This window comes from Macaca mulatta, chromosome 1 (genome assembly GCF_049350105.2).
Source record: "Macaca mulatta isolate MMU2019108-1 chromosome 1, T2T-MMU8v2.0, whole genome shotgun sequence".
Lineage (NCBI taxonomy): Eukaryota > Metazoa > Chordata > Mammalia > Primates > Cercopithecidae > Macaca > Macaca mulatta.
This window is the reverse complement of record NC_133406.1, coordinates 12,058,514-12,130,602: the sequence shown is the minus strand read 5'-3', so window position 1 is coordinate 12,130,602 and position 72,089 is coordinate 12,058,514. Positions and strand designations below refer to the sequence as shown.

At 43.4% G+C, this 72,089-nt stretch overlaps 2 long non-coding RNA genes across 2 annotated transcripts; both read left to right on the top strand.

Annotated features, from left to right (window-relative positions):
• The first annotated feature begins 39,614 nt into the window (after positions 1-39,614).
• Positions 39,615-45,185, top strand: LOC114678776 (uncharacterized). The gene is made up of 3 exons (XR_013415999.1): positions 39,615-40,089; positions 43,184-43,888; positions 44,337-45,185. It is a non-coding gene; the product is annotated as an uncharacterized LOC114678776 (long non-coding RNA).
• A 2,783-nt stretch (positions 45,186-47,968) lies between these two features.
• LOC144340220 (uncharacterized) lies at positions 47,969-52,688 on the top strand. The gene is made up of 2 exons (XR_013415998.1): positions 47,969-48,079; positions 51,012-52,688. It is a non-coding gene; the product is annotated as an uncharacterized LOC144340220 (long non-coding RNA).
• Positions 52,689-72,089: the final 19,401 nt, after the last annotated feature.

Below are 72,089 nucleotides of genomic sequence, written 5' to 3'. Positions count from 1 at the left end.
TAGTGGCACAGTCATAGCTCACTGCAGCCTCCACCTCCTGGGCTCACACAGTCCTCCCACTTCAGCCTCTGTAGTAGCTGGGGCTACAGGCGTAGTCACCATTGCATCCAGCTAATTTTATTTTTTCTTTCTTTTTATTTTTGAGACGGAGTCTTGCTCTGTTGCCCAGGCTGGAGTGCAGTGGTATGATATTGGCTCGCTGCAACCTCCATCTCCCGGTTCAAGCGATTCTCCTGCCTCCGCCTCCCAAGTAGCTAGGACTACAGGCGTGCACAACCATGCCTGGATAATTCTTTGTATTTTTAGTAGAGACAGGGTTTTACGGTAAATGTTGGCCGGGCTGGTCTTGAACTCCTGACCTCGGCCCCCTTCTGCCACCTCGGCCTCCCAAAGTGCTGGGATTACAGGCATGAGCCACCACACCTGGCCACATCTGGCTAACTTTTTATTTTTTTTAGAGACAGGATTTCATCACATTGCCCAGGCTGGTCACAAACTCCTGGCCTTAAGTGATCTCCCTTCCTTGACCTACCAAAGTACTGGGATTACAGGTGTGGGCCACCATGCCCAGCCTTGATTTGTACTTTTAAAAGATCACTCTGGATAGTGTGTGAAAATCAGAGTCTGAGGGCAAGAATAGCAACAGGAAGCTGAGTACGGTGGCTCATGCCTATAGTCCCAGCTATTCAGGGCCTAAGGTGGAGGGATTGCTTGAGCCCAGGAGTTTGAGGCTGCAGGAAGCTATGAGAGTGCCACTGCACACCAGTCTGGGCGACAGAGCAAGACCCTGTCTCAAAAATAAGTAAAAGGGTAGTAACAGGAGCTTATTGCATCAGTGAGAGGTAATGGATAATGGAGGCATGGGCCTGGTGGTGGCCACGGGGTGGAAGGAGTGGGTGAGGTCTGAATACATTTTGGGCATGGAATTGGCAGGACATACAAATGGTGGGTGCTGGGGTGGGTAAGATGAGGGGAGGGAGGAATCAAAGATACCTAGATTTTGACTTCAGTAACTCACTGGATGGAGAGAAGTACCATTTATTGAGGGGGGAAGACAAGGGAGGAATAGGTTTGCAAGATGGGAATGCAAAGAGTTCTTTTTTGCATATTCTATCCAAATGGAGAGGTAAAGAAAGCTGTTGGGTATATCCATCTGGCCCTTAGAGGAATGATCTGAACTGAGGAGAAGAATTTGGGAACCATCAAAATGGAAATGGTATTTAAGGGAATAGGAGTAAACGAGACCACCAGGGAGGAGCGTGTAGCTAGAAGTGTGGCAAGAAAGGAGATGCTGGCTCGGGACTGAGCCCTGCAGCATTTCAGAATTTCAAGGTCTTGGCTGGGTGCAGTGGTTCATGCCTGTAATACCAGCCCTTTGGGAAGCTGAGGTGGGAGGATGGTTTGAGTTCAGGAGTTTGAGACCAGCCTGGGCAACAAAGGGAGACCCCATCTCTACTTTGAAAAAACAAACAAACAAACAAACAAACAAAACACACACACACACACACAAAACCGTATTTAGTGACATGTGCCTGTTGTACTAGCTATGAGAGGCTGAGGTAGGAGGATTGCTTCAGCCCAGGTGTTTGAAGCTGCAGTGAGCCAAGCCATGATAATGCTACTGCATTCCAGCCTGGGGGACAGAGTGAGATCCTGTCTCAAAAAAAAAAAAGAAAACAAAACCAAACCAAAATACAGGTCTCACAGGGGAAGAGAAGCCCAAGGGGTGATTAAGCAAGTGTATTAATTTCCTATTGCACTATAGCCAATCACCACAAACATGGTGCTTAAAATAACACACAGTTATTCTCTTACAGTTCTGGAGGTCAGCAGTTCAAAATCAGCCTCACTGGTTGAAATCTAGGTGTGGGCAGAGCTGCAGGAGAGAACCGCTGCCTTGCTTGTCTAGCTTCTGGAGCTGTCTTCCCTGGCTCGTCGTCCTTTCCTCCATCTCCACAGCCAGCAACATAGCATCTTGCCTCAGTTGTTACATCACGTTTTTCTTTGGAAGTCAAATCCCCCTCAGCCTCCCTCTTATAAGGACTCGTGGTTACATTAAGGACTCACCCACATAAACCAGGATAATCTCCCCAACACCAATATCCTCAACATAATCACATCTGCAAAATCTCTTTTGCCATATGAGGTAACATATTCATAGGGTCATGGGATTAAGATATGGACACTGCTAAAGTTTAGGTATTTGCCTTCTCTAAATCTCATGTTGAAATTCAATCCCTAGTGTTGGATGTGGGGCCTGGTAGGAGGTGTCTGAGTCATGGGGTGGATCCCTCATGAACTGCGTGGTGCCCTCCTCTTGGTAATGGATGACTTCTTGCACTAGTGGATACTGCGAGATCAGATTGTGAAAAAGAACCTGGTACGTCCTCCTCTCTTCCTTCCTCTCTTACCATGTGATGCCTGCTCCCTTTTGTCTTCCACCATGATTGGAAGCTTCCTGAAGCCCTCACCAGAAACACATGCTGGAGCCATGCTTCTTGTACAGCCTGCAGAACTAAGAGCAAAATAAACCTCTTTTCTCTATAAAGTACCCAGCTTCAGGTATTCCTTCATAGCAACACAAAATGAACGAAGACAGGTATCCTTGGCAGGATCACCTACTGCAGCAAGGCCTGCCAACAAAGTAGGGGGAAAAAACCCAGAATAGAACTTCACAGAAGCTGAAAGAACAGTGTTTCAAGGAGAAAAGGGGCAGGGTGCAGTGGCTCATGCCTGCAATCCCAGCACTTTGGGAGGCTGAGGTGGGAGGATCACTTGAGGCCAGAAGTTTAAGAACAGTTTGGGCAACATAGTGAGACCTGGTAGCTACAAAAAAAAATTTTTTTTTTTTATTAGTTGGGCATAGTGGTGCACTCCTGTAGTCCCAGCTACTCAGGAGACTGAGATGGAGGATCTCTTAAGCCCAGGAGTTTGAGGTTACAGGGAGCTATGATTGCACCACTGCTCTCTAGCCTGGGTGACAGAGCAGACCCTCTCTCTCTCTCTCTCTCTCTCTCTCTCTCTCTCTCTCTGTTTCTCTCTTTCTTTTTTTTTATGCTTCAGACAAATATTTTTTTCATGTTTGTTTGTTAATAAAGTTAACTAGGACATAGAGCATAAAAGCAGTTGTCTTCATCTGTTTTGTGTTGCTATAACAGAATACCCGAGACTGGGTAATTTGTAAAGAGAAGAGGTTTATTTGGCTCATGTTTCTGCAGACTGGGAAATTCGAGGGCATGGCCTGGCTTCTGGTGAAACTTTCAGTTTGCATCATAACATGGTGGAGAAAGTCAAAGGGGAAGCAGACACATGCAAAGAAACACAACCTGAGGGGCATTCTGGCTTTATAACAACCTGCTCTTGCAGGAGCTAATCAATTTCTGCTGGAACCAATCCAGTCTCGCCAGAGCAAGAACTTGCTAGCATGAGAATGGCACCAAGTCATTCATGAGGGATCTGCTCTCATGACCCAGACACTCCTCACTAGGCTCCACCCACAACACCACCACATCAGGAGAGCAAATTTCAACATGAGTTTTGGTGGGGACAAATAAATCATATCCAAACCATAGCAGCAATATTACAGAGATATAAGTGATGACCCAAATATAATACATAAAAAATGCCTTTGTGATCTCAACACACAGAGGTAGGTGGGACTAAGCCTGTGGGCTCTAGGATCCAGGCTCTGAATCTGTCATTTGGCAGAAGTAGCCTAGAGTTTAATTCATCAAATAACTGGAAGCTGCGATGTCTCTGGAGTGGCCTGTCACCCATCAAGCTGTGTCTTGGAGGTAGCACAGGGACCTGAGACAATATAGAGTGAGCTGCTAGCTCAAGCCCCCTGTTACATTGGGTCTGCAATACTGCCAAAAACAAGAGTTAGAGCCATACATATAAGCCTTGTCTTGAACCAGAGAGCCCACTGCTTTGGGTGAATGCAATTGAGAATAAGCAGACGTGAGAATGGATGGAGAAACTCCTCTCTCTCTCTCTCTCTCTCTCTCTCTCTCCACCCCCTCACTGAAGATGTGTCTGTATATTAAAATTCTAAAGAACAACAAACAAATATAATGAAAAATAGCCAACAAACTGAACAAGTAGGAACATTAATTCCTGAAGCACTTCCAATAATAGAGCAAAGTCTGAATTGAACTTAAATGAAGTATATTTGATTCCTCAGAGATAAAGGTGGTAATAACACCTGTAAAGCAAGCATAAGAAATCATGGGCCAAAAAACAAGAGTCAAAAAGGCTCTTGGGAAGTTGGGCGTGGTGGCGCCCAACACCTGTGATCCCAGCTACTCAGGAGGCTGAGGTGGGAGGGTCACTTGAGCATGGGAGTTGGAGTCCACCCTGGGCAACATAGTAAGACCCTATTTATAAAGAAAATAAAAAGGCATGAGAGCTCTAATTCCTCTGCCTGAGAGCACAGTGACCCCTGGCCACTTGACCCTGATTTCTTGCTTCCATTGGTCTCTGCCTGTCCATCAGCAGAAGTGAAGAGGGAAGCCCAGAGTCCTGTACACACCTGGTCAGACACCTACTCCCCTCTCCTCCCGCCCTCTCCACAGTTCTCATCTTCCCATTCCCTGCTCAGAGGCTCACTGTGCCTTTATCCCTAGTGATCTTGATCCCCATGAAAAAGCCAAAGTCACACAGACTTCCTTTCTCCTCATCAGCAAGACAAATCCTCACTCTCTATTCTCCTCCTCTGGGGTATTCTTTTCCATAGCACTTACCATTAACTGATGTACTCTATGTTTTATTTAAATATTGTACTGAATTACTCATTTTATGTCAGGAGAACATACGCTTGTGTATTTTATTATTGCTGAGACCCCAGAACACAGAATAGTGCTTGGCATTTTGTAGACATATAATAAATATTGTTGAATGGATGAATCACATAGATTTAAGAAAATAATAATGAAGAACTCCTGCCCTAACTCCCGAATCCCAAATCCCAAATCCCAGATCCCAAATCCCGAATCCTGAATCCCGAATCCCGGATCCCGGATCCCAGATCCCAGATCCCGAATCCCGAATCCTGAATCCCAAATCCCAAATCCTGGATCCCAAATCCCAAATCCCAATGATAAACTACAGACAGAACAAACAGGGTTATTGAAATAATAAAAGCATAGATTGGGTAAATCTATGGTGAAACTGCCTACAATGGAAGACAGAATTTATGAATTAGATTATACTACCAAGAAAATGACCCAGAACACAGCTCATAGACAACAACTTTGAGAAGACAGGTTGATAAGGCTCTGCTATGTGCTTAATAGGGGTTACAGAAGTAGAGAACAGCAGAGAATCAATATTTAGAAGAATTTCGCTGAACTGTGAAAGATGTGAATCTTTAAACCCTCAAGTGGAAAATGCACACCAGGCATCTAGCAAGATAAGTACAAATGAACCCCATCTCTATACACGGAGAAACATTATAGTAGAACTGCAGAGTGTCAGGATAGAGAGAAAATCTAAGAAGCTACAAGGGAGAAAAGACAGGTTATTGTAAAAATAATGTCAGGCTGACCGTCGACTTCCATGAGCAGCAAAGGGTACCAGAAATCAGCGCTGGGATAAAATAATTCACCAAAGTGTTAGTTCAACTAACTGTGATTGGGAAATCTATACACAATTAAACCCTCTTTCAAGAATGGGGAATGTAATGAAGACATTTTCAGACATACACAGGCTAAGAGTTTATCACTCATAGCACTTTTCTGGAAGAATTGCTAATGAATCTATTTTCACAAGAAGAAAAGTAAGCCTGGAGTCAGGAGTGGAGCATAACAACGACTGGTAAACAACCATATCAGTGAAATGCATTGGTAAAACTAATGAACTACTGATCATTCCTATTAAGAATAATTATTATTTTGTCTTAAGAGTGGAGTGAGGAAGTGGTGATCACTTGCCAACATAACTTTTTGAACAATCATCATGGCTGTTCCTGATGCTTCAGTGTTTCATAATCTTCCGTCCTTTCATTCACCGGTCAGCAGGTATTCAGGGAGCATTAGTTCTGCAGGTTCCATCCTAGACTCTGGGTACAGCACAGAAGACAACGGACACATCCTCCCTCCCTCCCTGTCTCTCTTCCTCCTTCTTTTCCTCCTTTCCTCCCTCCCTGCTTTCTTTCCCTCCCTGCCTCCCTCCCTCCCTCCCTCCCTCCCTTCCTTCCTTCCTTTCTTCCTTCCTTCCTTCCTTCCTTCCTTCCTTCCTTCCTTCCTTCCTTCCTTCCTTCCTTCCTTCCTGATATGGTTTGCCTGTGTCCCCACCCAAATCTCGTCTTGAAATGCAGCTCCCATAATTCCCACGTATTGTGGGAAGGACCCAGTGGGAGATAATTGAATCATGGGGGTGGTTTCTCCCATACTGTTCTCATGGTAGTGAATAAATGTCATGAGATCTGATGGTTCTATAAGGAGAAAGCCCTTTCATTTGATTCTCATTCTCTCTCTTGTCTGCCACCATGAAAGATGTGTCTTTTGCCTTCTGCCATGATTGTGAGGCCTCCCCAGCCACATGGACCTGTGAGTCCATCAAATCTCTCTTTCTGGCAGGGCACGGTGGCTCGTGCCTGTAATCCCAGCACTTTGGGAGGCTGAGGTGGGTGGATCACCTGAGGTCAGGAGTTCAAGACCAGCCTGGCCAACATGGTGAAACCCCATCTCTACTAAAAATACTAAAAATTAGCAAGGTGTGGTGGCGAGTGCCTGTAATCCCAGCTACTTGGGAGACTGAGGCAGGAGAATAGCTTGAACCTGGGAGATGGAGGTTGCAGTGAGCCAAGATCACACCACTGCACTCCAGACTGGGTGATGGAGCAAAACTCCATCTCAAAACAAACAAAAAAACCCTCTCTTGCTTTATAAATTACCCAGTCTAGGTATGTCTTTATCAGCAGTGTGAAAATGGACTAATATCCTTCCTTCCTTCCTTCCTTCCTTCCTTCCTTCCTTCCTTCCTTCCTTCCTTCCTTTCCTTCCTTCCTTCCTTCCTTCCTTCCTTCCTTCCTTCCTTCCTTCCTTCCTTCCTTCCTTCCTCCCACTCCCCCTTCCTTTCTTCCTTCCCAGGATTCTCATGCTCAGTGGGATTCTCTTTGCCCTCTGCCCCTTTGCCAGGTGGGTGAGAGGGTGGGAGGGCCCCGCAGGTCAGGTGTCAGTCTAGCTGGCTCCCCTCCCTTACAAAACAGGGCTCATCTGGGAAATCTCAGTGAGGAGAGTTCACAGTGAAAACACAAGAAATTCCATTTTCTACTATCATTCTTGCATCTCACAGCTTAAATCAACTGAGTTCTTTGGTTCCTGGCTTTTTTCTATCACAAACATTTAGGGTTCTCATCTCCCTCATTCTAGTAGAAAAAGAGGAGGCAAAATCTGGGAGAAGGAAATTCTGTATTCTACAAATACAAAAACATGAGAAAGGATGGGGCTGGGCGTGGTGGCCCCACACCTCTAATCCCAGCACTTTGGGAGGCCAAAGTGGGCAAATCGCTTGAGCCCAGGAGTTCAAGACCAGCCCTGACATCATAGTGAGTCCCCGTCTCTACAGAAAATTTAAAAATTAGCTAGGCATGGTGGCACACCTTGTAGTCCCAGCTACGTGGGAGGGTGAGATGGGAGAAGAGCTTGAGCTTGGTAGGTCGAGGCTGCAGTGAGCCATGGTTGTACCATTCAAGATCTGGGGGCAGAATTCTTTTTTTTTTTTTTTTTTTTTCAGTCAGAGTCTCGCTCTGTCGCCCAGGCTGGAGTGCGGTGGCGCCATCTCCGCTCACTGCAAGCTCCGCCTCCCGGGTTCCCGCCATTCTCCTGCCTCAGCCTCCCGAGCAGCTGGGACTACAGGTGCCGCCACCGCGCCCGGCTAGTTTTTTTCTATTTTTAGTAGAGACGGGGTTTCACCGTGTTAGCCAGGATGGTCTCGATCTCCTGACCTCGTGATCCGCCCGTCTCGGCCTCCCAAAGTGCCGGGATTACAGGCCTGAGCCACCGCGCCCGGCCGGCAGAATTCTTTTTAGGGGAGGAAAAATGATTCAGCAAAGCATGTAAGAAACCATTTGGCCTTTCGGAATGTTCGCCCTCAGAATACGGCTTGATAAGCCAGAAGGGAGATGCAGAGACACGTCTCTGAGAGCTCATGGGGGTGTTTAGGAAGGAGAGAGAAGGACGTCTGGAGAGAAAGAAGGGGCTCAGGAAAACGGCGGAATGCTGGAGGCCACATCAGAAAGCTCATCAATGCGGGGAGGAGCCGAGAGCGGGTGAGTCTCATATTCTCCCGCAGGTGATCTGCCAAACTGCGGTACAGGGTGAACGTCTGTCCTGACTCTTGAATTCCTAACAACCTGTACTGTGCACAGTTATCTTATGTAAATGTGTTTGTTACACATCAAGAAAAAGGACTGTCTTTGTTCTCTGCCTTCTTTACAGAGCCCTCCGTATGTGACCTTCCTGGTTAGGAAAGAGGGAAGTGGAGGTACTTTGATCTGGATCAGGCACCCCCTCCTCTCACCCTATACTAATTTTTCCCACATCAGTTTTAAGAGCTTTGCACTTATAGGAGGAAAAGCGTGCCTGTTCAAATTGTCATTTTTTCAATATCACTTGCTCAGGAAGAGTTAACGCTCTGTCAGTGGGTAGATAATTACTGTTTTCCGATCTCCTAGTAGAATTGGCTAAAGAACTCCAGAGAGTGAGAAGGGCTTGGACTTTAGTCATGATTTTTTTTTCCATCAGGAAAAAGCCAGTTAGATACGAGGAGGGAAAGGGCAGCCGCTTGGTTCAAAGGAATTAAAACGAGAAATGGAGTGAGTTTCAGCTGAGTGGAATGAGGCTGCTGCAGAGGCTGGCCTCAGGGCGAGGCTGACTTGCGTTACATGGAGAATACCCGCGCAAGAGGGTCTGCAGCAGACTAGGGATGGGGGATGCTGAACTTAGTGGGGTCCCCAACACAAGGGACATCAAAGACAGACTACAAAAGATGAGGGGGCTTGGTGTTCATGGGACAATAAATAACAAGAGAGGAGGAAACTACAAAGACGAATCTAAATCTGTGTGGAATGCATCGATGCTGAAAAGATCCCTGCGGAGGGATCTTAGGAGGAAAGAGGCTGCGTGAAGACGTCCTCTTTCTCTTATGAGGACGCTTGCAATGGAATTTAGGACTCACCAAGAGAATCTGCATTTATCCCTCATCTCAAGGTCCTCAGCCACATCTGCAAAGACCTTTTTTTCCAATAAGGTAACATGCACAAGTTCCAGGGGGCTGGCGTGGTTGTTTCTCGGGAAACCATATTTTGGCCTCCCACAAGGACCTTCTGGTTTTAGTCTGCTTGTGCACTGCTGAGGTACAGCCTTTTCCCATGCAGGCGGGATGGTGATCAATGAGTACATTAGGAAGGTTTCACTCAAGGGTTGCATCATGGTTCAAGCGCTGAAACTCCTAGTGCTCTCTCTAGACCGTATTGGATTAGAGGGGGAAGTGCTAGTGAGATTACATGCTTTGAGAATGTGAGAAAGTGGAACCAAGGTGGGATAGAGCTGCCTTTTTTTTTTTTTTGAGATGGAGTCTCCCTCTTGCCTAGGCTGGAGTGCAAATCTCAGCTCACTGCAACCTCCACCTCCCAGGTTCAAGCGATTCTCCTGCCTCAGCCTCCCAAGTAGCTGGGATTACAGGCATGCACCAAGACAATTGACTAATTTTTGTATTTTTAGTAGAGATGGGGTTTCACCAGTGGGCCAGGCTGGTCTGGAACTCTTGACCTCAAATGATCCACCTGCTTCAGCCTCCCAAAGTGCTGGGATTACGGATGTGAGCCACTGTGCCTATGTTGAAAGCCTTACTGTGTGGGGGGTCCTCTGAGGATGGGCTACACTGCCTTAAGGTCCTGGGAAGGGCAAAGGAAGCATGCTGCAATGCTTCTAAAGTCCTTACCTCTGGGGTTGGTGACATCCATGGAGGCAGGGACAATGACAGGAGCGGAGGAGAAGCCTGGCCAGGACCACCGGTATGTAGTAGAGGGCAGGATAGTTTCACAATCATCCTGTAAGAAATGTACTTAGCTTTAAGATGTAAGAAAATGTACTTAGCTTTATTATTAAAAATTAGATTTAGATTTAGCTCTAAATCTCACTTAGCATAATTTTGAGTAATTTAATCTCAATCATGTTCTGGGGGATGGGGGTGCTGGAGTCGAGATGAAGGGAGGAAGGGCTACCATCTCATAAAATCATTTAAGAGTTCATGGCGTTTAAGACATACACATCTCAGAAAATTTAAAGGCGTAATGTGTTAGTGCCCTGTGGCTGCTGTAACAAATTAATACCAGCTTGGTGGCTTAAGACAGCAAACATGTATTCTCTCGCAGTTCTTGTGGCCAGAAGTCCTACACGAAGCTGTCAGCAGGACTCCACTCTCTCTGAAGCCTCTAGGGGAGAATCCTTCCTTGCATCTTCTAGCTTCCGATGGTTGTTGGCATTCCTTGACATTCCTCGGCTTGCAGTCTTCCAGTCTCTTTCTTCATATTCACCTTCTCTGTGTCTTCTTTTTTTCTGTCTGTCTTCTCTTCTTTTCTCTTATGAGGATACTTGCAGTGGAATTTAGGGCTCACCAAGAGAATCTGCATTTATCCCTCATCTCAAGGTCCTCAGCCACATCTGCAAAGACCTTTTTTTCCAATAAGGTAACATGCACAAGTTCCAGGGGGCTGACGTGCTTGTCTCTCGGGAAACCGTATTTTGACCTCCCTCAAGGACCTTCTGGTTTTAGTCTGCTTGTGCACTGCTGGGGTGCAGCCTTTTCCCAAAGCATATGGTCCTTTTCAAAGCTAGGCTACAGAGGTCTTTTAAGGAGGATTCCAATCTCGGCAGTTAGTTTCCTATTACCCTGGATCTCTGTTATTTAAGAAAACTCCATTCCCTCTCCCCTCTTCATTCCCAAAGAAGATCTTTCTGTGGGGCCTGGATGTTCATGCAAGCCGATGCTCCATTCTCCATCCACTTTAATCCTCCCAAAGGACTAGATTCCCAAACAGAGAGACTCTTGTCTGACTATGGAGGCACAACCTAGAGGGCTTGTGTGGGTTACTGGGGTCAGTCAAGAAGGATGTAAGCTAAAAGGATAATAGAAAAAGACTGGGCTGCAGAAAGACTAACAGATACCGCAATAACATGTTGACTTATTGATCCTTGAAGGTGCTGGAACACAAGCCAGCATTGCCAGTAATTACTCAGTGCTATGGTTTAAATGATTGTCACCTTCAAAACTCATGTTTGAAATTTAATCCCCAATGTGGCAAAATTGAGAGGTGGGGCCGTTAGCACGTGATTGGGTTCCGAGGAACCTGCCCTCATGAGTGGATTAATCCATTCATGGATTGATGGGTTAATGGATTAGTCGGTTATCATGGGAGGGGAACTGTGGTTTTATAAGAACAGGAAGAGAGGCCTGAGCTAGACCTGAGCTAGCACACTCAGCCCCCTAACTATATGACACCCTGCACCACCTTGGGACCCTATGGAGAGTCCCCAACAGCAAGAAGGCCCTTACCATTTGTGACCCCATTGACCTTGGACTTCCCAGCCTCCAAGAAATTTATTCCTTACAGTTATGGAGGCTGAGAAGTCCAAAGTTGAGTGGCTACATCTGTTGAGAGCCTTCTTGCTGGTGGGGACTCTCTGCAGCATCCCCAGGTGGGGTAGGGTGTCATATGGTGGGGGCACTGAGTGTGCTAGCTCAGGTCTCTCTTCCTCTTCTTACTAAAGCCACTAGTCTCACTCCCATGATAACCATCAATCTATTAACCCATTAATTCATGCAGAGATCAATCCATCGAATGAGGGCAGAGCCCTCGTGACTCAATCACCTTTTAAAGACTTTCCCTCTCAATACTGCTGCACTGGGGAGGAAACCATAGCAATGTTATGTGAGTTTTATATTTTATTTTGTTTGGTTTTGGTTTTGGTCTTGCTCTGTTGCCCAGGCTGGAGTGCAGTAGTGTGATCATAGCCCACTGCAGCCTCAAACTCCTGGGCTCAGGTGATCTTCCTGCCTCTGTCACCATGCCTGGCTAATTTTTTTTTTTTTTTTTTGAGACGGAGTCTCGCTCTGTCGCCCAGGCTGGAGTGCAGTGGCCGGATCTCAGCTCACTGCCAGCTTCACCTCCCGGGTTTACGCCATTCTCCTGCCTCAACCTCCCGAGTAGCTGGGACTACAGGTGCCCGCCACCTCGCCCGGCTAGTTTTTTTGTATTTTTTAGTAGAGACGGGGTTTCATCGTGTTAGCCAGGATGGTCTCGATCTCCTGACCTCGTGATCCACCCATCTCGGCCTCCCAAAGTGCTGGGATTACAGGCTTGAGCCACCGCACCCGGCCAAGCCTGGCTAATTTTAAAAAAAATATTTTATAGAGGCTAGGCGCAGTAGCTCACGCCTGTAATCCCAGCACTTTGGGAGACCGAGGTGAGTGGATCACCTGAGGTCAGGAGATCAAGAGCAGCCTGGCCAGCATGGTAAAACCCTGTCTCTACTAAAAATATAAAAATTAGCCAGGTGTGGTGGCACACACCTGTAATCCCAGCTACTTGGGAGGCTAAGGCAAGAGAATTGCTTGAACCCAGGAGGCAGGGTTGCAGCGAGCCAAGATTATGCCACTGCACTCCAACCTGGGCCACGGAGTGAGACTCTGTCTCAAAAAAAAAAAAACAAGAAAAAGAAAGGAAAGAACTTGCATTGACTATCAGTAGTGGTTTACCCTTGCTTCGAGGGGGAAAGCGGGTTATTTTTATTTTTCTTCTTTCTCTATTTTCCACATTTTCTAAAATAGACATATATATTTCTAAACATTTCTAAAATAATTTTTTTTTTTTTTTTTTGATACGGAGTCTCACTATTGCCCAGGCTGAAGTGCAGTGGCGTGATCTCGTCTCACTGCAACCTCCGCCTCCCGGGCTCAAGTGATTCTCCTGCCTTAGCCTCCTGAGTGGCTGGTAATACAGGCACCCATCAATATGCCTGGTTAATTTTTGTATTTTTAGTGGAGACAGGGTTTCACCATGTTGGCCAGGCTTGTCTCGAACTCATGACCTCAGGTGAATCACCTGCCTTGGCCTCCTAAAGTGCTGGGATTACAGGGATGAGCCACCATGCCCGGCCTAAAATAAATTTATAATATCAAAGAAGACAATTAAGCTGCTGTCTTCCCTGGGGTGGTTCCCATTCCCTCTCAGGTGCTGTAAAGGTGGAGTGATCTGGGTAAACCCACTTCCTGGGTTTAGGTGTTGGCCACTCAAGTTGCACAGAATCAAGCGTGTCTCCATGAGTTCCGACTGAATCGTCTCTCACACCTCACTTCAATCCATTTGCAAATCCTGTTGTCTCTACATTCAAAAATATTCTTAATCCAATCTCTTCTTACCTTTCTACTGCTAGTAATTTAGACATGACTTAAAATGTTTTCTTTTTACAGAGATAGGGCCTTGCTATGGTGCCCAGGCTGGTCTTGAACTCCTGGCCTCAAGCAATCTTCCTACCTCAGATATCTTTTTTTTTTTTTTTAAATGAGGCCCTACGTATGAATGTATGTTTGCCAAAGCCAGAAAGAACTTACCCTGCACTACAGTCTCCTAACTGGTCTGTCTGCTTCTCCCCTCGCCTTCTGATTTCATTACCCTTGGAAATCAGATTATTTCACTGTCATGCCCAAAGCTCTCCAATGGTCTTCACCCAGACCAGCCAGGCCCTGCATCCTCTGGCCAGCTCCGGTGTCCACTTGAACTTGATCTCCTCCTCATTCTCTCCTGCCCCCAGCACTCTGGCCTCCTTGTTCTTCCTCAGAAGCCCCAAGGACGCTCCTGTCTTTGCACTGCCTTTTTCTGCCTGGAAACATTTTCCTCCAGATACCCACGTGGCTCCGCCTCTTTTATCCTTTAGGGTTATATGTGCTCCTGTGTCACCTTATAGGGGAAGTTGTCCCTTACCGCCCCACACCAAACAGGACCTCCAGTCTCTGGCCTTTTACTTTGTTCTTATTTTCTTCAGAACGCTTCTCTCTTCTGTGCCTAGAACAGTGCTTGGCACATAGCACCAATACAATCTCGCTGACTGACTGAATGAATAGTGTAAGTAACATATATCCGTTACTAACGCGGAAATTGATCTAGGTTATGTTTTGGTTTTCTTCAGAGAAACACCAGGATGTAACTGTCTCCTACCAGAGAAAACAGGAAAATGAGGTAGCTACTGAGTCATTCCGTCCCAGGCACAATTCTTACCTGAACGACCTAGAAAATCCAGATCAAACTATATTTGACCCAAATATAACAAGAACCACTTCCATTTCCTCATTTTGTCAGTGGCAGCCACGCCCTAGTTTGCTGAGATAAATTAGATTTTAGCTGAATGCAGTCATGGATCGCTAGCCTACCTAATGATAAGTAAATGAAATTTCTATTTTATCTCTTTTTAAAATGAGACCTTAGATTTACACTCATAGTTCTTTATGCACTTCACACACCTCTATGTGCACTGCATTTTTAAACTCTGTGTGCACTTTTATTTTAAGGCTTAAGTAATGTTGTTTATAGAGAATAAATGTTTTGTCTAAATATCAGAAGAGCTACTAGTTCTTTGTTTATTTCTTGAGTTTGTGCCCTGAGGTCTGCCTCTTTCCAATTTTGAGCACATTTTCCTCAACTGGATTTGAAAAGGAGGATTTTCCTTTCCTCCTGTCACTTTCTCAGTGAGTCACCTCCTGAGAAGCGGCTACTTCTTTCCACCTCATTCTTTGTTCCCTTAGTCCAAGACAAAAATACAAAATAACACATAAAAAACTAACTGGGCTGGGTGTGGTGGCTCATGTCTTTAATCCTAGCACTTTGGGAGGCCGAGGTGGGCAGATCATGAGGTCAGGAGTTTGAGACCAGCCTGGCCAACATGGTGAAACCCCGTCTCTACTAAAAATATAAAAATTAGCTGGGCATGGTGGCGTGTGCCTGGAATCCCAGCTACTCAGGAGGCTGAGGCAGGAAAATCACTTGAACCCGGGAGGCAGAGGTTGTAGTGAGCCAAGATCATGCCGCTGTACCACTCCAGCCTGAGCCATAGAGCGAGACTCCATCTCAAAAAACAAAAAACAAAAAACAAAAAAACCTAACTGGAGAGATATTCTGTGTTCATAGATTGGAAGACTCATTATTGTGAAGACGTCAGTTCTTCCCAGCTTCATCTATAGATTCCTTGCAATCCTAATGAAACTTCCACAAGTTGTTTTGTGGATAACACCAAACTGATCATAAAATTTATATGGAAGGCAGAACACCAATAATAACAAATACAATCCTAAAAAAGAAGACAAAGGTAGACGGCTGATACTATCTGATTTCAAGGCTCATTACAAAACTACAGTAACTGGGGCAGTGTGCTATGGTGAAAGAATAGACAAGTAGATCAATGGAACAGAAAAGAGAACTCAGAAACAGACCCACACAAATAGTCTACTGATCTTTAACAAAGGAGCAGAAGGGACAGTCTTTTCAACAAATGGTGCTGGAACAACTGCACATCCATAGGCAAAACAAAAGCAAAAACAAAACTAAACGCAGACCTTAACAACTTTTGCACAAATCAACTCAGAATATCATATGTAGACCTATATGCAAAATGTAAAACAAAAAAGTTTGAGAAGAAGAAAACATAAGAGAAAATCTAGTGACTCTGGATTTGGCAGTGACTTTTGAGATACACCAAAAATGTGATCCGTGAAAGAAAAAGATTGGTAAGTTGGACCTAGTTAAAATTAAAAACTTCTTCTCTGAAAAAGATGCTATTAAGAGGATGGAAAGACAAGCTACAGACAGAGAGATTATATTTGCCAAACACATATCTGACAAATGACTGTTATCCAAAATGTACTAAATAACACTTAAAACTGAATTTTAAGAAAACAACTTAACTAAAAAAATCAGCAAAATATCTGAACAGACACCTCATAAAAGAAGAGATAAAGATGGGTGGGTGCGGTGGCTCATGCCTGTAATCCCAGCACTTTGGGAGGCCAAGGTGGGGGAATCACGTGAGGTCAGGAGTTTGAGACCAGCCTGGCCAACATGGTGAAACCCTCTCTCTACTAAAACTACAAAAATTAGCCAGATGTGGTGGTATGTACCTGTAGTCCCAACTACTTGGGAGGCTGAGGCAGGAGAATCGCTTGAACCGAGGAGGCAAAGGTTGCAGTGAGCTGAGATCACACCACTGCACTCCAGCCTGGGCGACAGAACGAGACTCTGTCAAAAAAAAAAAAAAAAAAAAAAAAGATAGATGGCAAATAAGCGTGTGAAAAGATGCTCAACGTTATTTTTCATGAGAGAATTACAAATTCAAACAATAGGATATTACTACACACCTATTAAAACAGCCAAAATTTAAAAAAAACAAACCTGACAATACTAGATGCTGATCAGAATGTTGAAGCAACAGAAACTCATTAACTGTTGATGGGAATGCAAAATGATCCAGCCACTTTTGAAAGCAGTTGGGCAGTTTCTTTTTCTTTTTTTTTCTTTTTCAGATGTGGTCTTGCTCTGTTGCCCAGGCTGGAGTGCAGTGGTGTAATCATGGCTCCCTGCAGCCTTGGCCTCCTGGGCTCAAGCAATCCTTCCACTTGAGCCTCCTGAATAATGAAGACCACAGGTGCATGCCACCATGCCCGGCTAATTTTTTTTTTTTTTTTTTTTTTTTTTTTTTTTAGAGAAGGGGGTCTTGCTATGTTGCCCAAGTTGGTCTCAAACTCCTGGGCTCAAGTGATCCTCCTGCCTCAGCCTTCCAAACTGTTGGGTTTACAGGTGTGAGCCACCACATCCAGCCTATTTATTTTTTACTTTAAAAACCCAACATCCCATGTTAGATGTGGGTCTGTCAGAGGGACATGGGAGTCAATAAGGAAAACTCCCAATAATCAAAGTGGAAACAATTTGAATAACAACATAAGTAAAGTAGTATTGGAGTATAGATAAGTTACAAAATAGATATGTTAAAGTCCACACTGACACAAAGAGATGATTGAATACATTAGCAAATGGAGGAGAAAAAAAAAGAGACAAATCTCCCATGCAGAAGAATTCCAAATAATTGAATAGACAGCCTTAGGGAAGGGGAACATAACTCCCCACTCTTTAAGTATGGGCGGCACTAGGAACTTCCTTCCAAAGAGGACAGAATAGAAAAGAGTGAGTAACTTTACAGTGGAGAAGACAAAAAAACACAGCCACAGTCAGGTGATCAAGTTTAAGACCAACAGTAATCAATCACATTGATAGACTATATCCTGTGTCATGGGGTGAATTGTATCCCCCCAAAAGATGTGTTCTGAGGGATTAGGGATCAAGACAAATCCTAATCCCTAATCCCTCAGAATATGACCTTTTTTAGAAATAGGGTCTTTGCAGATGTAATGAGTTAAATTGAGATGCGGTTGTACTGCAGTAAGGCAGGCACTTAATCCAATATGCTTGGTGCCATTATAAGAAGAGGAAAGAGTCGGCCTGGCACGGTGGCTCACACCTGTAATCCCAGCACTTTGGGAGGCCAAGGCAGGCAGATCACTTGAAGTCAGCAGTTTGAGACCAGCCTCACCAACATGAAGTGAAACCCCATTTCTACTGAAAATACAAATATTAGCCAGGCGTGATGGCATACACCAGTAATCCCAGCTACTCAAGAGGCTGAGGCAGGAGAATTGCTTGAACCTGGGAGATGGAGGTTGCAGTGAGTTGAGATTGCGCCCCTGCACTCCAGCCTGGGCAACAGAGCAAGACTCTCAGAAAAAAAAAAAAAAAAAAAAAAAAAAAAAGAGGAAAGTCATGCGCAGAGAGGGAAGAAGGCCACGTGAGGGGTGGTTGCAGAGTGCGGAGTTACGGGATTAGAAGCCAAGGAACGCCTGGGGCTACCAGAAGCTGTAAAGGGCAAGGAAGGATCCTCTGCTAGAGGGTTCAGAGAACATGGTCCTATTGACACCTTGATTTTGGACTTCTGGACTCCAGAACTGTGAGAGAATAAATTTCTTGTTTCAAGCCATTCCAGTTTGTGGTGCCTTGTTCCTGCTGGCCTAGGAAACAGATACACCTGGATACCATGTGATGACAATGGGGCTTTGTCTCTGTGTTCTTCCCTTCAAAAACCCATCACTCCAGTCTCATCATGATAAAAACAGCAGGTACATTACAATACAAGGCAACCTACAAAATACCTGACCAGTATTGCTCAAAACTGTCAAGGTTGGCCGGCCACAGTGACTCTCACCTGTAATCCCAGCACTTTGGGAGGCCAAGGTAGGAGGAACACTTGAGCCCAGGAGTTTAAGACCAGCTTGGGCAACATAGTGAGACACCCTCTCTACAAATAATTAGAAAATTAGTGGAGTGTGGTGGTGCACGCCTGTGGTCCCAGCTGCTTAGGAGGTGGAGGTGGGAGGTTCGATTGAGCCTGGGAGGTTGAGGCTGCAGTGAGCTATGATTGCACATTGCACTCCAGCCTGGGCGACAGAGCAGGACCCCATCTCAAAAACAAACAAACAAACAAACAAACAAAAGGCCGAACACGGTGGCTCATGCCTGTATTCCCAGCACTTTGGGAGGCTGAGGAGGGTGGATCACGAGGTCAGGAGTTCGAGACCGGCCTGGCCAATATGGTGAAACTTCATCTCTACTAAAAATATATAGAAATTAGCCAGGCATAGTGGTGCATGCCTGTAGTCCAGCTACTCAGAAAGCTGAGGCAGGAGAATCGTTTGAACCTGGGAGGCGGAGGTTGCAGCGAGTGAGATCACACCACTGCACTCCAATCTGGGCGACAGAATGAGACTCTGTTTCAAAAAAAGAAAAAATAATAAAAAATAAAACACACACAGACACAAAATAAAATCTTTCAAGGTCATCAAAAACAAGGAAAGTCTGAGAAACTGTCACAACTAAGATGAGCCTAAGGAGACATGACAGCTAAATGTAATGTGGACTCCTGGATGGGATATTGGAACAGAAAAAGGTATACAGTTAAGGAGATCTGACTAAACTGTGGACTTTAGCTAATACTAATGCATCAATATTGATTCATTAATTCTAACAAATGTACCATACTAGTGTAAGATGTTAATAATGGGGAAACTGGGGGTGGGGTATACAAGAATGCTCTGTACCATCTTCTCAGTTTTGCTGTAAACCCGAAAGTGTTCAGATTAAAATTAAAAGTGTTTAAAAAAATGAACAAAAAACTAAAAAGAAAATAAACGCACACAACGTAGCCTGCCGCTTTAACTCAGTCAGGCGTCTTCTTTGCTTTCATGAGAGCAGTCTGCTTTTTTACCCTCCCACTGTCGGCACCCTCTCCTGTCCCTGCTTCCGTGAAGATTGGCTTCTCTTTAGTAGCCCCTACTTCTCTTCCCATCAGCAATCTCGGTACAAAACCACCTGCTGTGGTCCGTTTCCCAAAGTCCCAGGTTTTGTCAGGAATGTCAAGGGTGGGCTTTGGGGCTCTTCGTCCCCTCTCATCTTCGTCTGGAGTTTTCCTCAATGTGTATTTAGAATACATTGTTTCTGAGGATAATTGTGTGTCCTTGCGAGAGATGAGAGGATATTTGCAACACAAATAACCAACAAAGATCACTCAAGAATAATAAAGAGTTTCTACATATCACTAGAAAAAAAGACAACCCAATATAGAAAAATAAGCAAAAAGCAGAGAAATGCATTTCGCAGAAGAGGAGCCACATATGGCCAATAAATATACAGAAAGATGTTAAACCACATGAGACTGCACAGCATCTGCCCAATTTAAGACCATTTTATACCCATGTGATTATTAAATGAAGTCTGCCAATACCAAGTATTAGAGATCAAATGATCAGTGGGATCTCCTACATATTACCAATGAGAAACTAAAGTAGCATGATCACTTTGGAAAATAATTTGGTAGTATTCTGTTTAATTGAATATTTGCCTATTTGATATTCCACTTCTAGGTAAATATCCAAGAGAATCTTTAGCACATGCACCAAGATAATATACAAGAATGTTCACAGAATTCTTGTTCTACACAGGAAAGAATGAAAAAAAAAAGTCCTTTGACAAGAGAATAGACAAATAAATTATGATATATCTACACAATGGGATATCATACCACAGTGAACATAAAGTAACCCCAGCCACATTCAACAACTTGGATGAATTTTAGCCATGCAATGTTAAGTAACAAGCAAAATTAAGCAATATATTGGTTAGGCATACGTATGTACAGGATAAACCAAAACCAAAACCAAAAAAGGATCAGAATGATAAACACGAAATTCAAAGTATTAACTCCCTTTAAGAGGCAAGCAGGGATAGGCCAGGTGTGATGGCTCATACCTGTAATCCCAGCACTTTGGGAGACCGAGGTGGGCAGATCATGAGGTCAGGAGTTCAAGACCAGCCTGGCCAACATGGTGAAACCCTGTCTCTACTAAAAATACAAAAATTAGCTGGCATGGTGGCATGTGCCTGTAATCCCAGCTACTTGGGAGGCTGAGGCAGGAGAATAGATTGAACCCAGGAGGCGGAGGTTGCGGTAAGCTGAGATTGCACCATTGCACTCCAGCCTGGGCGACAGAATGAGACTCCGTCTTAAAAAAAAAAAAAGAGGCAAGCAGGGACATGGGATAGTGGTAAGCACATAGGGAGATGTATATCCATGGTAAATTTTAAATTCTTGAGTGAGGTTGGCTTAACAGTGTTTGTCATGCAGTAAAAATAAATAATGCAAATAAAAGAGGGGCTATGTAAGGACTGATCATGATTATGTATCATGAACCAAAGACTATGCTTGGTACAATGCCTTGCATTTAAAGCCCAAAATTAGACAAAACAAAAAGCTCAGTTGATAACTGTCTTAGTCTATTCCTGCTGCTATGACAAAATACCACAGACTGGGTAATTTATACAAATTTCACAATAGAAATTTGTTTTTTCACAATTCTGGAGGCTGTGAAGTCCAAGATCAGGTGCCAGTGGGTTCAGTGTCTGGTGAGGGCTTCTTCTCCACTTCCAAGATGGTGCCTCTTGCTGCATCTTCAGATGGCAAAAGGGGTGACAGTGACTATGATGCTTCCTTCAACCTCTTTGACAAGGGCACTAATCGCATTAGTCACAAGGATGACTTAATCACCTCCTGAAGGCCCCACCTCTTAATACTACGATCACATTGGTGATTATGTTTCAACACAGGAATTTTGGGGGACACATTCAGGCCACAGCAATAACTTTTATGAGAAGAAAGACAAAACATTTGGCTGATCTCGGGAATAAGAGTTGCATTTGCCCAGAGAGCTGGGTGACACATTCCAGGTGGAGGCTTCTCCTTGGAGTTTTTCCCTTGGAAGTCCTGGACTCCCTTTTACCCACCTCCGCAGTCCTGCACCTGCTCCCTTCTCTGTCTCAGCTTCCTGATCCTGGTGAGGGTAGCTCTCCTGCCCATTGCGTGTCCTCAGTGCCCACTGTTCATGTAATCACACACTCCTCATATTTTAACTTTATTTCCTTATAGTCACTTGCCTTTAAATTCATTTACCATTTTTGTTTTGCGTCAGAAGTTTACTAACTGCTGCACTTAATTAATTAATTAATTTTTGAGACAGAGTTGCCCAGGCTGGAGTGCAGTGACACAATCATGGCTCCCTGCAGCCTCAATCTCCCGGGATCAAGTGGTAATCCCACTTCAGCCTCCCAAGTAGCGGGGGCTACAGGTATGTGCCACCACACCCAGCTAATTTTTAAATTTCTTGTTGAGATACAGTCTCACTATGTGGCCAAGCTGGTCTCAAACTCCTGGGCTGAAGTGATCCTCCCGCCTCAGCTTCCCAAAGTGCTGGGATTATAGGCATGAGCCACCACACCCAGCCACTTGCTGCAATCTAAGAAGTGAACCACAATAAAGCAAAGTCAACGGAGACAAGAGGGCAAGGAATTGGGCTTGCTGGGAAAAACTTGTTCAGTTTCATCCATTGGTAAGACTTGATCGTTTCCATCACCCATTGTTTCTCCCCTTTGTGCCTTTAGGTAGGAGAATATCTGATGTAAGCCACAAAGTTTTACTCACAAATCGCACACCAGAAGTCTGGAGATCGGCAGTCCCAGAGGTGGTTCATGTACTGTTTCCACGGCGTCAGGGCCCAGGATCAGCTGCTCTTGGCTTTCCTTTTACTGGTGCCAGCTCTGTGCAGCTGCAGCACGTAGCATCAAGTCCTCACAAGGCAACATCCAAGCTAGGAGGTGGGGAGAGCTCTCTCCTTCTATCACAGAGGAGTATCTTTCCCCAAGTGTTCCGGATCTCAGTTGAATCACATGCCTGCCTCAAAGGAGCAAAGAAGGAATGAGATTTCCATGATTCATTTAGCTCAACCACGATTCGTTCCTGGGCACTGGACATCAAGCCAGATGCGCCCAGAACACAACTGGCTTTCAGCTAGCAAGAGAGGTGTGGAATGGAATGGCTGTGAGGAAAGCAAACCATGGCCTCTGTCACCCAAATGCTCTCTGGACACTTCAGAATGGGCATTCAAATGATAATACCAGCGCTCTGTATCTCACAGCACTTCACAGTTTGCAAAGCGCTCATGCACAGTGTTTCATTCGATTCTCGCCACCACCATGTGAGATGCAAGAACAGCTGTTCTTCTCCTTCTTTGGTAGAGAGGGAGACTGAGGACTGCAGGCAGTGAGTGATTCACCCATAATTTTGCAGCTTCTCAGAGCTAGAAATAGAACAAGGGCTTCCGACACGGACGTCCAATATCTTTTCTACCATTCCTTCCAACGAGCACGTGTGGGATAACACTGGCAGCTCATAGATGTAGTTGCCCTGTAAGTTCTGTGTGAATTTCCTCCATTGGATGATGCCCTGCATGCTCCCAATAGATGTAGAGTGATAGGTGCTGTGTGGCTTAGCAGAGGCAGCTGCGGAGGAGTGAGTGGTGAAGCATTTTTACACAGACACGTCTTGTGCAAACTAAGCAATGCCTGGACAGAGGATGATGTCCTGTGATGAAGCAGCAGATGGAGGCTGCAGATGTGTGAAGGCTGTGTTCAGCCCACGTGGAATCCAAGAGCTCCACAAGGCATCGCGGCCGTCCAACTTCCTGTCAGAATTGGCACCGAGACGAGCTCCAGCTCCTAGCTTACTCTTAATTTAAACCAAATAAGAGAGAGGAGATGACTTGAAGGAAGCATCTGGGTGCACGGACACCAGAGGAAAGCAGGAGATTGAAGGCAGCGGGAGTTCCCAGGATTTACAAACGGATCCTCTTGTCATTGCTTGCCATCTGGTCCTGTGCCTGGTCCCCACCCCTCACAGTCAGCTGGAAAGCTGTCTGATAATGCGCTCGGGTGGGCTTCGCTAGCAGCAGTCTACGTTGGAAAGTAGTTCCTTTCTGGAAAGTAGTTTGGAAATATATATCATGATGCATGAAAATGTAAGACCCCTTAAACCGTGGACCCCATTCTTGAGACTTCATATAAAATAAAGGAAATAACTAAAATGAAGGTGGCCAGACATGGTGGCTCTCATCTGTAATCCCAGCGCTTTGGGAGGCCGAGGCTGGTGGATCACTTGAGGTCAGGAGTTTGAGACCAGCCTGGCAAACATGGAGAAACCAACGTCTTTACTAAAAATACAAAAGTTAGCCTGGCGTGGTGGTGTGCGCCTGTAATCCCAGCTACTTGGGAGGCTGAAGCATGAGAATCACTTGAACCCAGGAGGTGGAGGCTGCAGTGAGCCGAGACTGCACCACTGTGCTCCAGCCTGGGCAGCAGAGAGAGACTCCATCTTAAAAAATAAATTAAAATAATAAAATAAAGAGAAATGAAGGGAAAAATCTGTGTGTATGGTGATGGCTGTTATTTTGTTGTACATATGCAAGTGAAGAGGCAGAAGCAACCTAAACCTCCAACAGCAGCAACCCTGTGGTCTACTTAATGGAATCTAAGCCATTGTTAAGAAGTAGAATTATGAGGAAGATGATGCATTCAACAAATATTTATTGAATACCTCTAATATGCCAAGCACTGTATTGAAGACCGAAACAGTGAACAAAGCAGCCCAAATTCCTGCTTTCTCCCAGTATGCTCTAGTGTGAATGGCAAAGGAGAGCTGATGCAACAAGAAAAGAGGTGAGGATCCGAATTAAGTGAAAAACACAGAGGAGAAAAATTACACCTAGGACATGACTCTTTCCATGCAATGTGTTCAATTCCACGAACAAGGATTGAAAGGAAACCAGGACAAATAAAGACAGCTGATGGAATGATGTGGCTCTGAACCATTTTCTTTCCTTTACTGTTTTTCCAATGTCTTTAGTGCAATATTTAAAAAGGATCAAAATAAGAAAAATCATCTGGTATTTTTAGCATGTACTCTCCTGTTTCAAAAAGAGGTATATTTATCCAACTTTGTGGAAGCCAAAGAAAATATATAATAAAAACATGTTTGTTGAAAGAAGGGAAGCCTGGGTGTGGTGGCTCATGTCTGTAATCTCAGCACTTTTGGAGGCTGAGGTGAGAGGAGTTTGCTTGAGTCCAGGAGTTCGAGACCAGCCTGGGCAACACAGTGAGATCCCATCTGTACAAAACATTAAACAATTAGCCAGGTATGGTGGTGCATGCCTGTGGTCCTAGCTACTTGGGAGGCTGAGGTGAGGACAGCTTGAGTCCAGTAGGTGGAGGCTGTAGTGAGCTGTGGTCAACTCACTGCACTCCAACCTGGATGACAGAAGGAGGCCTGACCACCACCCCCAGAAAAAAGGAAGAAGGGAGGAATGAAGGGAAAGAGAAGGGAAGGGAGGGAAATGGATAGATGTAGCTTTTGTGTTTATTTCGGGCTTTAATCTGAGCCCTTTTTTCCGCATACTTATCTCTGTAGGTTCCAAGCCCATGAGAATGAAATGAAAGGTTTAAATGTTGTCCTGATTTGTTTTTGTAAATGATTCCCTGGTTATTGTCACCACCATAGTTCACTTGAGATCCAGTAAAGGCAAATTCTCTAAACAACTACAAAAACACCATGTATCTGGGGACCACCTGCAGCCAAATTCTATTATAACCTCTAAATTCTAACTCTAACAATATAAACTGCTTTTTCCTAAGTGCCTACTGTCTAAGTCCCCACCACCCATCCACCTAGACGCAGATGGCTCTATGTGGACTTTACTGTTGCTATAGGATGACTGTGGTGTGTATTTCTTTTAAAATATTTTCTTTTCTTGTTTTCTAGATCCAGTGGGCAGAGTCTGGGACACTTGTGGTAAAGAGGTGAGATTATGAAGCTCTTTTTTGCTGCTCCCTATATTTTCTGCCATCTGCTCCCATATTCCAGCTACTTAGAGTCCCCCTGCTGCTTCAGCCATGTCATTTGTCTTCAGGTCCTGCCCTGGGCTCCTCTCTGGCATTGCCCTGCACTGAACAGCTGTTGTTTTAGGACAGGCTGCATTTATGTGAGTACAAGATGGTCTTTGCAGGTGGCTGGTACATGGATTTTAAGCTTGTTGAGTGCTTTGAGATATGAAGCTAAAAATACATGTGAGGTGTATTTGTGTGTGTGTGTGTGTGTGTGTGTGTGTGTGTGTGTGTTAGAGAGAGAGAGAGAGAGAGAAATTATTCTTTGTACAAAGAAAAAGTGACAAGGGGTTATATGCTGCATCATCATCATCATCAAATACTGTTTATGAAGCTTCCTCCATATTGCTGATGTTAAAGGCTTGCAGATTCTCATGGGTTTCTCTTTCCTTCCTCTCCCTGTAGTCAGCCTCCAACATCATTCTACCCTTCCAGCTCTTACCTTAGCAGTTTTGTACTAGTTTCTGTACTAAGACTTGACTACCCAATGTTATGAAGAAGAACAGGGGTGCTGTGGTCAAAGGGGGATGGCCCACTATGCGAAAGCACATACCCTCACACCTTCTCAAAGAACAGGACAGAGCATCTCTTGAGCCTCTCTAAGGAAGCCTGAAATGATGTATCATCCTTTCCCATGGGGAGGATATTAAATACAAGTAGAGGGTTTCTGCTTCCAAGAATATGTTGGCGACTCCTTCCAATAAAGCCTTGTGTTGGAGCTAGACATGCAGGACCAGATCCTCTATTGCAGGAGGATTTGTGGCCTCACCTGCTGGAAGTGTGTAGGCAGACAGGAAGGCCACATCCAGTGACTGATCATGGCAGGGATATAAAGGCTGGGCCAGTTTGGACCAACATGGGACAGACCACATGGACCACGTCTGTTCCAGAATTCCTCATAGGTCATCTGAGTTTATCACTAGCCCTACCTCAATCTCAACTTCTCCCTCTGCCTAATCCTGCTTCTGTCTCCTTCCTGACACAGCTGTTGACCCAAGGGCCCTCCGTAATAAATATTTATCCTGCCTGCTATCCACCACGCTGTCTGCTTCCTGGAGAACCCAGTCTGCAATGGTTGGTGCTGGAAGTGATTTGAGAAAGAGAAGACGACTGGGTATGGTGGCTTGCACCTCTAATCACAGCACTCTGGGAGGTGAAGGTGGGAAGATCACTTGAAGCCAGGAGTTTAAGAACTGCCTGGCCAACACAGTGAGACCCTGTACCTATTTTTTTTTTTTAATTAGTTGGGCATGGTGGTGCACTCCTTAAGTCCCAGCTGCTCAGGAGGCTGAGGCAGAAGGATCTCTTGAACCCAGGAGTTTGAGGCTGCAGTGAGCCATGATTGCACGACTGCACTCCAGCCTGGCTGACAGAGTGAGACCCTGCTGAGAAAGAGAGAAGGAGGTGGGGGAAGAGGGAGGGAAGAAAGAAAGGAATGAAAGAAAGAAAGGAGAGATAAGAGAGAGAGAAAGAAGGAAGGGAAGGAGGGAAGGAAGGAAAAAAGAAAGAAGAGAAATGAAGGAAGGAAAAAGGGAAAGGAAGTAAGAAAGGAAGGAAGGAGGGAGGGAGCGAGGGAGGGAGGGAGGGAAGGAAAGCAAGTGGCTAGATGAGGTTTGAGAGCTGAATCCCTCTCTGGCTGGCAATGAGGAACCCATGACTGGTGGTCAGTGGAGCAAAGACAGGCCTGACACAAAGTGGTAACCCGTAACCCAGTTATTATGGCTTACTGTTCTACTAATGGTAGGTCAGAGGGAGGGAATGTTCTAGCTGGTGGAGGTATCTGGTATTTTAGGAATATGTGGGGAATAGTAACTACAAGGACAACAGAACTGGGGAGGTATTGATGATCTAAGCATGATTGATGATCTAGAAGAAAGTAATGAAAAACTAAGTGCATTAAGAAGCTCTTATCTTTTCTGGGAGGAGGAGAGAGAAAGCTTAGGACAAGGCACAGGACTTAATCTTCAGTGTGGCAGGACTCCAAAGAGCTCCACACAAAATCTTGTGCATGAATGTTCATTGCAGCATTCTTCACAATAGCTAAAACGTGGAAACAACTCAAATGTTCATCAATGAACTGATGGACATCAAAACATATATCTACATCACATGTGAAATATTATTTGACCATAAAAGGAATGAAATACTGACACATGCTACAACATGAATGAACCTTGATAACGCTAGAAGCCAGTCTCAAGAGTCCAGATATTATATAATTCAATTTATATGAAAGTCCAGAGGCCAGGCATGGTAGCTCACACCTGTAATCCCAGCACTTTGGGAGGCCAAGGTGGGTGGATCATGAGGTCAGGAGATCGAGACCATCCTGGCTAACACGGTGAAACCCTGTCTCTACTAAAAAAAAAAAAAAAAATACAAAAAAATTAGCCGGGCGTAGTGGCGGATGCCTGTAGTCCCAACTACTCGGGAGGCTGAGGCAGAAGAATGGTGTGAACCCGGGAGTCAGAGGTCGCAGTAAGCCGAGATGGCGCCACTGCACTGCAGCCTGGGAGACAAGGCGAGACTCTGTCTCAAAAAAAAAAAAAAAAAAAAAAAAGAGAATCCAGAATAGGGGAATCTATAGAGACAGTAGATTTACAGTTGCTTACGGCTAGGGGTGGGCTGAGTCATAGGGATAGGTGAATGATAGCTACAAGCTATGGATTTTCTTTTTAAGGTAATGAAAATATTCTAATTTTGACCACAGTGACGATTGTATGACTCCGTGAATATACTGGAAACCAATGATTTGAACGCATTAAATGAGTGACTTGTATGGTGTATGTAAAGTATAAGGCTATTTAAAAAATAAAGGTGGGAAAACCTAGGTGCAGACACATTACAATACCAAACGGTAGGGGGTGGGGGAGAGGCCTTCTGCTGGTAATTGAGGCAAAACGCTCACCTCCCTGGAGCAGCAGGACTCACTCCCTTAGCCATGTGGAGCTCTCTTCAGGTGACCTGTCTGTGTTGTTGGATAAATGCTATCATTCATTGACATCCCAGTTGACACATTGCAACAAAAATCACTGCGACAAGGGCAGACAAGGAACGTTCTACTAGATTCACCAAATCAATGACAAATGAGCAAGTCTTCTGCTTTCATAGCTGGAAGACCTTCATAAAGCAAACTAAGCACATTTCCATCAGGCCAGGCTAAGAGTCAGACTTTTCCAGGCATTGTATGTCTCTGCCGCTTCTTTCTGTCACCTCTTAAAGGGCATCGGAGGTTATTTCACAGAGGCAAGTGATGTATTCCTGGGAGACCCAATGAGAATGAAGGAGCCAGAGATTTCTGGTTATAGAATTGCCTCTGCCGCCAAAAGGCTGAAGATCTTTTGGAAATTAATTTAACCAAATGCAGATAATTTCAATTTTTCCCATCTAAAAATGCAGAGGGTGGGCTATGTGGTATCCTAGCCCCTTTCAGTGATGATATTCTAGATGCTGTTTTATGGGGCACCTGAGAGTCTTTTGGTCTGATTCTGGCTTTCAGGCTGAAATACTACAGAGTGCAACGACTATGTAGTTGAATGTCATATTCCAAGACTGAGTTGAGCATTATCTGCCAAAAAGGGTCCTTCTGGCTTTGTTCTGATGGGAAGTCAAGAGCGGCGAGTGGTCCTATTATGTGGTTCTGGCACTCAGCTTTCCTAAACTTTCATCTTGGAGAGGACTCTGGATCCCATCCCTGCCCTCCGTTAGAAACTCTTCCATCAGAATTGCCAAAGACTTCATCATTTCCAATAGCCTTTTAGTAGTTATTAGCTTCTCTATGGTAACATTTAATACCATTATACCCCCTTTTGTCTGTGAAGCTCTCCCGTTCTATGGCTTTATGTTGCTTTTTTCTTTCTATTACTCTGCTTCTTCTGGAACACACTTTGTTTGTCTCCATAGATTCTTCTGTGTTGTCCTCTCTTTGGAGTGGACATCTTTCAGTGTCTTCTCTTGGCCGCCTTCTCTCCCTTCTTCACTGGCTTCTTCAGGGAGATGACTCACTCTCACAATTTCAGCTGTTATTTTTGTATCTTTCTCTCCCGGAACACATCTCCACCTCTGACCACTTTGTGGAATTCTAAGTTTCTAACGGCTTGTTGAACATCATCACTTGAATGTCCTGCCAATGCATTGAATTCAGCATACTCAAAATAGACCTGTCTTTGTCCCCAAAGTGGTTCTGTTTCCTAACTGGTGTTTCCCAGGCACCTGGCGTCAAAACTCCCAAGGCATCCACCATGGATGCCTCCCTTCCCCTCCCTTCTGGCCTCCACAGTGTCTTGGCAACCTCTTAACTTTTGGATCTTCTATGCACCCACTCGGCTGTAGGCTTGCAGCTTGCATCCTCTCTTTCTCATGCCACTGGGAATGAGAAGGTTTCTCCAATGGTGCTCTAGCTTCCATCCCCTCAGCCTCTTTAGCAACCTTTTCCATTGTTTCTGGCATTGGGTGCTTCTCTCCTCTCTCTTCAAACTTTGCCTTGCCATCAGTATTGTAACATCCTTCATGTCTGTGGAGAACAAGTTGTCTGTACACTTACTTATTTATTTTTTAGAGAAAAGATATTATTCTGTCATCCAGGCTGGAGTGCAATGGCATGATCATGGCTTACTATAATCTTGACCTCCTGGGCTCAAGCAGTCCTCTAGACTCAGCCTCTTGAGGAGCTAGGACTATGGGTGTGTACCACCATGCCTGGCCAAGTTTTAAATATTTTTGTAGAGATGGGGTCTTGCTATATTGCCCAGGGTAGTCTTGAACTCCTGGCCTCCAGCAATCCTCATACCTCAGCCTCCCAAAGTGCTGAGATTACAGGCATGAACCACTATGCCTGGCCTGTACTATTTGTCAACCTCTTCCTCCCATTAGCTTATTTTTAATTAAAATATTATTCATGTACCCTAAACCCTACCTTTCAAAAATGTACGATTGAGTGGTTTTCAGTATATTCACAAGGTCATGTAACCATCACTGCCGTCTAGTCCCAGAATATTTTCATCACCCCAAAAAGAAATCCCATACCCATTAGCAGTCTTTTTCCATTCTCCCCTATCCCAGCTCCTGGCAAACACTAATTGATTCTCTGTCTCCATGCATTTGCCTGTTCTGGATGCTTCGTAAGAATGCAATCATACAATATGTGGTCCTTTGTGGTTGGCTTCTTCCACTTCACATAGTGTCAACAAGGTTCATCCATGTGGCAGCGTATATCAGAACTTCATTCTTTCATGTTTGAATACTCTGGTTTCTATTCAGATCTCTTTTGCCTTTTATGGCTGAATAATGTTTCATTGTATAAATATACCACATTTTGTTTATCTTTTCAGCTACTGATAGCTGTTTGGGTTATTTACACGTTTTGGCAATGATGAATAATTCTGCTATAAATACTGATGTCCAAGTCTTTGTTTACACAGCTATTTTCATTTCTCTTGGGTATATATCTAGGAGTACAATGGCTGCATTTACGGTTGACTTTTTGAGGAACTTCCAACTGTTTTTCAAAATGGCTGCACTATTTTACATTCTTATCACCAATGTATGGGCCCTTCAATTTGTCCATGTCCTTGTCAACACTTGCTGTTTTCTGTCTATTCTACTCTAGCCATCCTAGTGAATGTGAAGTGATATCTTATTGGAGTTTGGATTTGCATTTTTCTACTGACTAATAATTCTGAGCATGTTTTCATGTGCTTTTTGATTATTTGTATATCTTCTTTGGAGAGATTCAACATTATTTGTCTATTTTTTCATTAAATATTTTTAGACAGAAAATTTATGTTTTATTTTTTGCTAGTTTTATTTTCAAAATTTATTATGCTATATTGCAAATATCAAAGGGAAATTAAAATAATAAAACCAACACCGAAATTCTTAAGAAATAAAATGTTACTGGCTGGGCACAGTGGCTCACACCTGTAATCTCAGCACTTTGGGAGGCTGAGGTGGGCAAATAACTTGAGGTCAGAAGCTCAAGACCAGCCTGGCCAATATGGTGAAACCCTGTCTCTACTGATAATACAAAAATTAGCCAGGCATGGTGGTATGCATCTGTATTCCTAGCTACACAAGAGCCGGAGGCAGGAGAATCACTTGAACCCAAGAGGCAGAGGTTGCAGTGAGCAGAGATTGTACTACTGCACTCCAGCCTGGGCGACAGAGCAAGACTCTGTCTCAAACAAACAAACAAACAAACCATAATAATAATAGAATAAAATAAAATATTACCAATGTCTTTAAAACCTTTGTGTACTTCCTGCTGATTGCATCCCTTGTCTATCCCTCCCCAGGGTATTTTACTTTTCTGTTTAACATTCCTATGATTTTTATCTGTAAATGTCTCATTCCTTAACAACATTGCTTTCAAGCTTATATAAATTGTGTTCTATTGTACATTTTCTTCTGCAAGTTGATTTTTTTATTTAACTTTATGCTTATGAAATTCATCCATGGTAATATGTTTAGCTCTGGTTCGTTGGTTTTCTCTGTTTTGTTTCACTATAGGAATATATCACAATACACTTATCCATTTTTATGATTTGCCCCCTCCAAATCATTCTCCACACTGCTGCTAGAGAGATCTTTGTAAAATGCAGATTTGATCAGAACACTTCCCTGTTTAAAATGTGCTAGTGTCTTTTCTTTGCTATCAGGAAGGAAAAAAATCCGAAGTTGTTTGCATGGTATAAAAACTCCTTGTGATCTGCATATAAATTCCTTGTGATCTGGTCTTTGTTACCTCTTCAGACTCATTTTTTCATCTAGCTGCTCATAATATTTTCACTTTCTCTTTCAGCAGTTTAACTGATGTGTTTAGTGTGTGTTTTTGTATGTTTGCGTATGTGTGCATTTTATTTATCCTGCCTGGGTTCTCTCTGAGCTTCTTAAATCCGTGGTTTGTTATTTTTCATTAATTTTGGAACATTTTCATCCATTTTTTCTTCTCCTTTTTTCTCCTCCTTTCTCTGTCCTCCTCCTCCTTCTCTTCTCTGATTCAAGTTCCATGAATGGGTTGGATGTGGTGGCTCATGCCTGTTGTCCCAGTGAGTACTTTGGAAGGTAGAGATGGGAGGATCCCTTGAGGCCCAGGGTTCAAGACCAGCCTGGGCAACACAGGGAGACCCTATCTTTACAAAAAATTAAAAAAATTAGCTGGCATGGTGGCATGCACCTATAGTCCTAGCTACTTAGTTGGCTGAGGTGGGAGGATCACTTGAACCCAGGAATTAGGGTTACAGTGAGCAATGATTGCATCACTCCACTCCAGCTAGGACAATGAAGAGAGACTTTGTCTTGAAAAAAAAAATATCCAAAAATGTCAGACCATTTGATATTGTCCAACTGTCAATGGATTCCCTGTTGGTTTTTTCTACTCCTTTTTCTCTTTGTTTCATTTTGAGTAATCTACTTTATCTATATTCAAGTTTACTATTTTTTTTCTTAGTTGTATCCAACTTTCTAATAAGCTTATCAAAGAAATTCTTGCTATCTGATATTGTATTTTCTATTGCTAGTATTTCCATTTGACTTCTTAAGAGAGTTTCCATTTCTCTGCCTAAATTTCTTATCTGTTCATGCATTGGCCCATCTTTTCTACTAGGTACTAACATATTCATTACAGTTAAAGTCCCTGTTCAATAGTTACATCATCTGAGTCATCTCTGCATCTGATTCTATTGATTCCTTTGTCTCCTGACAGTAAGTTGTGTTTTCCTTGATTTTTTTGTGTATCTTGTAACCTGTTATTGAATGATGGTTATCATTTACAGAACAGTAGTGAATTAGGTAAATAATATTTACACCTAGAAATAGAAACACCCCTTCTTTCATGGCATTAATATGTGTGTGGGGTGGTTAGTCAATCTAGTTAGTAGTTGAGAAGTATTTAGATGTTGTTTGTTATCCTCAGTGCACCACAGGCTTCATACTCCCCCGTGGTGGCCTGCCAGAGGGACTTCTCATGTTTGTGCTCCACTTTCAGCGTCAGTCATCTCTGCACACCAATCCGATAGGGGTTCCCTCTCCACACCTTCCCCTTCTGTAGTGGGAGACTACTATTATTACTCAGTGCTGGACACATTGTGGGTGGTAGGCACGTTCTCACTTCTCTTGTTCCAGCTCAGTTTTAGGCAGGACCTGGGTGCCTCAGGTGTGAGCACTCTTTGGGATTCCTCCCTTTTCCCCCATCACAGCTGAACTTTGTCTTGTGTCTTTGATAGGTCTTGGGCAGAAAAGTAGAGATGCCTCTACCTCCTGGGCTCACGTGGTTCTCCTGCCTCAGCCTCACAAGTAGCTGGGATTACAGGTGCGCGCTACCACACCTGGCTAATTTTTAAAATATTTTTAGTAGAGACAGGGTTTCGTCTTGTTGGCCGGGCTGGTCTTGAACTCCTGGCCTCAAGTGGTCCACCTGCCTTGGCCTCCAAAAGTGCTGAAATTACAGGCGTGAGCCACCGCACCTGACCTAATAGGACTTTTAAGTGATTTTTTGATTAAAATGTTAATCAAAGCTTAGCTGTGGAATAAATTGTAATTACTCTAGCTTTCATAAAAAATATTTTGCTTTCTCTGGAGTAATCATTGTCTTGTTTACTTGTTGGCTTGGTTTCTATCACCAACCCAATCCTAATAATTAGTTGAACCCTAAACTCTGTGTTCATGTCTCAATTTTTTCTCGATACATTCAAATGCAACAGATAACCTATCAATTTCATCTTCTTTCTAACATACTCTAGTCTGGACTGGCTACCTTTTATGCCAGGAATTTAGCTGTTATCCTGGGTCTTGCTTCTCTATCAACCTGTTGAATTCTTTGTGTATTAGTCTGTTTTTACACTGCTATAAAGAACTACCTGAGACTGGCTAGTTTACAAAGAAAACAGGTTTAATTAACTCCCAGTTCCACAGGCTTAACAGGAAGCAAGACTGGGAAGCCTCAGGAAACTTACGATCATGGCAGAAGGTGAAGGGGCAGTAAGCACCTTGTTCACATGGTGGCAGGAGAGAGAGAGTGAAAGGGGAAGTGCCACACCCTCTTAAAAAACCAGATCTCGTGAGAATTCACTCACTATCATGGGAACAACATGGGGGAAATCCACCGCCATGATCCAGTCACCTCCCACCAGCTCCCTCCCCCAACACTGGGAATTACAATTCAACATGAGACTTGGGTGGGGACACAGAGACAAACCATATCACCCTGTTTCCTATGGCCATGTCTTTTTCTTTTCTTTTGTTTCTTTCAGTATTTTATGGCTTCCTCGGATAATTGACATTCCCATGGTTTGTGAGAGGTAAATTTATAAGACTTTACACATTATAACATTGAAACATTTATTTTATCCTATGTGATTGATGGTTAATTTTAGGTGTCAATTTGACTAGATTAAGGGCAACTAGATAACTGATAAAGCATTATTTTGTAATGTGTCTGTAAGGATTTTCCCAGAGGATATTGGCATGTTAGTTAGTGGACTAAGGGGAGAAGATCCAACCTCAGTGTGGGTAGCTCCATCCAGTCAGCTGGGGGCCTGGGTAGAACAAGGAGGCAGAGGAAAGGCAAATTCACCCCCTGTCTTCTGGAGCTGGAATGCCCTTCTTTTCCTGACCTTGCACATTAGAGTGTTAGGCCTTTGGACTCCAGGACTTGCACCAGGGGCCTCCCTAGTTCTCAGGTCTTTCAGACTTGGACTGAGCCATGCTGCTGGCTTCCCTGCTTCTCCAGCTTACTGATGCCCTTTCATGGGACTTCTCAGCCTCCATAACTGCGTGAGCAAATACCTCGAATAGATGCTCTTTTATCGCTCTCTGCCTACATATATATTCCATTGGTTCTGTCTCTCTGGAGAACTCGACTATGCCCTGAAATCTGATTCATAATGTGACTGGATAAAGTGTTCTATGTTGGAAATAATATACCTTTTACATTTTAAAGACATTTTCGCATTGCCATCTCTTTCTGGTGCCACTTTGATTTCTGCTCCATTGTTTGTCTCTGGTATTCTGAAATTTTATGACAATATCCTGGGTACTTCCTGTGCCCTTACAAAAATAAATCCTTTTCGTTCTAGGAAATTATGTTGTTGTTGTTGTTGTTTTAATAATTTCTTCCCATGTCTTCTCTCTTTCCTGGAACTACTTTTGGGTGTTAGAGCTCCTAAATTGGTACTCTAGTTTTCTTATCGTTTCTTCTATGATCTATCTCTTTTTCTTTCTGCTTCACTTTCTGAGTGAATGCTTCAACTTTATCTTTCCTTGCTTCTGCTAAATTTCTCATATTTTTAATTTTTAAGAGTACTTTTCTTTTCTCTGAATGTTCCTGTCTGAAAACATTCTGTTTTTGTTTTATGAAAGCAGTATCTTTTCTCTCTGATGATACTAAAGAGAAGTTTGTGCATTTTCTTCTTCTTGTGTAACCTCTGTTTCTTTTAAGTTTCCTTTTGCTGTTTGTTATTCTGGTTTCTAACACCTATTTTAGGGGCTTTTCTCAAATTCCTGGCTTTCTTGGTTGCTCGTTTTTAAGAGTGGCTTACTAAAAAGACTGTTGAAAGCTCTAAGTTTGTTGGTGGGGCTGGTGGAATTGTAGGAATCACTGTAAGGAAAGTAGCTGGACTGTTACATTGGAAAAACATCAGTAGCATTAAGTCTTTCTTATGGGGATAGTCAGATGCCCCTGTGAACGCTCTTCCAATATCCTACCTAGAGAGGGTAGGATGTGCCACCAGCATTCTGGGAGCTGAGTTTGGGAAAAGGGGTGGGGATTTCAGCATCTGTAAATAAGTGTTCACTTAACCCTTTTGCTCTCTGTATGGTGCCCACACTCCCAGCTGGGCCTCCATCTCTAGTTCAGGGACCTTCTTCAGAGAACAAGCTTCCCGTCTCCTGCCGGGATGGACAGGGTGCATCCACCCATCTCTATGGAGGGAGTTGGGGAGAGGATCTCAGCATCTAACTCATAAGCAGCTTAGCACCATTCATTTAGACCTGCCTTTACACACACATACACACGCATACATGCATACACACACACATGCACACACATGCATACATGCACACACATGCACACACACATATACATGCACACACACATGTGCAAACACACATACCTGTATTCTAGAGGTAACCACCACCACCAATTCTTGTGACTTTGGGGATTCTCTGGTGTTAACTGGATTGATTCTTGGCCTCCTTCAATACTGGTTTAACATTCAGCTTTCTCGGGTCTTTTAATTCATTATCACTCTCCCCAACTCACCCAAACCTTCCCACTGGGCCTTGAGAGATTAATATGTCATCAGTATGTCAAATAAAAAATTAGCTGGGTGTGGTGCCTCACGGCTCTATTCCCAGCTACTCAGGAGGCTGTGGTGAGAGGATTGCTTGAGCCCAGAAGGTTGAGACTGCAGTGAGCTGTGATGGCACCCCTGGGCTCCAGCCTGGCAACAGAGGGAGACCCTGGCTCTACAAAACAAAACAAAATGTAACAAAAATAACCCCAACCAAACAGAACAACAACAACAAAGAATCAGAGAAGGCTCAGGGGAGGGACTACTGGAAGTGGCCCAAGTAAAGACAGGTGACTGGAGGCTTCTGCGTAAGGATGGCAATTTAAGCCTACACGTTTACCATTGCTCCCCCCTGAAATGATAGTGAAGGAATTGTTTTGAAGGCAAAAACAAAAACAAAAACAAAAACAAAAAACTCCCAGGAAAAAAAGATGGGAGGAGAGAGGCAGCTCACATTAGGCAGTTATGAAGAATATAGTAATAAAGGTCAGGCCAGGCATGGTGGCCCATGCCTGTAATCCCAGCACTTTTGGGAGGCTGAGGCAGGAGGATCACATGAGCCCAGGAGCTCAAGACCAGCTGGGCCACAAAGTGAAACCCAGTCTCTACTAAAAATAATTTTTTAAAAGTTAGCTGGGTGTGGTGGCAGCTGTGGTCCCAGCTACTCAGGAGGCTGAGGTGGGAGGATTGCTTGAGCCCAGGAGTTTGAGGCTGCAGTGAGACCTGATTGTGCCACTGCACTCCAGCCTAACAGCAAGATCCTGAATAAAAAAAAAAAAGAGGAAAGAAAAAGAAAAGAAATCAGGGTGCCATTGCATGGGAAGTGTGAGCTTCTCAAGGGTGGCTAAAGTGAACAGGGCTGAGAGACTTGAAGGGATTCGTTTTCATGGCTTACTTCAGTGGAAGATGAGTCAAATGTCCAGGCCTAGAGTGTTTGGCTAGAGCCCAGGATAGTTGACATTACAGAGTCTCTGGGCCATGGTTCTCTCTTGTAGCAGGGGCAAGCTGCAAGCTGACTCCAGCAGACACTTAGGTTTTGGCATCACCAACCTCTGCTGAAGCCCTCAGTTGATGGGGCCTTCTGGGGAGAGGAGATGTCCCTGGAACGAGCACATGGAGCTTCCTCAAGGTGCTCTGACAAGGGCAATGGTTGGGGCCCAGATGAAAATTGTATTGAGCAGATGGGCTCTCTACCCGATGCACACAGAAGCCAATACTATGGCATGGACTTTTGAGAAAAAAAAAAAGGCTTTATTGCAAGACGGGCCAGCAAGGAGACAGGAGGGAGGCTGAAATGTGTCTCCTCCACTGGGGGCCTGGGGCAAGTTTTAAGGGCGCACAGGCCTTGGAAAAGGATTTAGGAATAGTTGGCTTGGTAGGGTCTGACCGGAGGGTTTCACATTTTACCATTTATGGTAGGGTATGTTGAGGCAGATTTTATCCCTGATCTTTGGGGCCAATGGACTCCTTGCATCTGAAATAGTTCCAGCATTCAGGCTCTGGTCATGTCCTAGTCTTCTGGTTCTGATGGAAGGAATTATTGGTTCTGGGTGTTATTAGGGTTCAACACCTTTCCTATTGCTCGGGCTACATGACTTGCAGTTTCTAACTGTGTTATACCTACATGGTAACCCGACAGAGTAGGCCCAGTTTGGGCTGGTCCTATGGTTAGAAGAGAGGAAGTGCTTATGTGCACTTGAAGCGGCTGTTGGGTATGTGGTCACTGCACACCTACACAAAAGTACAGGTACCAGGCCGGGTGCAGTGGCTCATGCCTGTAATCCCAGCACTTTGGGAGGCTGAGGTGGGTGGATCACCTCACGTCAGGAGTTCAAGACCAGCCTGGCCAACATGGTGAAACCCCGTATCTACTAAAAATACAAATTTAGCCAGGTGTGGTGACACTCGCCTGTAATCCCAGCTACTCAGGAGGCTAAGGCAGGAGAATCACTTGAACCTGAGAGGCAGAGGTTACAGTGAGCTGAGATCATGCTGTTGCACTCCAGCCTGGGTGACAGAGAGAGACTACATCTTAGAAAAAAAAAAAAAGACAAAAAAAGAAAAAACAAGTACAGGTAACAGCTCACAGCATTACACAGATGTCATTCATGTTTAATGCAATTGTTGCTGTCTTTACACCTAGCCCTCATGTTTGGAAATTATATTAACATACAGCCTGGGCAATATAGTGAGACCTCGTTTCAACAAAAAATTAAAAAATCAGCTAGGCATGGTGGCATGTGCCTGTAGTCCCAGCTACGTGAGAGGCTGAGGTGGGAGGATCGCTTGAGTCCTCGAGTTCAAGGCTGCGATGAGCCATGATTGTGCCACTGCACTCCAGCCTGGGCAACGGAGCGAGACCTTGTCTCAAAAAAAATTATATTAACATAAAATTCAATTTAATGAACTCAAAGTTCGTTATGATTGATGATAAGACTTTTGCCAGTAAGAGGTTTGGGGAAAGTAGAATGTTGTGAAAATTCCAGATGGTGAGAAGCATCTGCGACCTCTTGCTGTTCTTCTCCCCAGCACTGTCTTTCTGGCATGGCCAAATCAGTCACACACGCTCCATGACCCTGTGCCCATGCCCTTGAATGGAGATGTGGGTTGCTGCTGGCGCCAGGCCCCTGCCCATCCCGTGGATGACACGCCTGGCCCACGTCCCCTCGCGTCCGCCTGCTGACAGGACTGTGCTCACCAGCTTTGATAAAGCCAAAGAGGGGAGAATAGCTCCTCATCACCTGCTGCAGAGGCAGCATCTACGCAGGGTGGCCTCTGTCCTCTCCTTGGCTGTTGGCTTTCTACACATCAGTGTCCTCATTTCCCCCACAAGCCCAAGGGCGCCTGACACCCATGTCACTCAGTGACTTCTGCTGTGAAGAGAAAGGGGAGCAGGGCCAGGCGCTGTGTGTTCTCTAACATTGAGGTCGAGTTTTCAACACCAGAATACATGGTGGAAGGAAGCAGTTTTTCCCATCCTCGCAGCTCTGGAAAAGAGGAAGAAAACACTACCGGTTAAATAAAAAGCTTCAAAAGGCATCATAAATTCCCATAGCAGGATATTTAAAGAATGGTTTTCACGATCAGACTAAATAAGGCGACCTGACTCCATGCCTGGAAAACTCAGGAGAGCCTTGTCATTATTACCTCATCTGAGAGCCACTTAACCCAGGCAGGCCCTGGACGTGCCTTGCTGGCTGATCGCACGCAGGAGAGATCGGTGCAGTGTGGCAGGTGGCAGACTGGCTGTGCCTCCTCGCAGGCCCTCCCTGGCCACCCCTGTTCGGGATTCAGTTCTTGTTTCTGTTGTTACTCAGAGGGCGTCGAGGAGACCCGTATATCCAGCGGCCAAGGCAGCGCCAAGGCAGTGGGCGAGTGCAGGTGTGTTCTTTCTTTCTCTCCACTCCTACTTGGAGGCATTTCTCTAGGGAAAGGGAGTTAGAGTTTCTTTGCAGCTAGCAGCCCCCTCGCCCTTCCTCTCCATGATTTCGTGAGGGCAGGAGGATTCCTGATTCTGGCTCATGTGGTCCAAGTCCATTCAGAGATACAGGTGTGAACCAAGCCTCTGCCACCAACCTACTGTGTCAGTGAATAAATCACGAAGACTCTTTGGACAATTTGGGGACATTTAGGGGCCTTCCAATTTCAAATATTCTGTAATTCTGACAGCTCTCTGGCTGTCCATGGGTAATGCACAATTTTGCCTTTTATTGGCAGGAGCTGAGGATTTTATTGATTCGGTTGGGTCTAAGAGGAAAGGAGGCCCAGGCACTCATCTTCTCCTAATTAATTTTTCATGTTCCACAGCAGCGATTCCTCCTACAGCCAGGAGAGGCTGAGCAGCGGCTTCGCGGGTGCTTTTTGTTAGCATCGGATGTCAGCAGAACTGGCCCACCTCCTGGTCCTGCAGCCCCAGTGGGTGTCTAGGGAGGGAACACAGCTGTCCCTTCTCTCTTCTCAAAGACAGGTGGTGGGGCAGAATTGGGGGAGGGGAACAGAGAGAGAGAGAGGGAGAGAGAAAAGAAGACAGAAAGAGGCAGAGAAGGAGAGAGAGAGAAAGGAAGACAGAGAAAGGGAGAGGGCGGGAGAGTAAGAGAGGAGAGAGAGAGAATGACTTGAATAATTGAATGAGAATTGTCTTCCCCAAGGCTGGCACGGTGGCTCACGCCTGTAATCCCAGCACTTTAGGAGGCTGAGGCAGGTGGATCACTGGAGGTCAAGAGTTCGAGAGCAGCCTGGCCAACATGGTGAAACCCCGTATACAAAAATTAGCTGGGCATAGTGGCGGTGCACGCCTGTAATCCCAGCTACTCAGGAGGCTGAGGAAGGAGAATCGCTTGAACCTGGGAGGCAAAGGTTGCAGTGAGCCGAGATCATGCCACTGCACTCCAGCCTGGGTGACAGGGTGAGACTCTGTCTCAAAATAATAATAATAATAATAATAATAATAATAATAGTCTTCCCTGAGATGAAAAGGATCGTTTTCCAGCAGGGAAACCCTAGAGCCCAGGAGGCCTGATGGATTCCTCTGGGTCATAAACAGTGCAGTTGCAATGTGAACTTCTGTTGGTTTTCTTTACTGAAGCAGAGCTGCTTCTGCCGTGAGTTAAGGCATCAACTGATTTTGATCCCTCCAAATAGCCACTGAAGATAGCAGTGTGTATCCCCAGGTGCTATCAGAGGACTGTTTTTCTCTTATCAGGGAAGTCCTGTGCGTCTTGTCCCGCCGGGCTACGGAGATGTGGTTGGCATGGGACATACCCGCTTCATGCTTCAAGTACAGTCGCACCGCCGTGGACTTGCTTTGTCTGATCCCCATCCCACTGTGAACACTCTGGAGAGAGGAAGTCTGTTTTGTGTGTCTGGCTCCCAGGACCCCATCCAGAGCCAGGAACCTAGGAGGTGCCCATTAAACAGCTGTTCAATGGATGGGAAATAAAGGAACATAGATATGACCCTTGCTTTTATCTTCCCTGAGCATCCCAGGCTCTGGCATTTAGATCAAATGGTTGCAGTCTATAGAAGCTGATTCTGTAGGACTGTGGTCTAGGAGCACAGGGCAGAGGCTCAGCCCAATGATCACCCTTCAATGTGCCAAATGCCCTGTGCTTTACTGCCAGGTTTTTTGATGTGGCTGAGAAAGTTTATATTCAATCTCAAAATGCTCTCCTTAGGGAACATCTAATATGGTTTCCTTGAGAAAATTAACTTCTCAGGTTTGCCATTGGTAAGTGTCCCACTCACCGCCTGTTAGGAACCCTGCTTTCCAAACCTATACTCCTCTTACTATGTCATCCTGACGCCCTGTTTAGTTGCTTCTTATAAGAATAGAAATGGTAGCCGGCCCTGGTGGCTCACACCCATAATCCCATTGCTTTAGGAGGCCAAGGCAGGAGGATTTCTTGAGGCCAGGAGTTCAAAACCATCCTGGGCAACTTAGCAAGACTTCATCCCTTAACAACAACAATTTATTTTATTTTATTTACTTATTTATTTATTTATTTATTTATTTAGAGATATGGTCTTGCTACATTGACTAGACTGATCTTGAACTCTTGACCTCTAGCAATCTTCCCATCTTGGCTTCCCAAGTGCTAGGATTATAGGTGTGAGCCACTGCACCCAGCCTAACAAAATATTTTTAAATGAGCTGGGCATGGTGGCTCACACCTGTAGTCCCAGCTACTTGGAGGCTGAGATATGATGACTACTTGAGCCCAGGAGTTCCAGGATGTGGTAAGCTATGATCATGCCACTGTAATCCAGCATGGGTGACAAAGCCAGACCCTGTCTTTAAAAAAAAGAAAAGAATAGTAAGGGTGGTGGGGGAAGAGGGATGAAGAGAGGTTGGTTATGGGTACAAACATATAGTTAGATGGAAGAAATAAGTTCAGATGTTTGATAGCACACTAGGGTGATGATACTTAGCATCAATGTTATGCATATTTCAGAGTGACTAAAAGAGAGGACTTGAAGCCAACACAAAAATGATAAACACTCAAGGTGTGGGATTTCCCTATTACCCTGACTTGATCATTACGCATTCTTTGCATGGAGCAAACACTCACATGTGCCTCATAAATATGTAAATCTTTATATATCAATAAAACAGGGAAAACTTGAAAATAAAAAATAGAAATGGAATATATTAAAGGATAGAAATGGAAAAGCAAGTGTAGTAAGTGAGTGGGAGGATGATATGTTGAAGTGAGTTGCTTCAGAATGCAGGTGCGTACCTTTGTCATGTCCATTGGCTACCACAAACGACTTGAGGATGTCATTTTTTGTTTCTGGATAGGACAAAGGGAATGTAGGTGTATATTCTAGTATCTCCCCATTTCTTTCTCTTATGCCCGAGGTTTCTTGGTGACTTTTGTTAAGTTCATTTGCGACATCCATTTGGAAACAGACTGTAAACTTGTTCTGTCTCTCTCTCTTCTCTCCATCCTTGCCCGGGCTGGGACTCTATTCCCAGGGCTGATGGAAGACTGGCTCGTGAGCTGCATCCTTGGTGGCTTTTCCTTCTTCATCTCATTGCCAGTGAGGACACTGAGGAGGAGAAGGAGGTGAGGAGGAGGAAGAAGAGGAAAAGGAGAAAACCAACCGTGATCCACTGTCACCAAATGAGCATGCCAGATTGCCATGCTGCATAGCTCCAGGAAGCACCACGGTTCACGTGGTCAACATGGATGGATCCCTGAGGCAGTGTCCAGTGACAGCCTGCATGCCACGGGCAGCTCTGAAGTCAATAATCCTGCAAAAAGGGTCATTCCTTCCCAATAAAAGACAGTGGGCTATCTTCCACAGATGCCCACAAAATTTCCCTCCTTTTCCTTCCGTGGAGGACTGGTGAAAACACCATCGTGGACCTGACCTGCATCTGGAGACAATCCCTCAGAGGCACTGCAGAGCTCCTTTCTGCCCAGGCACTTACGGTGCTTGAGAACTTGGAGAGGCCAGCTCACAGAGGAGCTGGGGTTTTGACTTGACCATGATTACTCAGGCTAGGATGAAAGCTGATACTTACTGCCTGCATTCTTTGATTAATCCTTCAATCCTCACAATCACCCCATGTCACCAGTAGGAAACTGAGGCAAAGTCCACACAACTGGCGAGTCTGGTATAACTGTCTTTCTATCACAGCAGTTTGCTGGGCACAGACCTGGAGCCAGATGTTCAGGTAAGTTAGTTCCAGTGGCTGCTTTCTTGTGGCACCTAGACCTCCATTCTCTCCCTCCGCCACTGACCTGTCACTGGTGCCTTCTCGGGACCCTCCCAAGGCCTTGCTGCTTTTCTCTCCTCCTGGGCTTTGACCAGGGTTTACCCACATGGCCACACAGTTTCAGAAACTTGGGGGAAAATGATAGGAGGTTGAATCCATTTCTCTTAGGAAGGGACTGAGGCTGCTTATGATCCATCTAGCAATCGCATCTTTCTCAGAATATACAACGTTATGTTCCATGAGAGACTCAACACACAGGTGCACGGGTGACACACAGGTGCCTTTTTGCCTATGGAGAAAGCGGAAGCATCAGAGGAACCACAGAGAGGGAAGTGAGGGGTGGGCGGTGAGGGCCATGTGATGTTTCTTCCCCTCTTAGCCAAGCTCTGTCGCTCCTTCCTCCAAGGGACGGGCTGTGCTCCTGTGGGAAGCCTCTGACCTCACTCCAGTGAGAACAGCGAAGAGAGTGAAGGCGACCTAGCCGGCCTTCTGCCCACCACAGCTTCTTAGCTGGAGGATGAAATACACTTATTAGTCGAACCCGATGATGGGCCTTCGTTTCTGCTTTTTAATCCCTCGGTAGTTTATAAATGTTCCTTTCTCTTTTGCAGCTTTGAACTACACACTGTTCTTTAAGGAATGTCAAATTACACTTGTATACAAAAGAATATTTCTCACCATCATACCATATAAGTTTTTATGTGTAATTTTATGCCTATGCTTTCCGACTAGATATTGGTATTATAATATTCCAAAGTGAAAAGCATAAAAGAGTTATTACCATTGAGATGTAAATATGTATAAACACCCCTTTTAGAATCCAGTGATGTTTGTCAGGCTTTTGGGAGTGCTTGCTTGTCGTTTTATAATTGCAATGAAACTGAAAAATAGACCTGAAATTATACAAAAAACGCATCAAGGAGTGCCTGCATCTATGTTCTCCTAGTTTTTGAAGGCAAATTCTCTATGAGTAGGACTTATAGAGATTCTAATTGATCTTACAATTGAGTTTCTGGTAATTGAACATACCTTTCAGTCTTCTTTAGTTCAAATCATCATTTCACATCTTCTTCATTACGATTACTGGTGCTAGAAAATAAAATGCAATACACTATGATTCGTGTGTAGAATGCTGGTTAGTTCAGCTCCAAAGAGCAAGGAAGATGTTCTATGCACAGCTCTCTCCTGGATCTGCTCATAATAGGTATTCAGTAAATATTTGTTGAATGATTAAATAAATGAATGAGCAAATGGATACAAGGATGCTGCTGTGTAGCATTATGTCAGTTGCCTAATTATTGTATGTATGCTTTACTGTCTTGTCTTCCCTCAATAGGATGATGGCCTCTCGAGGGCAGAGGTTTTCGTATGATTTGTTCACAGGTCCATCCCAGGCACATAGTAGGATGACTGGCACATAACGTACTTGGCAAATATTTCTTGAACGATTAATGAGTCTGAGGCTGTAGCCACATACTGCACTTCCTCATCTCAGCCGGATGGTTCTTAAATGTATATCTTCAGTCATAAAGGGAATTGGGAGAAATATTTTAGATATGTTAAAGAATGAAAGCAGATTGCTCGCTGTTCCTGGTCTCTTTACACAAATGAGTCTGCCCGCAAGAGCCCTCACTGGGAATGTGTGAAAGGCAACTGTCGATCTCAGCGTTTCTTTCTTAGGAATTCCTTCAGACCACCTTTAATTTGTCTGCTGTGCAGCTTCTCACCTTTTGTTCCTCACTTTTTGGTTCCTCACCATACTCACTTCTCATGAAAACAGGGACTCAGGCAGATGTGTACACCCATGTTCGTTGCGTGCTATTCACAGTAGCCAAAAGGTAGCAGCAACCCACAGTGGGTGAACGGATAAACAAAATGGGGTACATGCATGCAATGGAGTGTTATTCAAACTCTAAACAGGAAGGAAATTCTGACACCTGCTACAACATGGATGGACTTTGAAGACATTATGCTGAGTGAAATAGGCCAGTCACAAAAGGGCAAATACAGGCCAAGCATGGTGGCTCACACCTGTAATCCTAGCACATTGGGAGGCCAAGGCAGGTGGATCACTTGAGGTCAGGAGTTCGAGACCAGCCTGGCCAACATGGTGAAACTCTGTCTCTACTAAAAATACAAAAATTAGCTGGGCGTGGTGGCGCACGCCTGTAGCCCCAGTTACTTGGGAGGCTGAGGCAGGAGAATCACTTGAACCAGGAAGGCGGAGGATGCAGTGAGCTGAGATTGCAACACTGCACTCCAGCCGGGGTGACAGAGCAAGATTCTATCTCAAAAAAAAAAGGACAAATACGATTCCACTTATGTGAGGTTCCTTGAGGAGTCAGATTCATGGAGACAAAAAATTAGATGGTGGTTGTCGGGGGCTGGGGGAACAGGAGGTTGGGGTGTTATTGCTGAATGGTTATAGAGTTTCAGTTCAGGAAGATGAAAAAGTCCTGAAGACAGTGTTAATGATAAAAAACACTGTCAATGTACTTAATGCCATGAAACTGTACTCTGGTTAAAATGATAAAATTTAGGTCCTGTATAATTTTACCTGATAATAATCTTTAAAAAGACCTACCCATAACCACCCATTTGGGCTCTATGGTTCTACTCATGCCTTTGGCTTTGGCTTGAGGTCCTATTTCTGGAGAAATCTTCAGGTATGAATCTTGGCCTGCCTCGAGGACTCAGCTGTGTTCCCTGACTCAGGTTCGAGTGGCACCTTCTCGTGTTTCCTTTGTTCATCATCTTGAACCTAAAGCAAAGAATCCACTCTTAAATGTTGTCTGGGTTTAAATCAGGGGCCAACACAAGAGGGTTCTTTATTATGGTTTTCAGTTAACATTCAGCCTTATGCAGGTCCCTTGGAGGAGAAGTTGAAAAGATTAATGGAAGCCGAAATGGCTGGGGAACTATAGATTGTGATTATTGTACTACTAAGATGGTGTTGCAGCTAGGAAAGAAGTAAATAATTCAATACAATACATATATATACACACACATAAACTTTGGAGTCCATGTATAAATGAATAGGTGATTTGAGCACTTGCTTATGTATTATCCTAGAGCATATATGTTATGAAGGCAGGGATTTTTCGTTTTGCTCATTATTCTATTCCCACTGTGCCTGTTATGAATTAGGTGGCCAATCAACATTAGTTAAGTGGATGAGTGAGTACATTTTACATACACACACACACATACACACATACACACACACACACATACACACATGCATACACACATACACACATATGCATACACACACATGCAAACACACACATACACGCACACACACGCATACACACGTACACACACATGCATACACGCAAGCACACACATACACACACACGCATACACACATGCATACACACATACACACATACGCATACACACACATGCATACACACACATACACACGCACACATACACGCACACACACGCATACACACGTACACACACATGCATACACGCAAGCACACACATACACACACATACACACACATATACACACACACATACGCATACACACACACGCATACACACCCACACACACACACACACACACACACACGCAGAGTCATTGCTGCTTCTGGCTTAGTGCCAAAAAGAGTTACATGTAGAGAAACTCAAATCTATTAGAACAGTTAGCTTGTGATAGCCTTTCTTTCCTGCCAAACCATGATTGAGTCCTGTTGTAAATGACATCTCCTCCCATGCTTTGGAAAGTTGTCTTCATTTTGGAACTGGTTTATTGTCCAAGTTAATTCTCCCCCTGCTTTTTTTTTTTTTTTCACTCTTGTCCCTTGCTTGTATGGCAAATCAGTTAATATCTGAGGTGTCATTACCTCTGAACTACAATATTTAGCTCCCAAGAATGTTATGAGAATTAATAATATGTGGTCACATATATTCCTTAGAGGAATCACCCAAAGTAAACTAACAAAATTAATTACATAATGATTAATAAATATTGGGTGCCATGTACTAACTGGTATTACTAACACCCATAATTATTATATTACATGTGTCTTTTTTTTTTTTTTTTGAGACGGAGTCTCGCTCTTTCACCCGGGCTGGAGTGCAGTGGCCGGATCTCAGCTCACTGCAATGGAGCTTGCGTGAGCAAGGGAAGATTATATGGTACATATATTTTCTATTTCAAATTCCTCTGAAAAATTTATGCCTAGTCCATTTTATCATGCAAATGTGCAGCATTTTTTTTTCTATAATTCTAGCTTTTCTTTCAACACAAGACTGAGCTGGAGTATGTTGTCTCTCAGGCAGTGAGTCTCAGGGCACCTTTTTGGTGGGAACACCCATACTCAGTTTTCCACTCCATGGAGACCTGAGACGTCTGAATACCAAGAGAAAGAGAGAGATCGAAAGGAAGGGTTCAGTCCTTGAATTCCCATTTAAACTCATGATGCCAAATGGGTTAGAGACATTGCCAAAAGCTTAGGCAACTGAGCAAAAAATAAAGCTGAATTGGAAATGATACAGGGAGAGAAAAAGACTTGGGCCAGCAGGTAGGAGTTAGCGGGTTCACCCCATCTCTTTAGCTTCCCTAAGGCCTCTTGGAGGATATCTTTTCCTCTCCTTACTCTGTGTCTCCATCACCTGCCTCTGTCCAGGCTCTGTGGCAGCATCAGCAAAGGCAAGACAGCCAGGGAGGGCCGCTGAGAACTGAGGTTCCAAAATAGGGAAAGCAGAAGGGGAGGGCTTGGATCTTAAACGACTTCAGTTCTTCCTCCTCCTCTCTCACTTTCTCTCCTCCCTTTACTGGCTCATTTCATTTTCCCATGCTATTCTTTGTAAGTGCAACCACAAAGATGCTTTAACATAGCATTAAAAATCCAGTTACCGAAAATCAATTTGTCTATGCAAAATAAGGATGCAAGATAAACAGGATGCTCATTCTGTAACCGTCTGAGGACTCTCCACAGGAAAGGCAGAAATGCCATGGGCAGACATTGACGTCCTGCCTTCATCATGTGATTATCCTTGTCCCACTCGTCAGCGGCGGAATGAGACAGAACAACTTGACCTTGCCCATCAGGGCTGGAGAGGCCATTGTTGGGATTAGAAACCCCCCAGGTAGAGAGCTAATACTGCAAATAGAAAGTGCTTCACACACAGTAACTGTCCGTGGCCCAGAGAACAGTTGTAGCACACAGAAGCAGAGCAGTGGCTAAAGTGTTGGCATCTGGGGCTAATAGTTCTAAAAATGATAGAATGTAGAGGTAGAAAAACCACCATCTGTGTCTGAAATGAATGATGAAGAGCTAAAGTCACTATCGAAAGGACAGCAGCCTACTAACCAGCATACAAAGTAAAACATTTTCTAATCCTATGTTGGATATACATTTTAAATGATTTAAACACAAATTCTCACAGAATCTCACAACAATCCTCTAATGTAGGCAGGAAACTATTACCACCCTCGTGTGACAAGGAGATCAGCTAAGTGCCTTGCCCACCTGGCGATCACATCTATCTCGGGTGCCACAGTCCCTCACTCACCCTGCTTGGAAACCTGCCCATTTCTGAATCATTTGAATTTTGTGTCACCCATGCCTGGGCAGTACTTCCCACTTCTTTCAAGTCAACAGTTTTCTCCTCTCCATTCCCACCATGTCCTCAGCAGCCCAGGTCCCTGTGGCATCACTTTTGGTTACCTGTTCAGAGCCATCTAGCTAAAGTCTATCTCTTTTCATCAGGCTCCTCCAATCCCAACACTATGGAACACGATTTTCATTCTTCCTGATGGCATTGTCATCCCCAGATGTCCCTGCGGTGCCCAGCAAACAGTAGGTGTTGAATAAACCTGTGGTCATGGAAACCTTCCACATTAAGGCTCGGCTCCCCTGTCTGCCCCTCCAAGTTCTTCTTCTACCCCCGTTTTCTCTGGTCTCACTGAGCCAAGACAGGCTGCCTTCCGCCTTCACACCTAAACTTGCTCTTCATCTGGAAGGCAGTGTGCTCTTGAAACTACCTTTGCAAATTTATGACAATAAGAGAAATATGACACAGTTGACTCCATCTTTCTTCTAACCTTCAAGCTGCCCTTGGTCATCCCTGGGTGTAGGCCAAGTTAACTTTGGTAGAAATTCAGTTTATAGTTTAACCTTAAAGCAAGGATGATCATAGCCCTTCCCCCAAACTCAACTGACTTTGCAACATGAATGAAAGGCTGCAGGGTTAGGAAAATGAGAGAGCCTGAATTCTGAGATGTAGGCATAGACGATAAGCAGCCATCGTTTTGAAGCTCACAAAATTTACAACTTTCCCAATTATTCCTGGAGATAACATCACTATTGTAGAACCTAAAGTTAGTCTTTCGAGCTGATTTTTGACTCCTGTATACCTGATAACTGGCTGACTCCACCTAGACCCGCCTATTTTCCTGCATCCCTATGATTTCCTCCCCAGCCAATTGACATTCCCCATTCCATAGCCCCCTGCCCACCAAACTATGCCGGAAAAGTTATAACCTCCAAGCCTTTGGGGAGACTGATTTGAGTGAAAACTCCAGCTGATCCAGTGTGAGCTGTCCTCACTTCAGTTAAACTCTTTATTGCAGTGCCGTGGTCTCAGTGGATCGATTTTGTCCATGAAGTGGCAGGAAGAATCTGTTGGGTGGTTACACTCTCCTCCTTCCTGTAAACCAAAAGTAAAGTTCTAAGGCCCCCAACTGACTGAGTGGACCCTTCTCTAGGCCAAGGGGACCCAAAGAAACCTGAAAAACTAGGTCAGGCCATATGGGAAGTGGGAGTTGGACATGCCTCATTATACTTCCCTCCCTTTAGTGTTCAGGCACAACTGACCAAACTTAACATTAAAACAGAGATCTTAACACTGACAACACAGACTCTTTGTGGCAATAAGATGCCAGATTCCAACCTGACTCTAGTATAACAACACATGACAGATAAAGAAGGAAATCAAAACATTTCACCCCAAAATATGTTTCTTTGTCATATTTTGAAATGACCCTGCAAAGCCATCTTTTGTGGGGGAAAATATTCAACTGTAAAGAATGTCTACTAACATAACCAAGTCTTTCCCTTTCCAGGCCCTCCCAATCCTGAGGAAATTAACTGAGCGTCTAGCACCTTTTGAAAGTCTGAATAGGAAACATTTGCCATCTGTTGTCTCTAAGGGTGGCCACCTATATGATTTCATCGACATAAGAAGAACCTTGGTCTCCACAAACCCTTTTCTTGACCCAGATGCTCCTTTCTATTCATCCCAGGTCTTTAGATAATAACTGTTTCAACAAGTTGCCAATTAGTAAATCTTGAAATCCACCTATGACCTAGAAGCCTCCACTTCAAGATGTCCTGCCTTTCTGGGATGAACCAATGTGTACCTTACATGTATTGATTTATGTCTCTTTGTATAACTTCTGTCCCCCTACACTGTGTAAAACCAAGCTTAACCCAATCATCTGGGGCATATGTTCTCAGGACCTCCTGAAACTGTGTCATGGATCATGGTCCTTACAGTTGGCTCAGGATAAACCTCTTCAAATATTTTACAGAGTTTGGCTGTTTTGGTCAACATTTCCTATTCATAGCTTACCTAACAGTGCAGGGCCAGCCTAATGTCTGCCCTCCCCAACAGCTCCAGGTCCATGGATTTTTTTTCCCCTTTTTCTTATTTCTTGAAACTGTGTATCCATGCAGAACTTCATCATAAACAGTCTTACTGGGCTCCTCTGTACCACTAGTTTAATTTTGTAACACCATACGATGGCTAAACCACTTGAGGGTGAAGGAGTTTGGGGAACGTTACTCCAAAACATAACTCCCTAGTATGAGTATTTTGAAGTAAAGGCCCTTAAAGACCCACAGACACTGGAAATGACTTTTCCCCTATGTACCTAAGGAGAGACATACCAACAGGAAAAACGATTTTTCCTTCTTCTCCCTGTTACTTCATTACCTGTTCAGAAAAGAAGAGCAAGAATATAAACACACCTGAACACAACCACTTACTTACAAGATAGTATCTGTCTGTTAGGTTCAATTTCCAAAGACAACCATTGACAAGTTAATCTCTGCTCCCCATCCACTCATATCCACTCATTCTCTTTAGTAACCATTGATTGCCCCTCAACAGAATGATCTACATTCCCAGTCCCTCCCCTCCCCTCTGAAATAAGGGCATATAACATCTGGGCCTCCCTGGGATAGGGAGTCATCTCTCATTGAGATAGGGGTTCTCCCTCCTATGCATGTTAATCAATTTTCATGCCTTTTCTCCAATTAATCTACCTTTTGTCAGTTAAGTTTTCAGTGAAACTTCAGAGGGCAAAGGGGAAGTTTTCCCTTGGTCCCTGCAAGGGAAAAACATGAGCCTTCTCTTCTCCCATACTCCTTACGTACTCAGAACTCCTTACGTACTCAGTGCTGTAGCAAACGCTCAGCACTATATTTGTTAAATGACTTGTCCAGAGCTGGGGCCCAGGACCTAAGTCTCCAATTCTCATTCTCCATCATTCTAGAAGTTAGAATACTTATGTCCTAATTCTATAATAGCTTCTATGTTTAGCCAGACAACACGACAGTTCTATTAGTCAAGGCAAGTCAGAATGACACCTCACTGGAAACTCAATAAAACTTGTGTGGGATTAGTTGTTCTTGTAACCAACTTGACCACATTTGTAAAAAATGATTATATTTAAAAAATCACATGTTGATGAAAATTTGAGTTTGTTTGCTTTTAAAAGACTGACAAATGGAAACGTTTTTCTCTGGTTCTGACTATGATTTAAAAGCATTTAAATGTTAGTATTGTCTACTTTCTAGATAGGATCATCTGAAAGTTGAGGTAATCTGGGGTGGATTTATTTTGTAGTCAGGTTTTCATTTTAGTGTATCTGGAATATTTCTGAATGCTGGTAGAGTCACAAAGTTCTATATTTAACTCTTTGGCATATAAATAGAATATGATCTTAAAAATAATTGTAACTGGGTGACTAATCTAACAGAGGGGTGAGACAACTTCTCATTCACCCAAGTTGATTTTGCTAAGTTATAGAGACAATGGCCAAGGAGAAAAGGATGAACTCTTCCTTCCCACACTGTTGTGGGTCACCCTACTTTTCTTTTGGCCAGTTTCCCACAACCAGGCCCTGGATCATTCTCCTGAAGGCCCAACCAAGCTCCTGTTTCCCACCTAACCCACACCTGAGGTAGGAGGCCTATTAATACTTGTTCCTCCTCTACCAAGATTCAGAGCGAAGACTGAGAGGAGGGCTCCGGAGTCACCCCCAGGTCCCAGGGGAAACCAGCAGGTTTCCACTCACCACTTTTTCTCCCAAAATCAGAAAATCTTAGGGAGTGGGCTTTGGCCATGGCCTCCTCTTCAAGTTCTGACCCTTACCCATAGTCTCTACCCTGTAATGAGGAGTCTGGTACCGTAGTAGGAACCTAGTAAGTGGTTGAGCCAGATACCTCCTCAAATAGGTCCCAGAGGATGGCTGAGCATTTAGGTAGTTCCTGTCCTTGGTGGCCATTGTACGTCCTCTGGTTCTGAGACTCTGGTGTCCCTCGGGTGCTGCACTTTGCCAGGGGGACTGGGCCTCAGAAGTGAGCTTCCACAGCCTCTCGGTGCTCTCAATCACTATGCCTCATGTCCCTGTCCCAAGTTATGCCCAGGGTGAGACTGAATCTGTGAATGACAGTGACAGTGACATTTACCATTTACTGAGTTTCTGTGATAGGCTGGATATTACTTTAGTGCTTGTCACTCATGTTCTCATTTAATTCTCACTGCAAACCCACAAGGTAGGAATCTCCCTTTCCATTTTACAAATGAGAGGGATAAAAGGGTCGATAAATATAAGTAACCTGCAAGGGAAGGATATCTAGCTGGCAAGTGAAAGCTGGAATTCGATCTAGGGCCAGGTGAAGCTAAGCTCATACTCTTCTCTAATATTAGGACATGTTGACTTTCAACAAGATTTTGCATACTTTTCCCTTCCCAAACTACCTCCCTCTTTTCTCTCTCTCTCTCTTTTTTTTAAAGACTCAGAAGGTGAAATACCTAGGTTACATAAGCACAAGTTTATTTTATTTGTCTCATTTGCATTATGTCATTGGCTGGAGCAAAGTCTTTTAACATTTTTTTTTAAAAGTATTTCCAAAGCCCCTGGATCAGCGCTGTGTAGATAGTTGGCCCATAATAGACAGGGACTGACTAATTAAGGGTAGGACCATGGTCCGTAAGCAGAGGGAGAGGAGAGAGCATATGACCTAGCTCAGACTTTGTCCCGGAATCTGGTGCACTGGCAAAACCAAGTCCTTGACAGCACATTAGTCGCTGTGGACTTGGCAACGCATGCACCTGTCATCTACAAATAGTAGTTCAATCAACAACTGCCCTTTCTATGCTGACGGGATGTCTAGCCCTATGTAAACATTTCTTTTTTAGCACTGGTTCTTAATTCTTGCAGCTCTTGGTTTATCACCAGTTTCTTGAGAAAATAATCTGTCCATATTCTCCAGTCATGGGATGATGACTCAGGCTGGGGACTCAGGCTGTTTTCTGTGCAGTAGCTGGTCTTGCGGGCCCCGTCCTGTTTGGACCCCAGCCAGCACACCGCAGAGAGGTGCTTCTTCCACCTCCCAGTGACCCGTGCCAACCCTTCTGCTCCTTCCCCCCTGCTGCTCTTGCCTTTGTGGTTGCCAGAGTAACCATAAAAATATTACTCCACATGCTGTAGGAACAAAATGTCAGCGCACTTTACTATTGTTTTAATTTAAAAACCAACGTGTGAAAATAACTCCAGCCTGGGAGAAATGCTCTTTCTGCCAGATGATTCCTTTTGGAAGGTGATGTACAAAATCAGTGTGAAGAACTCAGGGGTAGGAATGATACCTAGGTTTAGGATAAGAGCCTAAACTCCTGTGTCCTATGTCAATGGTAAATGTCCCCTAAATGCTTGTCCAGTGAATGAATGAATGAATGTGACACAAACTTTGCTGAAATATTTAGGAATATATAAATGGTATGCATAAATTTTAAAGTAAAACTCTTAATTCCTATTATAAATTATAATAGAAATGCTATTATAAACTTCAGGATGGTGAGTGAAGCAGGTTGACTAGTGTGCCCCCCAATTTCATGTTCTTCTGGAACCTCAGAATGTGACCTTATTTGGATATCAGAGTCTTTGCAGACATAATGAGTTAAGGATCTCACAGTGAAATCAGTTTGGACTTAGGATGGGCCCTAATCCAATGACTGATGTCCTTATAAGAAGTGGAGACTGCCAGGCATGGAGGTTCATGGCTGTACCAGCGCTTTGAGAGGCCAAGCGGGGAGGATTGCTTGAGGCTAGGAGTTCAAGAACATCCTGGGCAACACCCCCAGAACACCCCCACCTCTGTATCTACAAAACATTTTTAAAAATTAGCTCGGCATGGCACACACCTGTAATCCCAGCTATCTGAGAGGCTAAGGCAGGAGGATTGTTTGAACTCAGGAGGTCAAGGCTGCAGTGAACTATGATTGCACCACTGCACTCCAGCCTGGGTGACAGAGTAAGACCCTGTCTCAATCATAACAAAAATATGTTTCCTAAAATATAGTGAATTTATCTGTTCAAGTTTTTTGCCTTAAAATATATGTTGTTTTATTATTATTACCCTAGAATAATTCCTTATAGTCTGAATACCAATCTTTTATCAGGTATGGGTGTTGTAAATATTTTCTCCTAATCTTTGGCTTGCCTTTTTAATTTCTTAACATGAAAAGTTTTATATTTTGATGAAGTCTGATTTATCAACGTTTTTTCTTTTACAGTGTGTAATTTTTGTCCTCTCTGAGATATCTTAGATACAAACCAGGTCACACACATTTCTTCTGAAGTTTTCTTCTAGAAGTTTTATTGCTTTAGCTTTTACATTTAGGTTTGTGGTCCATTTTGAGTGAATTTTTGCATCTGAATATGCAATGAGGTATGACAAAGTTCTTTCTGCACATATGTATCCAATTGTTACAGCACTGATTGTTGAAGAGATGATTCTCTCCCTCATCGAATTAAACTGTCACTTTCATCAAAAGTCAGTTGAGCTGGGTGCAGTAGTGCACATCTGTAGTCCCAGTTCCTTGGAAGCTGCAGTGGGAGGATTGCTTGAGTCCAAGAGTTCGAGGCTAGCCTGGGCAACATTGTGAGACTTGGTCTCTTAAATTTTTTTTTTTTTTTTTTTTTTTTTTTGAGATGGAGTTTCGTTCTTCTTGCCCAGGCTAGAGTGCAATGGTGTGGTCTTGGCTCACTGCAACCTCTGCCTTCCGGGTTCAAGCAATTCTCCTGCTCAGCCTCCCAGGTAGCTGGGATTACAGGTGCCTGCCACCACGCCCAGCTATTTATTTATTTATTTTTTGTATTTTTAGTAGAAATGGCCAGGCTGGTATTGAACTCCTGATCTCAGGTGATCCAACTGCCTTGGTTTCCCAAAGTGCTGGGATTACAGGCATGAGGCACCATGCTTAGTCAATTACAAATCAATTAATCACATATATGTGGGTCTATGTCTGTACTTTCTATTCTGTTCTATTGGTTTATCTTTATTTACTACATTAATAGCACAACATCTTAATTACTGTAGTGGTAAAGTGAGTTTTGAAATAGGTAGTATAAGTCCTCTAAATATTTTTTTTTCTTATTTTTTTCTTTCTTTCCTTTTTTTTTTTTTTTTTTTTTGAGGCAGGGTCTCACTCTGTCGCCCAAGCTGGAGTGCAGTGGCATGACCACGGCTCACTAGAGCCTCAACCTCCTGGGCTCTAGCAGTCTTCCCACCTCCTGAGCAGCTGGGACTGCTGGCATACGTCCAACTAATTTTTTGATTTTTTTATAAGCATGATGTCTCACTATGTTGCCCAGGTTTATTTTATTTTTTAAAAAAAGTTGTTTTGGGCTGGGTGTGGTTGCTCACGCCTGTTATCCCAGCACTTTGGGAGACCAAGGTGGGAGGATCACCTGAGGTCAGGAGTTTGAGATCAGCCTGGCCAACATGGCAAAACCCCATCTCTATTAAAAATACAAAAATTAGCCAGGCATGGTGGCACACACCTGTAATCCCAGCTACTTGGGAGGCTGAGACAGGAAAATTGCTTTTAACTCAGGAGGCGGAGGTTGCAGTGAGCCGAGATCATGCCACTGCACTCCAGCCTGAGTAACAGAGCAAGACTCAGTTTTTTTTTTTTTTTTTTGAGACGGAGTCTTGCTCTGTCGCCCAGGCTGGAGTGCAGTGGCCGGATCTCGGCTCACTGCAAGCTCCGCCTCCCGGGTTCACGCCATTCTCCTGCCTCAGCCTCCCCAGTAGCTGGGACTACAGGCGCCCGCCACCTCGCCCGGCTAGTTTTTTGTATTTTTTAGTAGAGACGGGGTTTCACCGTGTTAGCCAGGATGGTCTTGATCTCCTGACCTTGTGATCCGCCCGTCTCGGCCTCCCAAAGTGCTGGGATTACAGGCTTGAGCCACCGCGCCCGGCCGAGACTCAGTTTTTTTTAAAAAAAATGTGTTTTGACTATTTTAGGTGCTTTGTGTTTCTATATAAATTTTAGAATTGGTTTGTAAAATTCTAAAATGTTTGCTAAAATCAGGATTGCCTTGAATCTATACATCATACTGGGGAAAACTGACAACAATATGGACTCTTCTGATCTAGGAATATAGTATATCGTTCCATTTTGGAGGATCTTCTTTAACTTTTCTCCAGAATGGTGTGTGACTTTCAATGTACAGGTCTTGCATTTTGAAATTGAATCTGTTTTTGAGTATTTTAATTTTTTGTAATATTAGATATTTCATTTTTAAAATTTCATTTTCCAATTCTTTCCTGTGCCTGTATAGAAGTACCCTTGATTTTTGTACATTAATCTGAAATATTGTGTCCTTGCTGAACTAACTTTTTACTTCTAGTAGCTTTTATGTGGATCTCTGGATTTTTTTACATAGACAATCAATGCTATCTGTGAATAAAAACACTATCACTTCTTTCTTTCCAACGCAATGCCTTTTATTTCTTTTTCTTGTCTTTCTGTACTAGCCAGGACTTACAGTGCAATATTGCAGATGAAGGAAACCAAAATATTTCACCCCAAAATATACGCTGTAACATATTTCAAAATGGCTATTCAGCATGGCTGAAAAGCTGCCTTTTGTGGGGGAGATTTGCATCTGTAGAGAAAGTCCGCATTGATGCAGCTAGGCTTTCTCTGAAGCCCTCCTTTGTCTGATCCAGCAAAGACTAAGAGACTGACACCTTTGAAGGTCTAAAAGAAACCTTTACCATCTATTCTCTCTGAGGGCTGCTACCTGTGTGATTTCATCTACATAACAAGATGACCTGTGCTAGCCAGACCTCCTCTTCTCTCCCTCCCAAACCTGTCTTGCCACTGTAATCTGATTTACCACCATAAAGTGTTTTTGGCCATGCTCTGAGCCGAAACATGCTTTGGCCATTCTTTCTGTAACCTCTGGGTGGTATATAAGCTTTTGCACCCCACTGGGGGGTTGCAGTAATCACCCTGTGTTTCTCCCCCATGCACCTTAATAAATTTGTATGTCATTTCTCCTAGTAATCTTACTTTTGTCGATTGATTTTGTAGCAAATCTTCCAAGGGGGAAAGGTAAGTTTTTCCTTCACTTCTCAACATACTAGTGGTGAAAACAGACATCCTTGCCCTGTTTCCTGATCTTAGCGGGAAGACAATCTTCATCAAAAAGGATGATGTTAACCCAAGGTTTCTCACAGGTGGCCTTTATCAGGTTGAGGAAACTTCCTTCAATTTTTAGCTTGTATGAGTTTTTATTAGGAATGGACTTTGGATTTTGTCAGTTTTTTTTTTTGAGACTATTGAGATGACTGCATGGTTTTTATTTCTCAGTGTGCTTATATGGCAAAATACATAGATGAATTTTAAAATATGAAGTCAACCTTGCATTCCTGGAATAAATCCTACTTGGTCATGATGTGTTTTTCTATTATTTGTTGCTGGTTGGATTTCTAATATTTTGTTAGAAATGTCATGACGAATGTGTGGCTATGAGGATTGCTAGCCTCTAGTTTTCTTGTCTTATAAAGTCTTTATCAGGTTTGGTATGAGAAAACAAGGAGGGAAGTGTTCCTTTTTTTGCTATTTTCTGAAAGAGCTTTCCTACAGTTGGAATTAAATTTTCCTTAAGTGTTTGATAGAGTTTGCTAGTGAAACCACTTAATCCTGGAGATATTTTTTGGGGAAAAGACTGTTGACAATGAGTTGAATTACTTCAATAGATATAGAGCTATTTGCATTTTGCTATTTCATTTCTGTTGCTTTTGATAAATTGTGTTTTTTGAGAAGTTTAACAATTTAATCTAGTTTGCAAAATTTATTGACAAAAATATTCATAATATTACCTTTTTCTTTCTTTCTTTCTTTCTTTCTTTCTTTCTTTCTTTCTTTCTTTCTTTCTTCTTTCTTTCTTTCTTTCTTTCCTCCTTTTGTTTCCTTCTTTCCTTCTTTCCTTTCTTTCCTTCCCTTCCTTCCCTTCCTTTCCTTCCTTCCCTCCCTCCCTCCCTCTCTCCCTCTCTCTTTCTCCCTTTCTCTCTTTCTCTCTCTCTCCCTCCCTCCCTCCCTCCCTCCCTCCCTCTCTCTCTCTTTCTTTCTTTTCTTTCTTTTCTTTCTTTTCTTTCTTTTCTTTCTTTTCTTTTCTTTCTTTTCTTTCTTTTCTTTCTTTTCTTTCTTTTCTTTCTTTTCTTTCTTTTCTTTCTTTTCTTTCTTTCTTTCTTTCTTTCTTTCTTTCTTTCTTTCTTTCTTTCTTTCTTTCTTTTCCTTCCTCTCTCTTTCTTTCTAGACAGAATCTCTCTCTGTCACCCAGGCTAGAGTACAATGGCACAATCTTGGCTTACTGCAACCTCTGCCTCCTGGGTTCAGGTGATTCTCCTGCCTCAGCTTCCTGAGCAGCTGGGATTACAGGCACCTGCCACCATACCCGGCTAATTTTTGTATTTTTAATAGAGCCGGGGTTTCACCATGTTGCCCAGGCTGGTCTCAAACTCCTGACCTCAGGTGATCTGCCCCCCTCAGCCTCCCAAAGTGCTGGGATTACAGGCGTGAGCCACTGTGCCTGGCCTACCTTATCTTTTCAATGACTGTAGAATCAGTAGTGATTTCTCCTTTTTAAATCCTTATATTGGTAATTTGTGTTGTCTCTCTCATTTGTCAGTTTGGCTAGAGTTTTACCAATTTTATTAATTGTTTTGTTTTGTTTCATAGATTTTCTTTCTTTTTCTATTTCTGTTAATTTTTGTTCTTACCTTTATTACTTCCTTCTGTTTGTGGTGGGTTTAATTTCCACTTCTTTCTTTGATGTCTTGAAGTGGAAGCTTAGATCATTGATTTGAAATCCTTCTTTTCTAATATGTTTAGTGCTACCCACTTCCTTCTCAGCACTATTTGTCCTCTCCCTGCACATTTTGATATGTTACATTCTCATTTTCATTCAGTGCAAAATATATTCTCATTTTCCTGTTGTTTTCTTGTTTAATCTATGGGTTATCTAGAAATATGTTTTATAATTTTGAAGATTTTAGGAATTTTCTGGATATCTTTCTGTTATTTCATTATAGTCAGAGAACATATTTTGTTTGATTTTAGTACTCATAAATTTATTGATACATGTTTTATAGCCCAACATATGGCTCATATTGGTGAATGTTCTGTATAGATTTGGAAAAAAATTGTGTTCTGCTGTTGCTGGGTAGTGTTCTACAAATGCCAAGTAGATCAAGTTGGTTGACAGTGGTGTTTTATAGTCTAACTGATTTTCTATCTACTTGCCCTGCCAACTCAATCGGAGAGAAGTATTGAAATCAAATAACACTGTGAATTTGTCTATTTTTCTTGTCAGTTCCAGTTTTACTTTGAAGCTTTGTTACTAGGTACATGCAAATTCAAGATTATGTTCTTTTGATACTGATGCTTTTACCATTATGAAATAATCTTCTTTATTGAAACACACTTTATCTAATATTAGAATAGCCACTCTAACTTTCTTTTTATTAGAATTTCATGGCATATCTTTTTTTATCCTTTTACTTCTAAACTATTTGTATCTTTTTAGTTAAAATGAATTTTTTAATAGATAGCATATGTCTTGCTTTTTTTATATCCAGTCGACAATCTTGCCCTTTAATTGAAATGTTTAGTCCATTTACATTTAATGTAATTAGTGATACGTTTGGGTTTAAATCTTTGCTATTTGTTTTATGTTTGTCTCATCTGTTCTTTGTTTCCATCTTCTTTTCTACCTTCTTTTTGATATATTGAGTATTTCTATGATTGTATTTTTGGGGGCTTATTGGCTATGCCTCTGTTTTATTATTACTTTTTGTGGTTGTTCTAGGATTTACAATTTTCATTTATAACTTATAGTTCAAACTTTCAAATAATATTATGCCACTTCACATACAGTGTAAGAACCTTACAACAGTATACTTTAATTTCCTCTTTCCATCCATTGTCAAACATTTTATATAACTTTATATCATGTTATAAACTCCACAACACATTGTTATTGCTTTAGTCAACTGTCATTTACATTTAAACATGAATGAAACAAGAAAAAAATGTTCCTTATTACAGTAAAAACCAGATAATGTTACTTACTTCCTTGCTTAAAACCTTCCCACAATTTCCTGCTGCAGTTTGAATTAAATCTAAACTTAAAATGTTTCACAGGTTTAAACTAGTTAGGGGCAGGGAAGATGTCATTATGCTTTCAGTATCTACTTCTATGCTTCTTTCATGAAAAGTTCTCAAGAAATTGTTCTATTATTAACTAATTTTCACTTTTGTGTAATTTACATATCAGAGGAACTAATTAACCTAAATGAGTGCATAGTAGTAAAAACCATAAGATGACAATTTTATCATTGGTCACTCCAGTTCCTAGGTAGAAGGTATATTACATAAGAAAGGAACATGTTCATTATTGTCTAGCACAGCATCAGGTTTATAATAAACAGTAAGTATAGCTGAATGAAGGGATGAATGGATGATATGTGGTCTTTCCTAGGGTACTTACTTACTGTTTTAATTTCTGCTACTTCCCTATTTCCCAACAATTAGTGTAGCAGCTGGTGATATACCCAGGATCAATATCATAGAATTGTGCAAATTGAATCTTACACACCAGCTTATCTTCACCTTTGCTAAAGATTCTGTATTCTGTGGTGCTTGGCAGACAAAAAATGAGAGTGTTATAACATTTATTCATCTTAAAAGACCTCTTATTTCAAAGGAGTCCTTGAGAGGCATTCATAGCCTTTTTATACCTTTCAAGATTTTGTTTCAGTTTCAATGCCAACCTAACTTATCTTCCCAGATTAAAATGTTTTTAAAAGTACTTTTAGTCTGTTATCACAGATGATTATTTTAATTTCCTCATTCTGTGCTCTCTTCAGTTTCACTGTAGTTTTTGACAGTGATTGAGCTAAGTTGCATATAGCGTTCCAAGCATAGACACCCACAGTTTGTGTGTGGAGTTGGAGTCTATTTTTTATTTATGTTTGTTCATTACTAAGGATACCCAGCCTAATGTTATACCCTTTTGCCTTGGGGACGCACAAGGTGTTCTACTTCTTGCAGTGACCTGTGTCTCAGAGCCTAACATCTTCCTTGTGGATCTGAATACCTTCACTCACTTTGAAATTCATGGACCTTCTTTTCTAGCTCATTTTGCCTTGGGAAATCTTTACTGAGTTTTCAGGACCTAGAATTTCACTACTTAGAAAAATCTTAATGTCATGGGTCAAATTTGTGATACTGTTTATTCTGGATTCCAAATCATGGATATGTTTAAATAAAGTAGGTCTGGTACCAAGCCCTTGGGGACCCATGGTTTTTATTTTTTTCTCCCTCTATTTTCTATATCTAAATAGATTTGCTGTCCTAGAACAAGATAAAAGGCCCCTTGATAAAGAAGTTTTAAATAAATCACATGCACAGATTTAATCCTGCCCATGTGTCTTTTGTTCCCTCAAAAAAAGCTTAAAAAGATGAGTTAGTCATGATTTCCTAGGATAGAAATGATGGTGCCTCATGCTCCCCGTCTGGACCCCTGATCTGTGTATTTCTGGGCAGCTGTTGCTATGGTGTGAATGTGTCCGCTCAAAATTTATATGTTGAAATCCTAACCCCCCAGGCTGATGGGATGAGGAGGCGGGACCTTTGGGAAGTGATTAGGAAGCAAGATTACAAAGGGATTTCGTCTGTGAATCAGAAGGCAAGCTCTTACCAGACAGAATCTGCCAGTGCCGTGATCTTGGACTTTCTAGCTCCTAGAATTGTAAGAAATAAATATGTGTTGTTTATAAGCTACCTAGTCTACGGCATTTTGTTATAGCAGCCCAAACACTCGAAGACATCTGTGATTCCACCTTTTATTGTTGTTACTGCCAGTTTATCTGGGCTGGAAGTAGTATTTACTGCCTGCTTGCTTGTGCGCACTTACTCTCTCTCTCTCTCTACCCCCCCCACACCCTTTTCCTCCTTCCCTATTTTTTCTTTCTTTTCTTTTTACAAACAAACAAAATACCCAGCCAGCTTGCAGTTCAGGAGCAGAATTCCTGGGCCTGGGATGGAGTCTGACAATAAATAGAAGGCACTTCTCAGTCTAGAAAGAGATAAGGGGGTCAGAACAGTGCTCAGGTGACCTAGAACTTTAGCAACTGGGTGTTTACTCCAGATTCTTTGACAAGAGCTACAGAATGCTTCTTGCTGTGGGCTCAGATTGGTTCAGGGGCCCAGGAAGGGACCTAGCATGTGTATAGGTTCTTAAATAATAGGCTTTTGTTATTATTACTATTAGTTGTCTTTCAATGAATGGAAACAAGGAGGATTTTTTTTAATTGAAAGATATACTGAACAGATTAAGGTTGATGAGCAAATAGTTAAAATGTATTTTAAGGGTATCCAAATTGAATGCATAGAAATTTAAAAAGAAGTGAAAAATGAAGCCAGAGCAGGAGGACTGAACATTCCCAAACACACTTTATTAAGAACAAAACAGTGATGTCCATATATGGAAAAACAGGAAAATGTTAAATGGAAACTAAATTGATTAAGTGAAAACACTTTCTAAGACATGGAATATACAAGGGAATGTTACAGGAGTGAAAGTGGGGGTCCAGCATGGTGGCTCACATGTGTAATCTCAGCATTTTGAGAGGCAGAGGTAAGAGGATTGCTTGAGCCCAGAAGTTCGAGACCAGCCTGGGCAACATAGTGAGACTACTGTCTCTGCAAAAGAGTTAAAAAAAAATTAGCTGAGAATGTTGGCGCGTACCTGTAGTTCCAGCTACTTGGGAGGCTGAGGAGGGAGGATCATTTGTGTCTGGGAGTTTGAGATTATAGTGAGCTGTGATTGTGCCATTGTACTCTAGCCCGGGTGAAAGAGTGAGACCCAATCTCTCAAAAAAATAAAATCGAATGTGGGTTAGTTTACTAGGAGAAACATGAATGATGAAAATTAGTAGATAAAATGAGAGAATTAAAGCAAACTCTAAAGAGAAAAATTGGAAAAGACTAAATGGTTCAGTAATGAGATATATTAACAAAAGTAAGTATTTTTTCTTATTGGGTGGACATAGAAATCTGATTTGAAATGACACCACAGGATAGAGACTTGGAAAAAACCAACTATCTATTTATCCATCAATCTGTCTATCTGTACAGGAGTATCACTGTGGTTTTATTTTGGAGGTACACATTGAATCTAAAGAAACAATGGAAAGGAAAAATCTGAGTCATATGTATTGACAAATTTCAGTTATTTACCTTTTGAAGTACTGAGCAGGCGTTGGTTTCATCTTGAAGATTTCGTGCAGGAGAATTTTGGATATTAACCAAAATAATAAGCCATATATTTAGAAAAAGAATAATCTAGAAGTGTCTGGACTGATAAGCCTAACCTGTCTATCAGGAAAGAGACTGGAAGAAAGTAGCTGTGTAACTATTTTATTAATATTTTCATAAGAATGGTAGCAAACAGCATGGCCTTGTAAAGAACAAATCCTGTCAGACTGTAACTTCCTCTTCTGACAAAACGAGCAGTCAGCTGGACTGAAGGGGAGGTAATAGACGTTGGCTATCTTCACTTTGTCAAAGATTTTGATTTCTGCTTGGCAAGCAATACATGAGATAGTTTTGGGTAGTGATGACCAATTTAGAAGGAAATAAGGCAAGGTAATGATGGGGAAAGTGATGAGCAAAGGCTGATACCTTAGAAATGGTGGTCAGGAGGCTGGTCGTGGTGGCTCACACTTGTAATTCCAGCACTTTGGGAGGCTGAGGCGGGTGGATCACCTGAGGACAGGAGTTTGAGAGCAGCCTGACCAACATAGTGAAACCCGGTCTCTACTAAAAATACAAAAAATTAGCCGGGCATGGTGGCGTGCACCTGTAATCCCAGCTACTTGGGAGGCCGAGTCAGAAGAATCGCTTGAACCCTGGAGGCAAAGGTTGCAGTAGGCCAAGATTGTGCCATTGCACTCTAGCCTGGGTGACAAGAGTGAAACTCTGTCTCAGAAAAAAGGAAAAAAAAAAAAAAAAGAAATGGTTGTCAGGGAGGCCTCTTGGACAGGATGTTTCAGCCAGCATCCAAATAGTGACAAGGCACCAGTCATGTGACCCTCACAGGGAGAGTGCTCCACAGAGGAGGGCTTAGTGGGTGGCCTTGGCCAGTGCAGTTAAAGTGCATTGAATAAAGGGGCGGGTATGGGATAATATGAGAGGTGGGAAAGAACAGAGAAGCAGGTCCCTGTAGGTGTGTGATCAAGGGCACGAATTCTACTTAAGGACAAAGAGAAGAGGTATAGGGGGACTAGACTGAGCAGAGGCAGGAGAGAGAGGCTTTGGAAGCAGGGCAGAGGTTAAGGGGACCTCCGACTAGGGCACTGGCAATGGTGTAATTAGAAGCATCCAAATTTGAGATATATTTAGAAGTAGGACTTGCTGATGGATTAGACGTGGGGAGTGAGGGAAGACAGTTAATCCAAAGATGATTCCTGTGTCTTTGGCTTGATAACGAGGCACCATCCACTGAGATGGGGAAGACTTAAGAGCAAGAGGTTTGGGGAAGAGATTTGGGAGATGGGGGCTCTGTCTGGGAAACATCCTGTTTGAGCTGTCTGCTGTGCATTCACATGGAGAGGCTGAGTAGATAGTTGGATATAATTGTAGAGCTTGGGGGAGAGGTGGACGCTGGAGACAAACTATAAGTCACAGCCTAGAGGTGATATTTGGATGATCTTATTTGGATTCTCACAATTTCTCTGGAGGCAGTTATAAAAAACAGTAGATGGGTGGGGCGCGGTGGCTCACCCCTGGAATCCCAGCACTTTGGGAAGCCGAGGTGGGCGGATCACTTGAGGTCAGGAATTCAAGACCAGCCTGGTCAACATGGCGAAACCCAGTCTCTAGGGAAAATACAAAAATTAGCTGGGCATAGTGGTGGGCGCCTGTAATTCCACCTACTCAGGAGGCTGAGGCATGAGAATTGCTTGAACCCGGGTTTAAGTTGCAGTGAGGTGAGATGGCATCACTGAACTCCAGCATGGGGGCAACGGAGCACGGCTTCAGTCTCAAAAAAAAAAAAAAAAAAAATTAAATTAAAAATAAAACCCAGTAGATGATGGAAGGTACACCAGTCATCCATGGGTGGCCAGGCGTGTCGGTAGAACTCAAAGTCCAGGAAGAAAAAGAGCAACAAGGAGGAGAGGTCAGATCAACAAAGGGGTTTCCAGGGCCCTCTGTGCCTTGAGCAAAGCCTTACCAGAGTTAACAAACAAAACTATTGCAAGGGACGTACTTATACTAAGAAGTTATTGGAGGCTTATCTGAAATTTAAATTTATCTGGGTGTCCTGTCTTTTACCTGGCAACCCTACCTCAAAGTCAACAAAAGGTTGAAGCCTTCTTCTTTCCCCAGAGTTCCTGTGACTGCAGCCTTACATTTTAGCATGCTGTGCTATCATTGCTTTGAGCCTTTTTTCAGTTAGACTTTGTATGGTTCCTGAAGGCAAATCTTGTGTGCTTTACGCACATTTGTGCGATCGTTACATTGAAAGACCAGAGTTCAACAGCGATGCTGAAAGCAACTGTATTCTTTTCTCTCGCTGTCCCTTTACAACCATTTAGAGGCTTGTTTTTTTTGCCTGGAGGACATTCCTGTCACTTTTAGTCACGAGCACAGTCTTGGCTCCGTGCTGGAATGTTCAGTCCAGTTTCACAACCATGACTTTAAGCTTCAAATAGAAAGTGTGTCTCGTTCCAGAGATTAGGAGCATCTGGCTGAGGAGCCCAAAACTGAAGGATGGACTATGAGGTCAACTTCCCTTTAATTTCCCTCCTTTGAGCCGCTCCTCCTCGCACCCCCACCAGGCCCCTTTCACCTTCCAGGGCTGGAGGTGGCCACTGAGAGTGAGGCCGAGAGCATAGCAGGAATGGTTTTAAGTTACCAGCATTGGGAAGATCTTTAAACGTGATTCTTTCTCTGAGCGATATTTTCAGGGGTTGCTCAGAGGGCCCACCCCTCTCCTCTTCAGCTCCCTACAAGTGCCGATGCCTCCCACACCTCACCTCTCCCCAGCCCCGGCTGCTGCATCGTCAGTACACCTCCATTCAGTGTCTTTGTGCTGAGGTTATCCAGCCCCTGGCAGGAAGCTTTCTTGGGTAGGCTCCCTTAAGATGGTCCCAGGTTGCCTGCCACAACTGGTCTAAGGGAAATACTTCTATCTGCAGTCTGTGGCTGGCAGCTAGCTCCTGCTGTGGCTGTGTATGGTTCCGTCAAAAGAGACACTTACTATTTGTATTTCTCAGGCATGAGTCAGATAGAAATCTCCAGGGGACCCATATCAAGCTTTCTGTGTAGTCTCCTTTCAGCCTGTCTTCCTGGCTTGAGGTGAGTGGGGGATGCACCTCTTGTGCCCCCTGCGTCTCCTCCCTGAGATGGGGTGAGTGGGGTTAGGGATAGGACAGCACTCCAACTTTCTCCCAAGAAATCGTCTCTCTTATCCGCTTCCACCTCTACTGTAAGCCTCAAAATCAGTTTCCGGCACCCTCTCTGCAAATCCCACGCAGGTGTCCTAATATTCTCTTTAGAATGTGGGAGTCTCTGCTACCTGTTTTATTGTTTTTGACCTTCTGGTGCCTTAGCTGAGGCTGAGACGAGAGAGTGCCATCCTGTTACATTTGTATTTTTAGCACCTAGCTCAGTGCCTCGTACATAATAGGTGCTCAAAAACTTTTTGTTTTTAAACAAACAAATCATTAATAAACTATGGTAGGAAAAGAAGGTCGATAACTGCCAATCCAGATAACCCATTAGTGTAGCCCAGGCAAAATATTTCCATAGACCCTGAGATTTCACAATCGAGGCAAAAGATGAGACTTCAGGGAATTCGGAATGTCTGCTAAATTCCTGATTCCTCTAAGTACAATATAAAACTTAAAAATAAATCACTGATGAGCTTTTATGTAATACCTTGGCCCATCTCAGATCATGTGCAGATTCCTGGGATTTCTTTGCTTCTTGGGTTCATCTCTGAGATCTCTCCTTCGGCCTTGGTCCTTCTTACTCCCTTTAATCGTGAGGGCCATTGGTCTTCCTGGCTTATCCCGCCTCAGATCTGGATAATGCCTTCTTACCATTCAGCTTACAAGTCACTTGCTCCAAGGAGCATTTCCCTTACGGCCTTCACCAGTCTGTCCCCTCACTAGCCCATCTTATGTACCTGTCACAGCACTCACCTGTCTGCACTGTGCATGCTATAGGCTCCAGGAAGCAGGCACTGCCTTGTTCACTCTGCCTTGTTGACTCTGCACTCCAGGAAGCGAGCACGGAGCCAGGCAGAAGTAATGCTGAATGAATGAGTGGATTGGCTCAAGGGCACCAGTTGAAAACCCTCCGAGTGGGGCTTTAGGGTAGGTCTGCCTTGCACATCTGCCTTTAGCTCTCATTAGTGCACAGCATATATCAAGGAGAGAGGATGTTGGTTTGGGCAACCTCAACCTTCATGGCTGAACCAGGCACCCATTGGTGGCTCAGTACACCTGCCACCTGAAGTGTAAGCACAGAATTCTGCCAACTATCACAGCACAGAGGCTGAAAGATCATGTCAATCTTGAGGTTTAGAGCTCCGTTTCTCTAACTCACATTCCTTAGTCCTGCACCTTTAGAAATTTCACTGTGATCATGACACCCAACGACAAATTCAAAAAGATAATTGTTTATATCATAGCACTGTTACTTGGTTTAAATTCAACTAAGAACTGTAGAAGTCGGTGTCAACATTCTCCTGGATTTTATAACCTTCCCAAAGCATCATAGTCTTAGCTTTGTCTGTAACTTCCTCTTTTCTCCTGCGCCACCCCTACCCCAGACAAATATAGTTAAATCAAGTTGAAGCTAGAACATGGTAGGATCTTGTAGTAAAAAAACCCCCAAAACAAAAAATGCCCCAAACCCTACTCCAATATGTTATATACAAAAGACATCCAACGTGTGTGTTAGGAAGTTTTTTTAGAGATAGGTTCTTGCTCTGTTGCCCAGGCCAGAGTGCAGTGGCGTGATCATAGCTCACTGCAGCCTCACGCTCTGACAGGAACATTTGATTAAACTGGAACATGAAAACAAAGGAGGCTATTTTAGTAAATTATGTAATTAAATTTTTTAGATGTCTGAGGAATACCTAAAGTATTTCTACTTGGAGATTACGAACATGAAACCTCATTTGATGACACAAAATGTATCTCTTTTCTTAAGGGATTCCCCGCAGTTTGTGAGATTATCCTCAACCATAAAATCCTAACATATTATGTACATGTATCATATGAAAAGACAATTATAAGGAAGTTGAGGCCAAATCTACTAGTTGCCTATTCGATGTTCACCTTCCCTTTTTTTTTTTTTCTTGCCAAGAGAACCCTAATTTTGTTGAGGGTGGCAATGCAGCCAGCTAAAACCTATATTTCCATTGCCTCTCTTATAAAGATAGGTGACTAAATTCTGGCCAATGAGATAGAAGTGAAAATTACTGGTGGAATTTCCGGGAAAGCTTTTCAACTGGTGGATTCACCCATATGGCGTGCTCCCTTTGCCCCATCATACACGCCTTGCTCCCACCTGAAATTTCGATCCAATGGCTGCTGCAGCAGCCATTTGCAGCAGTGAGACTTGACTCCATGAAGTAACGATGATGGACTGAAAGACAGGAGGTTGACACACTGATGACATCATGGAGCCATGGCACTAGTTTGGACTGCCTAGTTTTAGACTTAAAGTTACATGACAGAAATGATCTCTGTTGTTTAAGCCCCTGGTTTTTATTTTTTCTTTTGTTTTTTTTAGGTTTCTATGACTTGTAACTAAAAAAAATTCTAAAAGATAGTGAAATATTTATGAGAAGGTAAGTGTGTTTATGTACTAGATGAGAATTTATCAAAGAACCCTTTCAATATTGGTAATAATAATATTGGAAAAATTAGAAAAATCTATATTTTTAAAGTTGTTGCACTGAACATATCATCTGATTTTATTTCTGATAATATAAATAATTTCAGTTCTTAATTTAACAGGAGCCACAAACAACTACATAAATACATGTACATACATGCATGTACAATTTAGTGACTGTGTCCATATTCTAGGCATTGCACTCTGCAAGTTATATTCATTATCTCATTTAATATCAACAGCAACCTTATGAGGTACTCCTATTATCCTCATCGTATACACAGAAAAACAGAGGTTTAGACAGTTAAGTAACTTGCTAGTGAGTGGCAAACAAGGCATGAGGACTGAGTCTGGCTTGAAAGCCCATCCTTATGGCCACTACCTTGTCCTGATTCCTGGGAGCAGATGAATATGAGTCCATTTGTTTAAGCTATCTCTCAAGTCAATAACAAGGCTGGTAAAATGTAGGGTGTCTTAATATTGCAATAAATAAATAAATATAATCCACCAAGTTGGACCTCTTAGCAAACTTCAACAGGTAAAGAGAATTTCTACTTAGATGGTAGATTTCTAGTGTCCAGGAATTACAAATGTATAGAAAGCATGGAGATTCAGGTTAGATGTTAAAATGGGTGGCCTAGTTTAAACCAGACTGAGCACACTAAACTCTTTTCCTGAAAAAAAGCAATGAATGTTCCCATTCGGAATGGGCAGGATATGTATTGTGTTCGCTGCCTCCCTGACCTCATCATCCAGCACCCTCCCACTCTGTCCTTCGCTCTGCCCATAGTGCACCACTGCACTGCCCTCCTTGCAATCCTTCACACATGCCATGTACACTCTCAGCTCCAAGCCTTCGCACATACCAATTAATCCCTCTGTGTGGAGTGCTCTTCCCTTAGATACCTACAAGGTTCATTCCCTGGCTTGATTCAAGCTAGTGTTGCCATGTGACCTCATCAGGGATGTCTTCCCTGACCATTTTCTCTACAAAGCTGGCCCCTCTGTTACCTTTATCCTGCTTGCCCCTTCCCTTTGCCTGCCTGCCTGCCTTCCCTCCCTCCCTCCCTCCCTCCCTCCCTCTCTCCCTCCCTCCCTCCCTCTCTCCCTCCCTCCCTCCCTTCTTCCCTCCTTCCTTCCTTCCTTCCTTCCTTCCTTCCTTCCTTCCTTCCTTCCTTCCTTCCTTCCCTCTCTCTCTTTCTCTCTCTTTTCTTTTCTTTCTTGACAGGGTCTCACTATGTTGCCCAGGCTGGACTTGAACTCAAGCAATCCTACCGCCTCCACCTCTGCCTCCCAAGTAGCTGGCGCTACAGGCACAAGCTACTCCTCCTGGCTTCTGCTTTGTATTTTTTGGTAGCACTCAATGAACCTGACATACACATTTACTTGTTGGTTTCTAGTTCCTCCCCTAGAACAAAAGCCCCATGAAGATAGGGCCGGTGCTTTATTTGCTAGGACAAAGCCTAGGACACGCACAATAAATGTTTGTCGAATGAATGAACGAATAAAGAGTTCAAAGAACCAGCTCATGTCCTGTTGTTCTGTGACTACCTGGAAGACATTAGAGATCGGTCTCATTCTGGGACAAACTCTATGGACACAAGAGTTTGGAAGTTACTTTCGTGTTACTGAACACAGC